General features: G+C 37.2%; 3 protein-coding genes across 4 annotated transcripts; 2 read left to right on the forward strand and 1 right to left on the reverse strand.

The window, feature by feature from the left end:
• The first annotated feature begins 11,197 nt into the window (after positions 1-11,197).
• LOC136235948 (CBS domain-containing protein CBSX3, mitochondrial) lies at positions 11,198-14,819 on the forward strand. Its single transcript, XM_066026054.1, has 6 exons — positions 11,198-11,375; positions 11,753-12,015; positions 12,139-12,226; positions 14,081-14,154; positions 14,249-14,309; positions 14,401-14,819. The coding sequence occupies exons 2-6, from the start codon at positions 11,758-11,760 to the stop codon at positions 14,541-14,543; spliced, it is 624 nt and encodes a 207-aa protein (XP_065882126.1). The 5' UTR covers positions 11,198-11,375; positions 11,753-11,757; the 3' UTR covers positions 14,544-14,819.
• A 20,148-nt stretch (positions 14,820-34,967) lies between these two features.
• Positions 34,968-40,839, forward strand: LOC136200902 (uncharacterized). Of its 2 annotated transcripts, none has more exons than XM_065991407.1 (9): positions 34,968-35,108; positions 35,479-35,581; positions 36,763-36,851; positions 36,962-37,100; positions 38,251-38,325; positions 38,634-38,755; positions 38,848-38,923; positions 40,026-40,085; positions 40,463-40,839. In XM_065991407.1, the coding sequence occupies exons 2-9, from the start codon at positions 35,501-35,503 to the stop codon at positions 40,601-40,603; spliced, it is 783 nt and encodes a 260-aa protein (XP_065847479.1). In that variant the 5' UTR covers positions 34,968-35,108; positions 35,479-35,500; the 3' UTR covers positions 40,604-40,839. The 2 variants fall into 2 exon arrangements, with proteins under 2 accessions (XP_065847479.1, XP_065847480.1); XM_065991408.1 differs by having other exon boundaries at positions 38,848-38,919; positions 40,463-40,600.
• Positions 40,840-43,841: 3,002 nt separating this feature from the next.
• LOC136236003 (uncharacterized WD repeat-containing protein C3H5.08c-like) lies at positions 43,842-47,802 on the reverse strand. Its single transcript, XM_066026127.1, has 7 exons — positions 47,056-47,802; positions 46,878-46,968; positions 46,619-46,776; positions 46,479-46,530; positions 46,316-46,392; positions 46,131-46,224; positions 43,842-45,431 (listed from the first exon to the last, which is right to left on the reverse strand). The coding sequence occupies exons 1-7, from the start codon at positions 47,800-47,802 to the stop codon at positions 45,043-45,045; spliced, it is 1,608 nt and encodes a 535-aa protein (XP_065882199.1). The 3' UTR covers positions 43,842-45,042.
• Between the last annotated feature and the right edge of the window lie 10,503 nt (positions 47,803-58,305).

Genomic DNA, 58,305 nt, shown 5'->3' on the forward strand with positions numbered 1-58,305 from the left:
AACAACCCAAAAACCCTAGCTTCTTTTTTATCATAACTTCCATTGGGGAAATAATCACGGGCTTATGGACCTGAACCAAGTCCTTCAAAACACTAATTGTGCATGAATTGCCCAACCCTATGATAGTTCCAACTTAAGAGACTCAAAACCTCAGGTAGGTCTGATTAAAAGAAATATTCATTTTCTGATTGGATATCTGTGTCAATAAGCATGTTGATTTCTTCATCTGTACGAGGTATTTTTGGATGAAATATGAGTGCTGACTTATTTGACTGGTCGGCCTTCATGGTAGAGTTGTGCTTTTTTTATGCTGACATTGAAACTGTTTACAGGTGTGCTGCCATTACTATTGATAATGTTCCTTGACTTATGGTGGAAGGGAATAGAAAACTTGGCTCCAGCTACTACCGTCGTGCACTGGAAACTGTAGTGGTATTCTCATTTGTTGTCTTTATAGGATCACACGACCACTCCTTCCCTATTTATGATCCTAACTTTTTACCATATGCTCTAAGAAAGCTACCACACCGTCGTTCGTATGTCTATCAAGGTTGCCAAATAATAAACTACAAAATCGGTCTTAGTGCCCCCATAATACCATAATAGAAGCAAAAACTAGGCAATCTTTCATATCGAAAATCAATCCATATCTAATTTCCATCACTGCATTTTAGTTTTTGCCCACATTTGATTGGTTTACGAACATCAATCATAACTTTGGTCCTTTGATAATTTATGCGTAGCTTTATAAAGTTTACTGGGCTATATCTGATGTAAGAGCCAATTTGGTCCCCTAAGATTTTGCATGTAGTTTATGTTTGAAAGCCTACTCGAAGGATCTGAGTTTTGAACTCATGTAATCAAGTGGTTAAGGTCAACTTGGACAGCATGCTCCGCAGTACCTAGCTGACGATTCTGATTAAAGGTCTAAGGACTATCATTGAGAACTCGGTTCATATCGAGTTCATGATAAAACCGGAATAAGTATTTGCCTTCTAAGTCAGTTTCAACAATCGTTACTCCTTTCACATATCTTCAGATAGATGCGAGAGTATTACGCACAATGTCTGAAGTGTATTGCTTTAATTTTCAAGAATTTTCTAACGATAAAGAACCAGTCATGATACCCATCATTTTGAATGTGCCCCTCACATAGAACAAGTCCTTCTATGCAGTCATCATTAAGGCAAAAGCATAAGAATCCATTATCTCTTTGCCTTTGTCCATGTCGAAGTCTGAAAGAATTAAAGGGATTAATCTGAAAAAATGATGCAAATGAAGTAGTGGAAGCTGATTAATTAGAGAAGAATAATCAAAATTTAGGTTAAACCGCAAACTATCTTAATAGGGTGTTTGTTGGAGGGGATATATGAGTGGAATAAGAGTAAAAAACGAGATAACTTATCTCATCTTTGTTTGAGAAATAAGAAGATGAGACAAATGAGGGATATGTCTCTTATCCCTACAATCTTATACTTAAGAGAGAGTGGTATAAAAGAGTGAGATAAACTTCTATAATTTTAATGAGATAGAAAAGTCCATATTAGCTCCTCAAATCAATATTATGCAGTTTAAGTGAGGGTAATATAGTAAAAATATAATATTTTATCTCTATCTTTATACTACAAAACAAACATGGAATAATAATTCTTAATATTCTTATTTTTATCAATCCCAATCTCTTATCTTTATCCACATCCCAACATTTATCTTTATCTTTATTCCCGTAACATACCAAATACCCCTAATAGATAGGGATGTAAATGGGGCGGGGATTACCCGTCCCCGATAGGGCCCCGCCCCGTCGGGGACGGATAATCCCCGCACCGTTTTATTATGGAGCGGGGATGGGGACTAATATGTGCCCCCTTAGCGGGGCCCGCCTCGCGGGATCCCCGAACCCGTCCCGTATTATGCGCCGCGGGGATTTCCGATGGATTACCCGTTTAATCTCCGATAACATATTATTAATCATAGAAAATAAAAAATACGCATAGAAAAACTTGAACCTGTGATTAATCCGATCCAAATGCTCTACCTCTATTTCACTCTACATCTATTTGTTCATTATATTCTCTTGTTTTCTTTCTTTTTTTCTCTATTCTTTTGATTTACTTCTTTTTTCATATATTCTTTTAAACTTTAAATGGGTAAACAGGAATACTCGCGGGTTAGAAATTCCCCACGGGACGGGGATGAATTTTGTCCCTACTTGTTTCGCGGGGCGGGTATATGGGATTCCCCATTTAGTCGGGGAACGGGGATGGGAACTCCAATCCCTGCCTTGCTCCGATCCGTTTACATCCAAAACCCTACACTCCAAAAGGAGACACCATTCATTATATGTACATATTTTAACATTATAAACACATTAATATTACTTTTCCTACTTTTCCTACTTTTCCTAGAATCTGAAAACAATGACCTAGCCCCTTCTCAGCCGCCACCCTTCACAGTTGCCGCCACTACATCTTCACCGTGCACGCCATGATTTCCGAATCGGAGGACTTTGTGGGCATTGGAGTTCTCTTCCATCCAAAGCTAAGATTCGCCGGAACTATACCTCCTGCAAAGACACCTCCCTCCTTTGCGGCGATCCTACAAAAAACGATTCCCAAGTCGATTACCTCGACGGCTCCGATATCCACCATTGGAGGTATTCGTTCAGTGAAAATTTCACAGGAGGCCTATGAACGCAGAGTGGAGGCTTGCCGGCATTCTTTGATTAGGCGTCTCGTTTTATCGAAAGGAGAAACGCCCTGGAAAGTAGGAGATTTGAAGGAAAGACTAACTCAGGTATGGGGATTGACAGAGTCTTGGCGTTTAATCTCGATTGTCAAGGGTTTTTTCAGGTTTTCTTGAATTCCAAATAGGCAAAGATGCTGGTTCTGAGCAAAGTCCTAATTGCTGTTAAGCCAGGGACATTCAGGCTGCAGGCCTGGGTGCCAGATTTTGACCCCTTTGCTGTCAAAGCAACTACAACTCAGGTCTGGGTACGGCTCTACTCGTTGCCCTGGGAGTACTGGGATCCTCAGATTTTAGCAGACATTGCAAAAGGGCTTGGAACTCTAATGTGATTCGATAACGCGTCACTCGAAGGAGAGTTTGGACACTTTGCCAAAATGCTGATAGATGTCGATTTGCTCGATGAGCTACCTACTCAGTTGGGAATTGAGAGACTCGGGAAACAATTCTGGATAGATGTGGTTTATGAAAAGCTTCTGAGCTTCTGTAAAGTATGCTCCTCTATAGGACACATGGCCTATGATTGTAGGAAGAATAAGCCGCCGGTGGAGACTAAGAAAAAGCCAGAACATGAGCGACAGAAAACAGCGATACCAGTTAAAGCCGCTTCGAACAGACTTTTGACGGATTTACACATCAATGAGGAAGTGGTCCCCGATGTCAATAATATCAATAAGGTTGCGACAGATTCACAGGTGAATGGAAAGCGGGCTCCTAACGCCAATGATCTCAATGAGGTTTTGACAGATTTGCACGTGAATGAGGATGCGGCTCCCAATTTTAATGATGAGGGAAACTAGGAGGCTTTTAAGGAAGAGGGAGTAATTAGGCCATCATCCCCGGGAAACAGCAATCTTAACAACTCAGTTAACTGTAGCTCCCCGAGGGAGGAAAGCTCGGTCCCGCGCAAAGAGCCAACATGGGCTGATCAAATGGCGTTGGAGGAAGGGGAATGGCAGCAAGTTACGAAGAACAAGAAACATAGCTCAGACTCTGGATCGTCGAAAACAGCAACCCACAATAAACGGGTCAGTAAACCCCCAGTACGTTTTAAATGAAAGTTTTATACTGGAATTGCAGCGAGATCCATAACTCGGAGACCCAAAGGTTCTTGTATAATTTGTGTACGAAGCACAAGCCGGACTTCTTATGTATAGCTGAACCTATGGTCAGCAGGAATGTGATTAATAACTCTTTCTGGAGCAGTATCAGTATGTCTTTTCTCGTAGCTAACCAGCGGGACAGGGAAACTCTCTGGCTCTTTAAATCAAACAGTTTGAATTCGACGGTTTCAGTTACATTTACACATGAGCAGTTTATTCTAATTACTTGCTCTAACCCTGCCTCTACACAGTATTGCTGTTTTGTTTATGGTAGTATATGTGCAAATCGTAGGAAGGATATGTTTGATGGAATCACGCAACTTTATGGGCTAAATCAGGGACAATGGTTAATCATTGGGGATTTTAATGCTATAACAGGGGCGCATGAGAAGACGGGACGTCCCCCTGCCACGGGTCCTTGCCGTGACTTTAGAGGTTTTTTAGAATCTGATAACTAGATTGATGTCCCATCCGCTGGTCCGCTTTACACCTGGTGCAATGGAAGAAGGGGTTCAGCCAGGGTCAACTGCAGATTTGACAAGGCTTTGATCTCGGAACAATTAAATGAGAATCGGGTCTGCCAAAGCACGGTCTTGAATAGGCTTCATTCTGATCATCATCCGATTTTTTTTACATATATGATGGAGCCCATCTCCTTTGCGCAGTTCCGCTTCCAGAAAATGTGGACGCTCCATCCGGGGTTTAGCCAAGTGGTCAGAGAGTATTGGCACGGTCAACATCCCAATCTCGCTCCTATGCACCTCATTTGTCACAAGCTCAGGGGTCTAAGGCCTCTTCTCCGAAGCTGGAACAAAACGGTTTTTGGTCACCTTGATAAAAACATTGAAGAATGTGAAAGAAAATTGCAGGAAATTCAGATGGAGCTCTCTTTAGGGTCTGACTCGGAGAAGCTTGAAAGGGAGCGAATTGCACAATCTAATTTGGAGGAACATTTGCTGCGGAAAGAAGTTTATCTCAAGGAGCATAGTAGAGTAAGGTGGCTGGAGGTGGGTGACCGCAATAGTGCATTCTTTCACCGAACAGCGGCGAGGCGACGCACCAATAAGGGTATGTTGGTGCTTGAAGTAAATGGTGAATTAATAACTGATTTAGACACTATTTCTAGCAAGGTTATTGAATACTATGAAGAGCTTTTTAAAAATCCACTGGGACCCTCCGACCTTACTGACATCCGCAGAATTATCCCCCGTTCAATCACTGATGATGAAAATGATTCACTGCTCAAAAGGTCGAATACCAATGAAATCAAGCAAGCGGTTATGGCAATGGACGGTTCTAGCGTGCCGGGCCCGGATGGCTTCACGGGCCATTTCTTTCAAGCATGTTGGGATATTGTCGGGCCAGATGTGTGTAAGTTGGTCCGCTGGTTCTTTGATAATGGCTCGATTGACTCAGGATTAAATTATAGCATAATGGCTTTAATTCCGAAGGTAGAGGGGGCTGTTCGGCTCGACCAATTTTGTCTGATAGTGATGAGCAATTTCTGTTACAAGCTGATCACAAAGATTATGACTAATAGGCTTGCTCCGGTGGCCAGCCGGATCGTGTCGGATAATCAATTTGGCTTTATACAGGGGCACAAAGTACAGCAGTGCATTGTAGTTGCGTCTGAAGGAGTGAATTGTATTAATAAGCGATGCTTTGGAGGGAATATGGCGTTCAAGGTTGACATCAAGAAAGCGTTTGACACGCTCGACTGGAATTTCTTGCTTGAGGTTTTAGAATCATTTGGGTTTTCATTGAAGTTCAGGGATTATCTTCTAAATTTATTGTCGTCTTCCAGAATATCCATTATGACTTCTCAGGGCCCAAGGGGCAACTTTGCTTGTTCTCGGGGGGTTCGACAGGGTGACTCGCTATCCCCCATTCTGTTTGGAATAGCGGAGGACTACCTTAGTCGGCTTCTTTCACGCTCAGTGTCGGATGGCCAGCTCTCGCCTATGCAATACTCAAGGGATTATCTCTTTCATACGCACCTGCTTTATGCAGACGATGTTATCATATTCTGTAGAGCCACGCTTGCAAACGCCAGGGCTCTTGGTGAAATTTTCATAAATTATGGTGGGTTATCAGGTCAAATTGTTAATTGGCAGAAATCGGAGTCCTACTTCGGCGATTACATCTCCGTGCAACGTCGCTCGCGGCTTGCATCTGTCACGGGTATCAGAATTGGCTCTCTCCCATTCCGTTATTTGGGGGTTCCATTATTCCGAGGAGCGCCAAAGCGTGGGCATTTGGAGGCATTGTGTGATCAGATATCAGCTAAATTTGCTAATTGGATGGGAGCCTCTCTCTCTATGGCTGGGTGGCTTACACTGGTTAATTCAGTGATCACAGGTTCACTTACACACTCATTTTCGGTTTATAAGTGGCCGCGGGGGCTTTTGAAAAGACTATCTTCTCAGATGCGGAATTTTGTCTGGAGTGGGAGCATACTCTCGCGGAAAATTGTAACAGTATCGTGGTCTATCTGTCAGAAGCCATTGCAATCTGGTGGGCTTGGTATCAAAGAACTGGATAGGTTTAATACTGCTTTGTTGGGTAATCTGGCTTGGGGGTTGGTTGTAGAGAATTCTTACTAGCTGGACCTATTGCGCTCGCGGTTCCTCTGTCCGGCGGGCATCCCAAAAGCTCAGGTAGCAATGTCGACAATATGGCACTCACTGAAAGCAGCATACTTGCTTTTAAGGGATCATAGTAAGTGGTTTATTGGGGAAACGTCTAATCTCAGTTTCTGGACAGCGGAATGGATAAACCCAACCGTAGCAAATATGCTGGATATTCCGCTTGCTTCTCAACGAGAGCTGACTCACAGGGTGGATGATTTCTTAACCGACAATCGCTGGGAGAATTTAAATCAATTTCCGGAGGAGATTATGGCTGCAATTGAGCGGGTTGGCCGGATTATCACAACGGATCAGTGCGTGTGGAAGCCGGCGGACAAAGGGGTAAAAAGCTTTTCTACAGATGGCTGGGATTAGAAGAACCCTCAGAACCAGTCTTTCGATTTATCTGGTGTAAATTCATACCACCGGCTCACTCGTTCTGTGCCTGGAGGGCGTTCTGGGGCTATCTCCCAACTCATGACATGATACAGAATCGGGGTATCATCATTGTTTCTCGGTGTTGCTTTTGTGAAAAGAATTTGGAGACATTGCAGCACATTCTAGTCGATTGTGAGTTTGTCAAAGCGCTTTGGCTGAGCGTATCTTCGCTGTTCGGGAGACGCTTGAATGTTGATGGCTCATACAAGGATTTGATTAGGTGGGCATCGAAGCAAACGTTCAGTTCTCAAATTAAGGTACTGTGGACGAGTGCGATTATTCACTTGACCTGGGTAATCTGGTATCTTCGTAATGATTGCATATTTAACGACAACACTCCCAACATTCATCGAGCATTAATGCTGCTTTGGAGTAACATTTCAAGGTCCGACCACTTCCGTATTGGTAATGTATGGAACTCTGCTGTGGAATTAGGAATTCTGAATAATCTGAGCATTCTCCCGCGCTACACGCGTGCTCCGAGGATGATTGCTATACGTTGGATAGCACCACCGACGGGCTGGGTAAAAGCCAACTGCGACGCCTCGGTTTCAGACACTTCCGCAGGCTGTGGCGGGGTTTTCAGGAACGAATTTGGTCAGGTTCTGGGCGGCTTTGCTGTTACTGCTACTGATCTGCTGGTGCATTTGGCGGAGCTGCGAGCTGCAATCACGGCAATCAATTTGGCAGCTTCTCGTGGCTGGCGTAATGTCTGGTTAGAAAGTGATTCCATCTATGTCGTCTTGTTATTCCGGAACCCGTTGTAGGCGGTCCCATGGACTCTTCAAGAGGATTGGAATAAGTGTCAAATGCTTATTGCTGGTTTGAGATTTGTGGTTTCTCACATTATGCGAGAGGGTAACTGTGTCGCCAACTCACTGGCCAATCACGCAAGACTCGGACACTCAAATACGTGGTGGGGTGAAATCCCATCTTTTTGTAATAGTCTAGTCTTAGCCGACTCGATAGGTAGAGTCAATTATCGGTTCTCTTAACGCCTTATTGGCGGAATCCTTTGTATTCTTTCAGTTTTTATTTATTTATTTATTCATTCGGGCTTTTGGACCGGGGCTCTGGAGATGCCAGCATAGCTGAGATGTCCTGAAAGCCGGTCCCTTCCCCCGCCTTTAATAAAAAAAAGGCTTAATACATCATTTGCCCCCTGAACTTGTCCAAAAAGCTTGATTGGCCCCCTGAACTTTCGAAGCGTCCCGATAGCCCCCTGAACTTGTAAAAAATATTCAGTTAGCCCCCTGAACTTGCGTAAAATGTAATCATTTGATCACTCGGTCGTAAAAAAGTAAGTTAAATGCGGAAGATGTATTGTACGAGTCTTAAAAAAAATAAAACGACCAAAATCGAGGTATGCAATTCTAATATTAGAGAAGACAAGTTGTATAGTTGAGCAAGTAATAACTTCATTTTTAATTTAATTTTTAATTAAGTAATAACATTTTAAGACTCGTACAATATATATTCCGCATTTAACTTACTTTTTTGCGACTGAGTGATCAAATGATTACATTTTACGCAAGTTCAGGGGACTAACTAAACATTTTTTGCAAGTTCAGGGGGCTGTCATGACGCTTTGAAAGTTCAGGGGGCCAATCAAGCTTTTTGGACAAGTTCAGAGGGCAAATGATGTATTAAGCCTAAAAAAAAGTATTACTTTTCCTATGCTTTTATTTCTATTTTTTTTTAATAAACCTTGATTTTTTGGTGGGTTTTTTAATAATCTTTTCAAAATATACCTCTGAAATTTTTATTTCATTTATAACCAAATTCTAATTAGTATTTTTGCTTTCAATTTGTTTTTTTTTTCTAATTCGAATATTTGATGAATAATAAAATAATCATGTGCAACAATGAATATCACGGGTAAAGGACCAACCTAATATCCTGTAAACTTTTATTGGAACTGGCCACCTGTAAATTCTTCAGAGGTGGACCATTATATTTTAGGCAAATTATTCGCATGACCATTAAACTTTAATACTTTTCATAATCTGACCACTAAACTTAAAAATGTAATATAAAAATCACTTAGTTTTACATTTTCTAACATTATAATCACTGAATTTCAATTAACGTCTCAAAATGATTATTGATAGCTTGAAAATAGAAAATTCCAAAAATTTATATTATTATAAACAATTTTAACTCTTCAATTATTTTGTTTTAAAAATAATTTATATATTGTTTGGTTAAGAGAAAGAAAGAGCTTTGAAAATAGTGATTTTGAAAAAATAACAAATATTGTTATGTAGTTCTGAATAATTTTAATTTTTGGACATTACATTTTGAGTTATCCAAAAGTCATTTTTAGACGGTAAAATTTAGTGTTAACAATGTTAGGAAGTGATGTCCTTTATGTTGAATGTACTCTTCAAACTGCTTCCGATGACAGTAGTAAACAGTCAGGGATCCGACAACCCTCTCCGATGTCTAAGTCAGTGTAATACTGAAAAGTACAGAATAACTTAAAAACAAATGATTATAAGATATTGTATGGAAAATGATGTATCTGAGGCTCTGATTTCAAGGCATTTATAGGTAATTATGTAACTGAACAACATGTTATATACTTTTATGCGTGACAATCTCTTATTGGCTTCGAACTCATTCTCTTAATAACATTCCACATTTGATGGGAACTAGGAGCGTGTCTTGGAATCCAGAACAATTATTGGTCCATGTGTCCGTTTAGGCAGCTCCCTATAGAGGATTTTCTACATATGAGCTTTCATGTGCTCATTTGACATGAGCCTCTTGGATTAAACCCAAATACTGGATTCGGTCATTGAGTCTTTTTTTAAGTGTCCGGACCCATTTGTTTGATACCATATCAGAAAATATAAACTTAAATTGCTTTAATATTTCAATATTTAACTCAAACCAAAGTTTAAGTATGAATTCAGTTTTGAAGTTGGCAAAACTTTACAAATTAGCTTAAATTTTGACAAATATTAAAAATGATTGTTTTCAACTAATTTGTCCATTTTTACCAACTTAAAGACCGAAGTGATATCTAAATTTCAATTTGGGGTAAATTGATGATGAAAGTCAACTTAAGGGCCATTTTGACCCTTAAATATTGGGTAAAATGGATCATTAGTCACTAAACTTATATGATAATCTCAAAATGATCACTCAATTTCAATTTGTTCTCAATTTTGAGTTTGTCTCAATTAGACCATTGCAATGATTTTAGTAATTAAAAAAGGACTAGAATGATAATATGAGTGACACATCAGCATGAGTCACTCATATTTTTGACCGAAACAAAACATGTCATCTACGTATGCGCCACCTGACAGCTATATGTCGGTCATTTTTATGAAAATAAAATAAAATGCGTTTATAACATAAAAAGCTTAATACATCATTTGTCCCTGAACTTGTTCAAAAAACTTGATTGGCCTCTGAACTTTTAAAGTGTTCTGATAGCACCCTCAACTTGTATAAAATATTGAATTAGTCTCTTCAACTTGCGCAAAATATAATCAATTGATCATTCTGTTGCAGAAAAAGTAAGTTAAATGCGGAAGATGTATTACACGTGTTTTGAAAAAAAAGTAAAACGACATAGATCGGGGTATACGGTTCTAATATTAGAGAAGATAAATTTTATAATTGAGCAAGTAATAACTTCATTTTTAATCTACTTTTTAATTATGTAATAAAATTCTAAGATGCGTGGAATATATATTTTGTATTTAACTTAGTTTTTTTACGACCGAATGATCAATTGTTTACATTTTACGTAAATTTAAAGAACTAACTGAATATTTTATACAAGTCGATAGACTATCGAGACACTTTGAAAGTTTAGAGGCCAATCAAGTTTGTTGGACAAGTTTATAGAGCAAATGATGTATTAAGCCACATAAAAATAACCAACACGGGGGCGTCACATGTTGTTTCGATCAGAATTCTGAGTTAACTCATGCTAACGTGTCAGTCTTGACATCATCCGGATGCATTTTCACTATTGAAATCATCAGAATGACCTAATTGAGATAAAAGTCAAAGTTGAGTGATTTTATTAGGATAAATTGAAGTTGAGTGGCCAGTTTGAGACAATCATTACATTCGGTAACCAACGGTGCATTTAACCCCTTAATTCTTACAATAATGTTAAGAGGATAAGTACACGTGTCAAGTGCTCGAAAGCTGTCAATATAATAACGTGACGGTGGTGTTAAGATATAATTGGTAAATTAAATTAATTATATAAATAGTTTCCTAATATTATTTTAATCCAAATAGTACCTTTTCGTGTTTATCCAAACAGAAAAAGTGGACAAACATCAGCAAGTTTGCAAAAATAGCAGACATATTCACCACTTGCTATATCAGTATCTGTTCCACTATAACATCATCACTCTAGGGTTTCTCTTTTCTTTATTTATCCTCTTCTTCCCGATCTCCCCTTACTTTGCGCTTTGCTTATTCGGATCAGGTATTTTCATTTTATGTTTTCTAATTTGTGATTTCTTCGTAGATGTATGATTTTGATTTTCCTTTTTGTGCTTTTGCTGTTTATAAGGTCATCAGATCTCTTTACTTTACCTTTTTTGTGTTGTTTTTTCCTTATCTGAGCCTGATGATGTTATTGATTTGAGGATTTATTTCATTATTTTTTTAATTCTCGCCTGCTATTCTTATAATGAATTTTGTTTTCCTTTGAGCTATTTCTTCAAATTTTCTGAAATTTCTCTGACTCAAAATAGTTGTGTAAATATATAGGAATGGAAGAGGTATTGTGATATTGATGCAGATAGTTTGAGCATTTACTGTGTGATTTAGGATGGGTGATGGATCTATTGTTTTTTTTAGGAAAAATGCAAGGGGCGGTTAATGCATTTTTGTGCCATGGAAACCTTATCAAAAGCGCAGTTTTGCAACGAGTCCGTGTTGTGAGTCCAGTACTAAGGCCACTGGTTTTTTCACGGTTTGAATCGGTCTCATCTGCCCGTATGGATGAGCAAAGCTTTGAAAGCACTACTATCTCAGATATTCTGAAGGCCAAAGGGAAAAATGCTGATGGCTCTTGGCTTTGGTGCACCACTGAGGACACTGTTTATGATGCTGTCCAGTCGGTATGTGTATATGCTTTTAATTACGTTATTGCTCATGTTTTTGCTTTCTTTGATTGAAAGATTTAGCATGGCCCCACTCTGTTTTTTTTTTTCGAGATTTTAATGAACTCAGTTTGTTCGCAGATGACTCAGCACAATGTTGGAGCCTTGATGGTCGTCAAACCTGGAGAGCAGGAGCAGAAATCACTTGCAGGAATTATCACTGAGAGAGGTATTTGAATAGTGGCCTACTTGCTTTGAAAAGGTTGAAGAAAATATAAAAATTTCAGCAAAAGATAAAATTTGGTCCTTGCACTTTGTGTATTTCTATGAGCTGTTGAAAGGCATGTAAGTCAAGCTGTGTCCTTCAGTTTTGCAACACTTTGTATACTTCTAAACTGCAATCAAGGGTCATAGTTTGCAAAAAACTTAAAGTACATGGGGATAAATTTACCCAAGTTTGAAGCAGAGGGGTCTAAATGAAAAATTGTGCCAAATATAGGTGCTAAATGCACCAAAATTCAAGTACAGGGGCTATTTGTTTTTGCCAAAGATTTTGAGTTCAGAATTATCCTGTCTTAAAGACTTTTCTATGCTCTTCGTGTTGTCCTTAAAATTTGGTTATGAATGCAGACATGCAGTTGTAGTATATTATATATCTCATAGTTTTATCTGCAGTTTGTTGGATGGGTTCATGCTATTGTTAGATTTCGACTATGGTTGAACTGTTATTGATTGTTCCTCTGGAACTGTTTCTGAGATTAAAACTATGTGAAATGACTATACAGTCTTTTGTTAATGGTATTTTCCAATGCTGCAGTAGAAGGGTATGGCCACTGAACTTTGTTCGGTTTCGTGGTATGGCCACTTAACTTTAAAATGTAACATAAAATTTAAAATGTAACATAAAAGCCACTGAACTTTACACTAAATTACATCCATGGCCACTATCACAGTTGACCATGTATTGTGACCTTTGATTTCTCTTTTTTCACTTGTAATTCCTCTCTCCTCTTTTATTCTTTTGAGGAGAGGGGAATTACAGGTTAAAAAAAGAAGTCAAAAGGTCATAATACATGGTCAATGGTAATAGTGGCCATGGTCCCATGGATGTAATTTAGTGTAAAGTTAAGTGGTTTTTATGTTATGTTTTGAAGTTCAGTGGCCATGGGTTTAATTTACCCTGCAGTAGAATCTAGTACTGATGGTTCATTATTTTTTCTATCATATATTTAAAAAAAAAAAATCTACAGCTTGTGCCAAATTATCGGATGTTGATAATCCATTTGGAAGTCAATCAAGGGATTATCATTGCCTGGAAACACCTTCAAGAGTTGCTAAATAAGTTTTTATTCTTTATTTAAATTGTCCCAATTTGCTGCAGCTGGATATGATGTCACATCATTGTTTTAGATGCAATTATGGAAGAATTGGCAGTTTGATCTACTAGGGTAGAGTATCAATTTGGCTCTTCAAGTTGTCTTGCAGGTCAATTTGACTCAAAATGAACTTTGTCATTTTGGACCTTAAGTTTATTATTATTTTTGGTCAAATTAATTTAAAATAACAAGTGTCATCATCAGAATTTGTTTCTAGAAACCACAAATATTTGTTTACAGGTGTTGCTTTTGACTTTTGCAACCAAAAATGCTAAGTTGTGTACTAAATTGATACCCAAAATTCGTTTGGTGACAAATTGATCTTGCAAACAAAGTTGGAGGGTCAAATTGACCCTTTATCTGATCTGGCTAGCTTTGAATTTTGGCTCTTAACCTCTTCACAAATTCAGTCTGACAGTTGTGATAAACTAACAACAAGTTTCGTTTTCTCTTGGAAACAGTATATACGAACCCAGGAATTGCCACTGATGATTCCCAAAACATTTAAAAGTGAAAATGATACTCTTAATCTATTTTTGAATAACCTTTCTCTATTTAAGTCCTGCTATAGGATTTTGGATATCCCCAAACCCAATAATAGAAGGCTGCTTCATTTTTGTCAATTTGTTTTATAGGTGATTATTTTGACTACTGCAGAAAATATCATTCCACAAGCTATTATAACTCTGTTTTTTTTTTGAATATAGATTACCTGAGGAAGATCATAGTGCAGGGAAGATCATCCAAGTCAACAAAGGTTGGGGACATCATGACTGAAGAGGTATAATACTATTTTTTTGGCTATGTAACGTAGCAGTACTTCGGCTTCCATATCTAAGCATACATATTGATTTTTAATTATGCGGTGGTTGCAGAACAAGCTTATCACAGTCACTCCTAAGACAAAAGTTCTTCAAGCAATGCAATTGATGACCGGTAATAAATACTTTTTATCCGTAGCTCACTGATTTTCCGTGATAACTTCATAAATGGAGTGTTTTGACCCGGAAGTTGTAATGGTTTGCAGATAAGCGTATTAGGCACATTCCAGTCGTCCACGATAAGGACATGATTGGCATGGTGTCGATTGGAGATGTTGTGCGTGCAGTGGTGACTGAGCACAGGGAGGAGTTGGACCGCTTGAATGCATACATACAAGGAGGTTACTAAACGATGATGATGACAAACAACACTAGGGAAAATGAGCTGAAGAGTCTGGTTTGAAGGATCAGGAAGCCAAGAGCCTGTAAATATGTTGTGTTTTTTGTTACTTTACTCCTTATGTGGTTTCACCTGTTGCTTAATAATAAGTTGGATCATGGTGCTTGAGACTATTATCAAAACTTGGATTCATGCACATGGTTGTCGCTTTAACGCTTAAATGCTTCAATTTTGAAGAGCTTTTATGGGCTGATTATGCCAATCTATGTTCATGGTTAACTTCTACTTGTGAAAGCAGTAGCAGTAGGCAACTATGGTATTGACTTGTTCGCATAAATTTTGCCCCAAAAGTAGAAGTTTTATAAGGTAGACGCAACTGAAGAGGTATTTTTACAGTGTCACTACACAATACACAAATGACAGCTCAATATCACAGGAAAACTTGTACGAGATACTAAAATATTATCATCATGCATAAAGCTATAATTGCTAAAGTTTGCGAAAAAAAAATTATGGTTGGTTTTGTTAGAATAAATGGCTTTTGGTGATTGAATAAAATGGATTTAAAGTGGGGGGTATAGTTGTCTTTAAAGACTTTGATTTCAAAAGCACTTTCACAATCCCACATTGGAAACTTGCAAATGTTTGAGTGGGTATATATAGAGTTGGGCTTTAGAAGCCTTTAAATTGTGTTAAGTGAGTTTTGGCAAATATACCACATGCGCTCGCTCGTTCGCGCGACGCCTGCCCGTCCCGACTGGGCCCGAATTTTATTTTTCTTTTTATCCGTTTTAACTTCTTTGAATTTTACTTCAACTTTTTATTCAGTCAAAACTGAACCTTATTTTTCTCTTAGTCTTACTCCACCTTCTAATGTGTATATGAACGTTCTAACGTTCATATTTCTGAAGGCTATAAATACAACCAGTTTCCAGCTTTGGAAATATAGTATTTTCTCTCGATCGTTTTCTGGGCAAATAAAAAATACACTTTTGCTGTTCTACAATCTTCGACCTTGAGTGCACATGTTCGAAGCTTTTCTGTGTTAACCTTGGGGAGCGACCGGAGTTACAGATTGCACCTCCGTCTGCCGAAATCGCTTTCAAGGCAGTGGCCTCCGCCACGGCACAGTTCGATTTCCGCTCTTACTTTCAATTCGGTTTTTTCTGTAACCCTCTTTGTTTCTTACAATTTGAAAGCGAATTTCTGTTTCGCAATCATGTCTGCTTTAATTGCGAAATCCCTTCCTGACCTTTCCAAACTTGAACCTCTGGACGGTCTTAATTACAAAAGATGGTTGACCTCTCCAAACTTGAACCTCTGGACGGTCTTAATTACAAAAGATGGTCGCAGAAAATTCTGATTTTCTTTGAACAGCTCGAACTGGACTATGTTGTCGTCCAGGATCCACCCTCTGACCCAAATGCTCCTGCCATGTCTCTAATTGTTCAGCAGTACGACACTCGTTCTGCAAAATACGAAAAAGACAACAAAACAGTTAGGGGTCATCTCCTAAATCATATGTCGAACCCACTGTTCGATATTTTTGTCAACAAAAAGTCTGCCAATGAAATTTGGGATACCCTCAAAGAAAAATACGGGTCTGATGATGCAGGTAAACGTAAATACGTGGTTGGAAGATGGCTCAATTATCAAATGGTTGATGAAAAACCAATCATTGACCAGATTCATGAATATGAGAATCTAGTTGCTGAAGTTCTGGGTGAAGGCATGACAATGTCTGATCTACTGCAAGCTAATGTCCTCCTGGAAAAATTTTCACCCTCCTGGAGTGATTTCAGAAACCATCTGAAACATAAGAAAAAAGACTTTAGTCTCCAGGAGCTAGTCAGCCACATGAGAACTGAAGAAGCAAATCGTATGAAAGATAAATAACTTTCCTCTAAGTCTGTTTCAATTAATGCTAATATTGTTGAATCTGCTGTGGTACTAAAAGACAGGAACAAAGGACCTTCAACCAAATTTCAAAAAGGCTCAAACCAAAACAAGCCTTTTAAGAAGAATGGAAGAATTCAGAAGAGGAAAGTAGTGGAATGCTTTGTGTGTGGTAAACCTGGCCACAAGGCATTTCAGTGCTACCAAAGGAAGAACCAACAGAACACCAATCATAATCCAAACAACAGAGCTGCTCCACAATCCAATTTGGTGGAAAATGAAGAAATTATTGCTGCTGTTGTGGTTGAAGCCAATTTGGTGGAAAACAAAACGGACTGGGTTCTAGATACTGGAGCTACAAGGCACTTATGCTCAAACAAGGACCTGTTTAATCACTTTGAGGACGCTGCCGATGGGGAATGCGTCTACATGGGAAACACCACTACTGCTGGTGTTGTCGGTAAAAGAACAATTTTAATTAAGTTAACTTCTGGAAAAAGCTTGTCTTTAAATAATGTGCTGTATGTGCCTGCTCTTCGTAGGAATCTTATTTCTGGTAGCTTGCTAAATAAGGCTGGTTTAAAAATTATTTTTGAGGCTGATAAGGTTATTCTCACTAGGAATGGGACTTTTGTGGGAAAAGGGTACCTAGCTGATGGCCTCTTTATTTTGAACAATGTCCATGTGAATTCTGTTGGAATTAATGCAACTACATCTGCTTCTGTTTACTTGAGTGAATCCATTAATTTGTGGCATGGTAGATTAGGACATGTAAATTTTGCTTCCATTAAAAAATTGGGAAATATGCATGTTATAAATGTCACTAACTCTGAAATTAATTCCAAATGTTCTATATGTGTGGAAGCAAAATTTGCAAAGAAACCTTTCTTACCTGTTGAGAGTAGAAGTACAGAACTGCTTGGTTTAATTCACTCTGATTTGGCTGATTTTAAAAACTCTGTTAGCAAAGGTGGCAAAAGATATTACATTACTTTTGTTGATGACTTCTCTAGATATACCAAAGTATATTTATTAAAATCAAAAGATGAGGCTGAGCATATGTTTATTAAATTTAAATCAGAGGTAGAGAATCAATTAGATAAGAAAATAAAAAGGCTTAGGTCCGATAGGGGAGGAGAGTATGGAACCTTTTTCCTTAAGTCCTTTTGTGAGAATAATGGGATTGTACATGAGACTAGTGCACCGTATACACCTCAACAAAACGGTATAGCTGAAAGGAAAAATAGAACTCTCAAAGAGATGATGAATGCCATGTTAATTAGTTCTGGGTTATCTGATAACATGTGGGGGGAAGCTGTCTTATCTGCATGTTATATTCTGAATAGGGTTCCTCATAAAAAATTAGATAAAACTCCTTATGAATTGTGGAAGGGGTTTGCACCCAATTTGAATTTTTTGAGAGTTTGGGGTTGTCTTGCTAAAGTTGCTTTTCCATCCTTTAAAAAACCAAACATAGGACCCAAGGCCTTTGATTGTGTTTTCATTGGTTATGCCTCAAATAGTGCTGCTTATAGGTTCATGAATCTGAACGACTATAACATTTGTGAATCTAGAGATGTAGTGTTCTTTGAAAACACCTTTCCCCTAAGGAAAGACAAACAGTGTGATGCAACTAGTGCTTCTACTTCATTACCTATTCCTACTCCAACTGTGCATGCTTCATCTCTACCTCAGGATGAGAATGAAAATGATGTTGCTTTAGAACCTAGGAGAAGTAAAAGAAGAAGAATAGAAAACAGCTTTGGACCAGATTTCATTTCAGCGTTTCTATTAGAAAACCCAGATAACATTACTGATGAAATTATGTCTGCCTACCTAATAGAAGAAGACCCAAAAACATATAAAGAAGCTGTTACTTCCATAGATGCTGATTTTTGGAAAGAAGCTATTAAGAGTGAAATAGATTCCATTATGGCCAACCATATATGGGAATTAGTTGATCTGCCAAAAGGCTCTAGACCGATAAGGTGTAAATGGATATTTAAACGAAAATTGAGGCCTGATGGATCCATTGAAAAATTTAAGGCTAGATTGGTTGTAGTGGGTTATAGTCAAAAGAAAGGAATTGACTATTTTGATACTTATTCTCCTGTTACTAAAATCTCTACTATTAGAGTTCTTATTGCAATTGCAGCAATTCATAACTTGGTGATACATCAAATGGATGTAAAGACGGCTTTTCTAAATGGGGATTTAGAAGAGGAGATCTATGTACAGCAACCAGAAGGACACGTCATACCTGGACACGAGGACAAAGTGTGCAAATTGAAAAAATCACTCTATGGGTTGAAACAAGCACCCAAGCAATGGTATGAAAAATTTAACAATGTTTTACTTTCCAATGGGTATATGGTTAATGGATCAGATACATGTGTCTATTCTAAGTCTTGTGATTCGAATTATGTGATTATATGCCTATATGTGGACGACATGCTTATCTTAGGGACAAGCCTAGATATGGTTAATGACACAAAATCCTTTCTCTCTTCTCACTTTGACATGAAAGACATGGGAGAAGCGGATGTAATTCTCGACATCAAAATTACTAAGACAGAAAATGGGTTCTCATTAGGACAATCACATTATGTTGAAAACTGTTGAAAAAGTTTAACAGTTTTGATGTAGTTCCAGCTAGAACTCCTTATGATCCTAGTGTAAATTTAACATGTAATAATGGAGGAAATAGTATCTCCCAAGAGGAATATGCTAGGATCATAGGCAGTGTAATGTTCCTAATGAATCACACCAGACCAGACATAGCCTATGCTGTTAGTAGATTGAGTAGATATACTCACTGTCCAAATAATGAACACTGGAGTGCACTTCATCGCTTATTGAAATACTTAAGAGGTACCATGAATTATTGTTTGCACTTTACTAAATTTCCTGCTGTTTTAGAAGGATATACTGATGCAAATTGGGTATCTAACAATGATAAGGTGAGTTCCACCAGTGGGTATGTTTTTGTTTTAGGTGGTGGTGCAGTATCTTGGAAATCATCTAAGCAAACCTGTATTGCTCGATCAACCATGGAATCTGAATTTATAGCCCTTGAACTGGCTAGTCAAGAAGCAGAATGGTTGAGAGCTCTAGTAGCAGATGTTCCGTTGTGGGGGAATTCTTCTGCACCCATTTCGATGCATTGTGATTCACAGGTAGCCATTGGTACTGCAAAGAATAGTGTCTACAATGGAAAGAGAAGACCTATTCGCATTAGACATGGAATTTTGAAACAACTCTTGAAGAATGGAGTAATTGCCCTAGACTATGTGAGATCGGAAAAGAATCTAGCAGATCCTTTTACCAAAGGGTTACCTAGAAGAGTTGTACTTGAGTCGTCGAGGGGAATGGGACTAAAGCCTGTTGAATAAAGGAAATATGGTGGACACCATTCGTGGTCAAAACAAAGCCATATTGTCCTTGTTGTGCACTATACTACTCCCATTCCTATGGCAAATAATAGTGCGTGTGTAATCCATAGCCCGATTAAGAGGTGGTTCATGATCATGGACTTGATGGATGTGTTTTGAAGGTTGAGTTATGAGAAACTCGTAATGATCTCATTTCGAGATCACCTACTTGAGTGTGGAGGTGGGCCGCCTTCTATGAAAGACTCAGGCAGTCTTTCTAGAGCACTCATGAGACCTAAGGTGTACGCATGGCCTTCAAAAGCGTTCTAATGTACTATCGCGGAACAGCAAAAGTTTTTAAGGTTATTTACGTGTTGTGGGGGTCTCAGATGAGGTTTTAGAAGTTCAAGAGCAATTCACTTCTAAAACGTCACCCTGTTGCCTCATCTCACTACTTATCAATTCAATCGAAAGACATTGATACTTAAGTTCTACATAACCTTATCCTACTTCTTTTATTTGCCCTGAAAATCATTTTTCTTTACACTATTTTTAAAATGTTTTTTTATAAAGCCATTTGTGGGGGATTGTTAGAATAAATGGCTTTTGGTGATTGAATAAAATGGATTTGAAGTGGGGGGTATAGTTGTCTTTAAAGACTTTGCTTTCAAAAGCACTTTCACAATCCCACATTGGAAACTTGCAAATGTTTGAGTGGGTATATATAGAGTTGGGCTTTAGAAGCCTTTAAATTGTGTTAAGTGGGTTTTGGCAAATATACCACACGCGCGCGCTCGCTCGTTCGTTCGTTCGCGCGACGCCCGTCCCGACTGGACTGGGCCCGAATTTTATTTTTCTTTTTATCCGTTTTAACTTCTTTGAATTTTTCTTCAACTTTTTATTCAGTCAAAACTGAACCTTATTTTTCTCCTAGTCTTACTCCACCTTCTAACGTGTATATGAACGTTCTAACGTTCATATTTCTGAAGGCTATAAATACAACCAGTTTCCAGCTTTGGAAACATAGTATTTTCTCTCAATCGTTTTCTGGGCAAATAAAAAATACACTTTTGCTGTTCTACAATCTTCGACCTTGAGTGCACAGGTTCGAAGCTTTTCTGTGTTAACCTTGGGGAGCGACCGGAGTTACAGATTGCACCTCCGTCTGCCGAAATCGCTTTCAAGGCAGTGGCCTCCGCCACGGCACAGTTCGATTTCCGCTCTTACTTTCAATTCGGTTTTTTCTGTAACCCTCTTTGTTTCTTACAGGTTTTAATTTGTATGTCCTATGGGAAAATGCTGTTAAAGTTGACTAGGCGATTTATTCTGAAACTATAATCATTATTAATTGGGCTTAATAGTAGATTGGTTCCTTGAACTTTACAAGTGTTTCATCCGTTCCCTAAACTTGCTTATTCTGTAACAACTAAATACAAAAATCATAATACTAACTCGGATTAAGGTGCAAAAATATTCCTAACGTGGTCAATAGTAATTTTACCCCTAACGTCTAAAATGGTGCAATTTTATTCCTAACGTTGGAAGGCAAGAGCAACTTTATCCCTAACATTGATAAATTGGGTTAATTTGAGAAATAATTTATTAAACTGTCTTCTCGATCATGAATCTTGTCATCTACATTTCACACGTGCGTCATTTTATCAGTAACAAATCACAAATATATGTTGAGATGTGAAAAAAATAAAAAATATACTGGCTTTTGTACGAATTGGACAAAAAATTTAAAAAATTCACAAAATTTATAAATTTACTATTGACTACTAATGTTAGGAGTAAAATCGCACCATTTTAGACGTTAGAGTTAAAATTACTCATGACCCAAAATGTTAGGGATATTTTTGCATCTTAATCCGAGTTAGTATTATGATTTTTGTATTTAGTTGTTATGGAATAAAGAAGTTTAGGGAGCTGGTGATACGAAATAAGCAAGTTTAAGGAGCTGGTAAAACATTTGTAAAGTTTAGGGAGCCAATCTACTATTATGAATAAATTCAGGGAGTTGGTGATGTATTAGGCGGATTAATAATAAGGTTGAGGTTCAGTTTTGCCATTATTGTGGTCTGGCAAGAATAAGATATTTTTTTATCAAAAAAAAAAGAAAAAGATATTTTAATATTTATCATACAAAAAGATATTTTTTTTTTGGAAGAAAGTATGCAAAAAACAAACAAAAACAATTGAATTTTCCTGTTAGAATTCAATTCATTTTCCAATCTCATTTAATATGCTCAATTTTAATATAAAGGAATTTAAACTACAAGGTTCTTATAGAAGATCATTTTGAAAATGCAGCAGTTTATAACCACTAAACAAAGTAGTGAATCAAAGTAGGAGTGATGTTTTTTTTTTTTTGATAATATAAGTAGGAGTGATGTTAAGGAAACCATTATAGTTGTAACCTTAAAATTGAAACCATATTTACTGTAAAATTATATATTCAGCCACCAAAATTGACGAATCGGTATTATTATGACCGGTCCTGATAATTTAGGGGCCCTAGACAAAATAAGCAGTAAGGGTCCCATTAATATAAAATTTACAATTTAAGGTTCTGGTAGGAAATATAGGAAACAACTACACTTTCTCCTACAAAAATGTTCTGTATGAATATTCTACATAACGTAAAATGTTATAGGAGTTTTTTGGAGGGAAGATTTCCTCCATAACTCACATACAAATAATGGTTTCTCCTACGTATTTATTTGTATAAGTTAAATAATAATAATAATAATAATATACTTTATGTATTTATTTTTTAAAAACAAAGTAATGGTTAAATATATATATAATTTATATATTAAAAAAATTACAAAAGTGGGAATCGAATGCCCTCTTTAGTTCGAGAACAAGGTAATACCATTATACTACTTTGAATCTATATATAATATAAAACAGTAACGATGGAGCTGAGGTGTCACTTTCTCATTTTTTACTGATAAAAAATATAATATATTAACTTTAGTTATATTATTATATTTATTTATAAAAAGATTATTTTATCCATACTATATCTAAGAGTTCTACAGAATTTAAATTAATCCCTAAAATCTCTCTAATTCTCTGCATATTATATATAATATCAAACAGTAACGATGGAGCTGATGTGTCACTTCCTCATTTTTTACTGATAAAAAATATAATATAAAATATAATATATTAACTTTAGTTATATTTATTTATAAAAAGATTATTTTATCCGTACTATATCTAAGAGTTCTACAGAATTTAAATTAATCCCTAAAATCTCTCTAATTCTCTACATATCTATCTATATATAATATAAAACAGTAACGATGGAGCTGAGGTGTCACTTCATTATTTTTTACTGATAAAAAATATAATATAATATATAATATATTAATTTTAATTATATTATTATATTTATCTATAAAAAGATTATTTAAATTAAATGTGAAAATAAAATAATAATATTTAATTTATATACTATATCTAAGAGTTATACAAAATTTAAATCAATCCCTAAAATCTCTCTAATTCTCTGCATATCTATATCTAAAAGTTCTACACAATTAAATTAATCCCTGAAATGTCTCTAATTCTCTGCATATCTATATATCTATATATAATATAAAACAGTAACGATGGAGCTGAGGTGTCACTTCCTCCTTTTTTACTGATAAAAAATATAATATAATATATTAACTTTAGTTATATAATTATATTTATTTATAAAAAGATTATTTTATCCGTATTATATCTAAGAGTTCTACATAATTTAAATTAATTCCTAAAATCTCTCTAATTCTCTGGATATCTATATATAATATAAAACAGTAACGATTGAGCTGAGGTGTCACTTCATTATTTTTTACTGATAAAAAATATAATATAATATATAATATATTAATTTTAATTATATTATTATATTTATCTATAAAAAGATTATTTAAATTAAATGTGAAAATAAAATAATAATATTTAATTTATATAGCACTTTTATATCAATAATTGTAATTATTAAATTATATTTTTGTTAATATTTATATATTAAGATGAATCCGTGCATCGCACGGGTCAAAAACTAGCTGATTTACAACATAAAGTATTTATTTATAACTGTGAATTTTTTTTGGGTCCCCCTCCAGCCCTAGGTCCTAGGGCGGCGCACCCCGAGCCTAGGCCCAGGGCTGCCCCTGGGTATTATGGTAGGGTCAAATACATGAATATCATAATTAAATACAAAATTACAACTAAGTTATATCACCAAACTTAATTCTTAATATGCCATTATTCTCCATACATTATGATTTTACATCATAATTTAAAAAAATTAGACTCTAATTCATAAATCATAAACCCTAGAAAATATATTATAGACTTATAATTTATAAATTCTAATCCTTAAAATATATTAAAAGTACTGATTTTATTAGTCTGATATAATCCAAAATTGTAACTTGATATAGTTGTAAATAGTTTTTAAAAGATAAATTTCTGTGTAATTTTCCCATTATGGTACCCTTAAAATAAGAAAATAAAAAACGAGACAAAGAAGGATGATTAGAAAAAAAAAAAAGGAGAGAATAAATACATAGTACAACAATTAATTAAGAAGTGGAGGAAACAATGTCTGGAAAATATTCTTCCAATTGTGAAAAAAGAAAAAATCAAATCTAGAGGCTATATCAACTGAATAAACACTTAAAATAGAAGGAAAAAACCAGAAATTGCTTTCAATTTGGAAAACATAATCTAATTTGATAAGTGTTTTGGATTTCGTTATAAAGATAGAACAAGATACGTATTGGATAAGACATAATACACAAATATCCTCCTGAACTTGTCCAAATGTTACAATTGCCTTCCAAACTTTCAATTGTAACAATTTACCCTTTAAACTTGTCTAATTGTAAAACATAACCTCTCAAACTTGTCCAATTATAAAATATAACCTCAAATTGCTAACATGGACTGCAATTGAAGAAACACATGAAATACAAAAGCTGCAACATTCGTAAAGTGTGATAATCAAATCTTTGGCGTGATACGAATTTGGGGAAACGTTTTTATAGTTGTTATAAATATGAGGTAAAAAAATTTCTAATTTAGAATTATGTAGACAATTTTCAGGTTAAGTTGTTACAATTAAAAGTTGGAGAAAACAGTTGCAACATTTGGATAAGTTCAGAAGTTATTTGTGTATTAGGCCATTGGATAATGCCTAAAGTGATACAACTTCCTTTGGAGTCGACATAAGAGGAAGGTGACTTGCATTAGGATGAGAAGGCTCGTGTCAATGGGAATGAAGGCAATTTTTTTTGCCTTTCAATTTTGGGCCCACATTCTCTACAACCTCAATAAGAGAAATTATACGATTGTTTATTTGACTGATGACTGTTAGCTGATGGTTTTTTTGGTTAGCTGATTTGATTAGCGGAATATATATGTGAACTTGTTTGATAAAATTTAGTTGTTGCTAATAGCTGTTTGTGTAAAATGACAAATAAGGATATGATAAAGTATTTATTTGGAATTAAAAAGTATTAATTATGGGTAAAAATGTTCATAAAAAGAGATTGAACAATAAACTAATTGAAAATTTTTCTAAAATGAGTTTTTTTCAAAATTAGCTTTTTAGACCAAATAAGTTCTTTCAAACCTCTATTCACCAAACACCATTATTAGAGTTTGACTAGTCAAAACCTCTAAAGTGTTTCAAATCTGTAATTTTACTCCAAAAAGCTCTTTACCAAATAGGGTCATTAGCTGTTAGCTAATTATCTTTTTGGTTAGCTGATTTAACTAGCTGACTGGACTAGCAGATTGTGTAAACTTGTTTAATAAAAATTAGCTGATTGCTAATAATTATTTATATAAATGACAAATAAGGATAGACCTAATGCATATCCAGCCCCCTAAAGTTGTCCGTTTTGTTCATTTAACCCCATCACCTTACGGGACAACCCTTTAACCCCCCAAACTCCATAAAAATGGTATTTCTCACTCCCTTAACTTGTCCATTTATCCCCCAACTCATAGAATGTTCTATTTACCCCCTTAACTCCATAAAAGTGGTATTTTTCACCCCTTACAATCCGTTATCGAAGCCTAAATTGATAACTTTTTTTAAACGTTAAACCTATATTTATGTTTTCCATAAAAGTGGAACTTAAATTGATACTTCCCCAAAAATCATAGGCCCATTTCGGTACATTATCCCTACATATAATGTATTTAACTTGTTTATATTAATGTTCTTGTTATTTGTATTTTTTATTCGTTCTTTCTCCATTCAACTTTTTTTACTACTATAAAGGGATAAGAAATACCATTTTTATGAAATTAAGAGGGTAAATAAGATCATAAGTGGTGAGAAATACCACTTTTATGGAGTTAAGGGGGTAAATAGGATATTCGATGAGTTGAGAAGGAGTAAAATGACAAATTTGGACAAGTTAAGGGGGTGAGAAATACCATTTTTATGGAGTTTAGGGGGTTAAAGGGTTGTCCCGTAAGGTGAGAGGGTTAAATGAACAAAACGGACAACTTTAGGGGGCTGGGTATGCATTAGGCCATAAGGATACGATAAATCATTTGTTTGGGGTTAAAAAGTATAATTATGAGTAAAAATGTCATTCAAGACATTGAACAATAAACTAATTGAAAAGCTCGTAAAATTAGTTTTTTGAAAATGAGTTTTTTTTATATCATTCTTTCGACATCTCTCCACCAAACACTACTATTAAAGGTTTGACTAGTCAAAACCTCTCAATTGACTCAAACCTCTAATTTTACCTCAAAAAACTATTTATCAAACATGACCTATATGCTTGACGCGCATACATCAAAATCTGATATGATGTGCCACCTCCAATAAAAAAATAAAGGCCTAATACATTACTAGCTCCCTGAACTTGTCCAAAATAGTAGATTGACTTTCTGAATTTTGCAAGTGTTTCACCAGCTCCCTAAACTTGCTTATTTCGACTCGTTTACCAACCGAGCCAGTAAATCATGCTCACGAGCGGCTTGTTTACAAATTGAGCAGAGTCAAGCCGAGCTTTTTATTGAGCCGATTATGAATGGCTACGCTCATTTATAGTCCTAGTTAGAGGTGGTAAAAGTACACACGATCCGATTACACGATACGAAATCGACACATAATTTTAGTGTTTGGGTTTAGCTTAGTAGGTAATATGTCATTTTTGGATTGGCATGAAACCGACACGCAATTTTTTGGGTTGGGAAGGTTGATGTGCTAACTCGAAAACGACACGAAATGACATGAATATTCAAAATTATTGTTTTGGTACATGTCACTTTATTAATAAAAATAATAAAATTATAACTATTATTTGGAAATATGATTCGAACCTCCTAAATTGTTATAAACACATTACATGATCTCCTAACATGAAATTAACGGACTTTTTGATGGTTAGTGTTAACATACTAATCTAAACATGACATAAAATATTTAAAGATAGTACTATATTTGTTATATTTTTAAAAGTTATTATTAATATATATTCATAACAACCGGAAAACACGACACGAAATCGACACTTACCCTAACAAGTTAACATGATTGTAATATAGAAGATTTTGGGTTGGGTTGGGTTGGATTTGAGTTTACTCTTTTCAACACGAATCTGAGAATCTGAAAATGACACGATACGAACACGACTCGATCATGAGGTTTAATCCTAGTTACAATTAGACCTGTTCAAAAGCCCATTGGCCCGTCCAGTCCGCTCTTCAAAGACTGGGTTTGGACGTATATGTTTCGTAATAGGCCCGGCCCGGTCAAGTCCGCTTAGGCCCGAATACATAGTAGGTTGGGCTTGAGATTTGTCTCAAAACCCAGGCCCAACCCGGTCCAGCCCAAAATTTTAATAATAACTTTGATTTAATAAATTTTATAATTTAATAAACTTTATATTCCAAAAATAAAACTTTGAAATTTCTTCAACATAAAAATTTCTAAACTATATATCTTTTAGAATTAATGAAAATGTACATATTATTACTATTAAATGAGTATTTTTTTATTTAGGATTGCGTTAATTAGAATTTGTCTTCCTTTAGAAAATGAAAACCGCCGCTCTCGTCTCCCTGCACCTGGTGAATCGCGAAAACGTTGTTCTCTCCGCCAACCGTTTCACCGCCGATGAGACCTCCTGAGTCCGACGCCGATCTCGCCATTCTCTCCGCCGCCGGTGGTCGTGGGAGGTTGTTTGTCCCTCCGGCGTTGCACTAGTGCCTGTGAGCGGTTTGTGTTCGCACCGATTTTTGTGCGTAGGTTTCTTGCGGCTTTTGGTTTTGAGAAGTCTTTCGCTTCTCTGTTTCTCTGGGTCTGAGGCGTCTTTGCTTCTCTGATTCCGCCGCCGCTTCCTTGGATTTCTGCCGTTTCTTGCCGCCGCTCCACTGATTGGGGGATTCTGCGAGTTATGTTCTCGGTTCAGCCTCGGCTTGCATTCACTACCGATTCGGTAGTCGGGTTAGTTCTTTCTGTCCTCATTTTGTTTCTGTGTTGGCTTTGGCTGTCTCTGCTTGCTTTGGTGTGTGTCTTGGAAAGTTTGCTCTGGTTGTTGGCTGTCTCTGCTTGAAGTCTTGTATGTGTTGCTCTATTGGGTTTATCTGACTCGTTGTGTCTGGTGGATTGGTTCTTTGGGTGAAATTGTGGGTGTGGCTGTGGTGGTATAGGTTGTGTTTTCTGTTGTGCTATCTGTTGTGCTTCTGGTTGCTGGGCTGTTGTCTGCCAAATTTGTTTCCCTAGTCTATTTTGTTATTTATGGCCGGTATGGAAAGGGCCGTAGGCAACCTATCGTTGTCAGATGGGGAGGAGGAAGCCTTAGATCTCAGTGGACCATCATCCAACCCTATCGCTAAAAATGGAGGGCTAACTCTGATTGGTAGGTTCCTTACTGATCGCACTATTAATACTGTAGCCATGAAGGCTAGAATGGCCACGATATGGAGACCAGGCAGGGGAGTGGCTATATCGGAGCTTTCTAACAATAAATATGTGTTTGAATTTTACCATGCAATTGATTTGGCCCGTGTAGTGGAAGGGGGCCCTTGGTCCTTTGATAATCACCTGTTAGTGGTTTCACTCTGGAAAGATGAACCATCACCCGACTTGGTTGACTTGTATGTTGCTGATTTCTGGGTTCAGATTTATGATTTGCCTATTGGGTCTATGTCGGAGGGGGTGGGTAGACAGATTGGAGACTTTATTGGTAAATTCCAGGCCTATGACATCAATAATAACACCGGATTACGTAGACAATTTATGAGATTAAGAGTCTCAATTGACGTGAGGAAGCCGTTGAAAAGAATGAAAAAAATCCGAAAAGGAAAGGAGGAATGGGCTTATATATCGTTTAAATATGAGAGACTGGGATCGTTCTGCTATATTTGCGGGCTGTTGGGGCATACAGATAGATTTTGTGATAAAATCTTCACTTTGAATCCTGAGGAGATTACTAGGGAGTGGGGGGATTGGTTGAAGGCCCCTGTGCGCAGGGGCGGGGACGTGTTGAGTGTGAAGTGGCTGAGAGAGCCGGGTAGTCATGCTATTACTTTCAATTCTGGTAATGAGCCTATAATGGAGAACACAGTTAAAGCCATAAAAGTGGGGCAACAGAGTGGGGGTAAGGAAGGAGGGAAGGAGAATATCCCAGCGGGACAGATGGGAGAGAAGCTGAAGGGTAAAATGGATGGAGGAAAAGTGAGCCCAAGTATACAGCATGTGCAGGAGGGGGAGATAGTGAATATGGCTGTGGACAGTGATGATGAGGGGCTTGAACTGGCAGATGATCGTAAGCGTCGGCGTGCAGGCCCGGATTCGATTTCTGTTCAGGCTATTGTGAATAAACTGCAGGGGAAGAGGACTGATCAGTCTCTTAATAATCCGAAGGGGACAGTTTCTACGACCCAAGTAGATTCTTCTTCTTCTAATGACACAGAAACGGCGCGGTCTGCGGAGCAGGCCCGCCGAGGATTATGAATTGTCTAAGCTGGAACTGTCGGGGGTTAGGGAACGCCCGGGCAGTTCGGTCGTTCGGCGAGCTTGTTAAGACAGGTAAGCCGGATATGGTCTTTCTGATTGAAACTCTGGTTACTAAGCCTTGTATTGATAGATTGAAGAGGAAGTTCGGTTTTGAAGGTTCTTTTGCTGTTGATTGTAGAGGTAGGAGTGGGGGACTTGCCCTTTTGTGGAGGAAGTCAGACATGGCTTCGGTGGTTTCTTTCTCTGATCACCATATTGAAGTTCAGATGCATGATGCTGAGAAGGGGGATTGGAGGCTGGTAGGCTTCTATGGCCATTCTAACCGAGCCAATCATGTGTGGTCTTGGAGTCTCTTGACTCAATTGTGTTCCTGTTCGATCCTTCCTTTATTAGTGATGGGGGACTTTAATTGTATTCTGTCTGATTCAGAGAAGGTTGGGGGGCCAGGATACCCTCAAGGGTTGATGCGCCGGTTCCAGGAGGCAGTGGAAGAGAATTTGTTGATTGATCTCCCAACACAGGGTAGTCAATTCACATGGGAGAGGAGTCGGGGTACTAGAATGTGGGTCAGAGAGAGGTTGGATAGGGCTATGGTCACTAGTGCGTGGGTGGACAGATTCCCAAATCATCGGCTTCGAACACTAGTCTCAGCTTACTCTGATCATGCACCAATCCTACTAAAGCTCGATACCCCGGTTAGTAATGTGAGGCGTAGTCACTTTCGATTTGAACAGGAGTGGCTCACAGATCCCGAGTTCAAGGATCTGGTGAGGAATTACTGGTTAAGTAGTAGCTGTCATAACCTCGCTGCAAAGCTGGCGGCCTGTGCCAGCAATATGGAACAATGGGGGAAGAAGTATCAGATGAGGTTTAGAAAGAGAATTGAGGGTTGTAAGAGGAAGTTGGATAATCTTGTGGACAGCAGTGTTCCGGAGGATGTGGACAGATTTCTTCAGGCCAAAAGGGAATTGAACTCCCTACTTGAGACTAAAGCTATACATTGGCAACAAAGGGCTAAGAATTTCTGGCTATAGGAGGGGGACCAAAATACTAAGTTTTTCCATGCCTGTGTCAAAGCTAGAAAGCAGAGGAACACTATTCGTCACCTGAAGGATGCGGATGGTCTAGTATGGGAAGGAGTATCTGACATAGGGGCTATTGCCAAAGCCTATTTCTCTGATCTGTTTGCTAGCCCTACTAGCCCTTGCTATGATGTCGTGAATATCCTTGTCCCTCTTGTTTCTCCTGAAATGCAGGCTGATTTGTGCTCTCCATTTACTTTTGAAGAATTCAAGATTGCCATGTTCCAAATGCATCCGGATAAATCCCCTCGTACTGATGGGTTAAACCCGGGCTTCTTCCAACATTTTTGGGATCTCATTGGTCCTGAGATTGTCAATGCATGTAAGGGTTATCTGGATCGTAAGGAATTCCCTCCGCACCTAAATGACACAATAATTGTCCTTATTCCTAAAATTGATAGGCCTGAGTGCATGAAGGATTTTCGCCCTATCTCCATTTGCAATGTGCTTTACAAATTAATTGCCAAGGTATTGGCTAATAGGCTCAAACTTGTGCTACCTTTCTTGGTATCTGAGACCCAATCTGCTTTTGTCCCTGGTAGGTCTATCTCTGATAGCATTATGGTAGCCTTTGAGTCATTACACTTTATGAAGAGGAAGAACAGGGGCAGAATTGGTGAGGTGGCTTTAAAATTGGATATTAGCAAGGCCTATGATAGGGTTGATTGGACCTTCCTGAGGCTTGTTATGCTAAAATTAGGCTTCCCTGGGCTTTGGATTGAATGGATCATGTTGTGCATTTCTACCGTGGAGTACTCTGTGTCAATTAATGGAACATTTGTGGGCCCGATTTCACCTGGTAGGGGCCTGAGACAAGGCGATCCTTTGTCGCCATACTTATTTATACTGTGTGCTGAAGTCTTATCTAAACTTATTACAAGGGCGGCAGATGAGGGCTCCCTCCACGGGTGCCTCATCGCTAGGGGTGCGCCAACAATCACACATTTGTTCTTTGCAGATGACAGCTTCCTGTTTTTCAGGGCTTCTATGGATGAGTGTATCAAAATGGGGATGATACTATCTGAGTATGAGGTAGCCTCTGGCCAGGCTATCAACCTGCAGAAATCTGGGATTTTCTTTAGTCCGAATGTCGGCCTGGAGCTGCATAATGAGGTTTGTAACTCTCTTCAGGTCTTTAATCCTCTGGACACGGGACGCTATTTAGGGCTTCCTTCACTAATTGGGAAGTCCAAAGTGGCGATCTTTAGTTTCCTCAAAGATCGGCTAAGAAAGAGGTTGAGTTCGTGGTCTTTTAGATTTTTATCTGCTGCGGGCAAGGAAGTGTTAATTAAGGCTGTTGCACAGGCTCTGCCAACTTTTTGCATGAGTGTCTTTAAACTTCCCAAATCCCTTTGTTTTGATTTGGAGAAGATTATGAATTCCTTTTGGTGGGGTATGAAACCGGGAGGTAGGAGATCGATCCATTGGCAGAGCTGGGATAGGCTTTGCAGGGATAAGAGAGAGGGAGGCTTGGGCTTTAGGAGCCTCCAAAAATTCAATCTTGCATTATTAGGCAAACAGGCTTGGAAGTTTATGGTTACTCCAAATTCTTTAGTGGGTAGAATGTTCAAAGCTAAATATTTCCCTAGAGACCCATTTCTTTCCTCCAAATTGGGCAATAATCCTAGTTTTGTTTGGGGGAGTGTTTGGAGAGCCATTGAGGTGTTAAGATTGGGAGTGCGTTGGAGAATTGGGGATGGAAAGTCGATATATGTATGGAAGGACCCTTGGGTAAACACTGTTGCTCCATTTATGGTGCAGGGAGATGCAGTCATGCAGCAGGCTGAGACAAAAGTGGCCGACCTGTTTATTCAAGGTAGGAAGATCTGGGATAGAGGGAATGTTGAGGATTTGTTGACTGAGGTAGATGCCAGAATTGTGTGTAGGATGTTATTGCCGATTCGAGAAGTAGAAGATGGACCAATGTGGAATTTTACCAAAAATGGCATGTACACAAGTAAATCGGGTTATAGAGCTCTTTGTGGTGATTATGGTGGTATGATTCAGGATGATGGATGGAGTAGTATATGGAAGATGCATGTTCCCCCAAAAGTTAGAATGTTCATATGGAAGTTGGCCTCGGGTTGTGTGGCTACTAGACATAGATTGGCAGGGAGGGGGTTGTCAATCCCAACACAGTGTCCCTTCTGTCATTCGGATACTGAGCATGACCATCACCTCTTTGTGGATTGTGTATACGCCCAGGAATGTTGGAACCTATCCGGGATCAATACGGATGTATTCCAACCTGATTATCTAACGGGTTCTATTTTACAGGTACTGCTGTCTAATGACCAAGTCACCATAACCAAGGTGGCAATGACGCTCTGGGTGATTTGGAACCAAAGGAATCAGATAGTGTGGGAGAGCAAAGTCCAATTACCAGAAACGGCGATCTCTCTTGCGAATGACTACCTTACGGGGTGGCGTCAGGCTCAATTGAAGAACTCTCCATTTGCTGTCCGCCATCTTTCCACACCCACAACGGATCACATCGATGTTGCAACCGCTCCAAACTGCGCAACCATAGTGCCTAGGGCGAGTGCCGGAATACCCGTTCGCCTTGCTGCGCAGTGCCTACCGCCCACCACCATTACTGCCGACGCAAACAGCCACCACCAGCCTCGGCCGACGCCAAACGCAACGGCAGACATTGCTCCTCACCATCACGGGCAACCGACGGGGGCGACTACAATACAGGTACGAAATATCAGTTGGTCTCGCCCCCCTTTGGGATTTGTCAAATGCAATTGTGATGCGGCTACTTTTCAAGCCGAGTTTCGAAGTGGGGTGGGAGCTCTACTTAGATCCTCCGATGGGTCCTTCATGGCTTGTCGTAGTCGCCTTGTCCCAATTATCGATGATATTAGGGAAGCTGAAGCGTTAGCTCTACGAGATGCATTGCAATGGTGTGCCTATCTTAATTGTGTTAATGTTTTGTTTGAAAGTGACTCGTTGATAGTGGTTAATAGTCTCAAATCTGTTGATCCAGACTTGTCTGTTTATGGGTCAATTATTCAGGATTGTAAGGTCTTGTTAGGTAGTCGACACGATTATAAAGTGTCTTTTTCCCCACGCCTAGCGAACAGGGGTGCTCATGTTGTTGCACGACATGCCCTGTCCAATGCTAGCGAGTTCATATCTTTTTCTGCACCGGATTGGTTGCAGGAGACTATTGTTGCTGATTTGGATTAAGGAATGAATACCTTTTGTTTCAAAAAAAAAAGGATTGCGTTAATTGATCTTTATTGGAGTAATCTTCTAAAGTTTAGTTCATTGTATTTTATTATTTATATTTATAGTATAATTTTTTAGTTTAATTTTAATTTAAAAAAAATACAAAGATTAATTGGGCCGGACCGGATTGGGCTTGAGAATTAGTTCTTTTAGCTTGGCCCAGCCCGGTTCGAACCCGATGTAAATATAGTACAGGCTAAGTTGGATTTGGACAAAGCAATTATATGACAAGTCCGCTTAGACCCGGCACAAGCACAGCCCGGTCCAGTCCATGAATAGATCTAGTTACAACCAAAAGGTTAAAAGTAACAAGAAGTTTGCATTGGAGTCTAAATTTTTATATAATTTAGGTAAAGACTATGCTTATTTTGTTTTTTACAAAGTAAGCTTTAATTTGTGTGTTTTTAACATTAAATTAATTTTATATCCCATCATTTAATGATGGAAACACATAAAATAATGGTATTTTGTCAAAGTAAAGTAACTATAGAAGACACCGTGAATATTAATATTTTATTGTATGATATTGACTGTAAAATCTCTCTTATATTGACAATTCTATTCTATTTATATTTTAAAATTTGAATACACCTAGTCAAATTTGATGATGAATATAATATCATATCAGATAAGAATATTATATTTATTTTCTTAAATAAAAGGCTGCAAAACACTAGGGAATAATAAAAAGCTGTGGGTAACTAACTGCAAACCAAAGAGAGCTGAGAAAGAAGAAGAAGAAGAAGGAGAGGAGAACAAGAAAGAGGGTTTGGTGTGGGAATTTAATGGTGAAAATGAAGGAAGAGGTCAGCAACTGACCAATTTCTTCTCCTCCTCATTAACTTCTACTCCTCAATTTCATTTCAATCCATTAATTCTTCTGCTCCCTCACTCGCCTGTCCCTTTTCCCCCTTCTTCTTCTCATTATTTTGTTTCATCAACTGAGCGACCGAGGAGTTTCTACTGCTTTCTTCCTTCTTTTCCACTGACTGTAAGTACACCTTTTGCCTCTTCTTCTCTGTACTCCGTCAATTCTTGTTATTTTGTGGCTGATTAGTGTTTGAGTTACTATTTTTGTTGACAAGAGCATCTACATTAATGGCGGTCACGTTATTCATGTTGAATTGGTTAAGTTATCCCGTATTTTCGACTGGATTTTGGATTACATTCATTCGTAGCCGTTGTTCAGCTTTCTTGTTTTTCTGTTTCGTCCGAGTTAATAACAATGTTGTTCACAATTTTCCTTTTATGCTTTACTGATTTCATTGGTTATATTGGTTATATTGTTTTGAGGATTTTAGAATTGTAATCAAGAAGTATGCTTACTCATTGAATTAGACTGAGTCCTCTGTTTCCTGTAGTTTTTGTCCCAGCAAAAGCAATATGGATTTGCCTTCACATCCAGCTACTGTTAGCCCAACCTGGCTGGCACCAGTCTTGTCTGGTATCATCATGTGTATGATTGTAAGTATGGGTGTTAAATACGGTATAATCTTGCAAGCTTGTAGCATATATAATGAAGTTAAATGGCATTAGCATTGTTTGGAAGAAAACGTTTAATAGGAAAGTAGTTCAATTGAACTTCCATTTGATATACTTATACAATTCTCTCAGATTAGCTTGTTTTCTTAAGAATATAATTGAATGTTTTGATTTTGGTTTCCTTCCACACAAGGGACTTGATGAGAATGAAATTCAGTTGAATTGAACTCCTCTAATGTCCGTCAAGGTAAAAGGTTTTCAAACAAGGGGAACAAGTTTTTAGCCTAAACTATTACAGGATAAGTTTTTGCCGTGCCTTATTGTGAGAAACAAGCTATTTTATCTTTTTGAACTTGTTGTAAGTAGGTCTTGTTATTTCAATGTTTCATTTTAAGTGCATTTGATCCTAGGATGGCTGGTTGCAGGCTTTGATTTTAACTAGGTTTAAGACATTAAATGAACATTGTGTAACACCCTGGTCCAATACCATGTAGATACTGTCCGCTCTGGCCCAAATCCAACACCTTGGGCCTCACGGCTTTAAAACGCGGCTGCATGTACTGGATTCACATCTTACTAATAAGCCCCAATCACTCTCTCTCCATTTCCGATGTGGGATTCAGTTCATTCCTGCCCCCATCGCCATCCCTTAGGGCCGCTCCTTGCTCAGGCCTTCTACCCCGGCGCCACCCACTCCGGACCGGGTCATTACACATTGAGAGGGTTGAGTGGATAAAAGTGATTATAAACGTCCCATGGTATAACTTTACCTTGTAATGGGGATTATTAATTGCGCAGTGTGGTTCAGCCACATATAATAACTTCACTTGTTTGAGTAGTTCATTGCAATTCTCATTATTGGATATTAATGTTGACTTATGTGCCAATATTTCTACCACCGGATCTTAGAGTAGAAATTTCATGCATCTGTGGTAAAGTTAGAATGTAAAATGGTTGGTTTGAATTGCTTAAAAAATGATATGAATAGTGGTTTGCAATTTTGTACAGTTGGTTTGTTTTCTCTCCAATTTTCTGTTTGTCCATTACTGAAATGAATAATGATGCACTTAACGAATATTAACACTTTTTTTTTTTTTTTTTCCTTTTTTTTTGTATTTCACAGTTAAACTAACTTCTAATTTAGTTCAGTATGTTTTTTGAAGGTTTATAAATTGACAGGTTTTGTTAGCAGTTTCTGTTTTCAAGAATATGGGAAACTCAGCAAAGCTAAAAAAATTGAATGGAACAATCGGTATATTGTTTCTTTCATCAATTGCTTTTTGCTTTATATTTTCATGAAAATCATCTAAAATTATGTTCAGGGTCTATTTGAGCAAAATATTGATTGCTTCAATTTTCCAGGGGGTTCTCTACCGTCCATGCTCTTATTGTAGCTTCAGCTTCTTTCTACCTCCTGTTGTTATCAAGTCTTTTCAAGGAGGATTCTCAAGATGAACTGATCGTTAATAGAAACTCAGATTTCTCAAACTCTCTCTTGGGGGTAAGGTGCTCTAGCAAAAAACTTATTAAGGTTTCATTCTCATATATTTTGCTTTTGAGTAATTATTTAACATTTTGCATTTTTCTGAAATTGAGCATGAAAATGATTCGAACTTCATGATATGCTATCATCCCTTTATTACACAGAAATTTAATATTTTTGTAAGAGCATGCTGTGCATATGATCTGCCACAGTAATGTAGCCAATCATTAAATGTTCTTAATAACTCTATGGATGAAATCTCATACTAATGAGCTTTCTTTTGCTGCACATTACTGTTCGTGTAGAGTCACTGATGGAGTTAGAAATGTTTGTCATTAGGAGGTGTGGAAAAATAAAAGGATAGGCATGTTGTGTGTACACGACAAGAACATATGGATAAACTGATTACTTATATATATATATATATATATATATATATATATATATATATAATCTGTTACATTTGAACGGCTAAATTTTTGTAACTACAATGTGGCAATTACCATGTTTATTCCTTATCTATTAATTTTTTTTTAGATAAATAGAGTTTTTTCTGTGCTGTCTTTTTAGCTTAAACTTGATTTAAGCTAAAGGTAACATAGAACTGGACAAGCTATTTTTTCTTTGTGGATTGCTATTCTAACATTAAAGGTGGAGGTATTACTAGTATCACGACTGCCCAATTTTAAACTTATTTGTACTTCTCATTAGGATGTGGGATGGGGCACTGAGGTAAGTGCCTGAGATACTCGTTGATGATTCCAGCTTATTCACATATGTTACAGTTAGCTAATGTTAGTTTTACTGCTTTATTAAAACATAGTTCATGCGACCCTCTGTAGTGTGTTTTGTTTTGTCAAATACGTCGCCTGCAACTTTGGTTGATTTGTAGTTAAGAAATCTTCTTACAACAATATTCTGAATGGTTACAGTTCAGCATGCCCAGAAACTATGGAAAAGTTGTAGTTTTAGTAAGAATAGGTTCATCAATTCTAATATATATGAATTTTCCTTATTCTGTGTCTTTTGCTTCATTTGTTTAACCAGAGCAATTAGCTCACTCTGTTTTTCGTGAATGTGTTTGCCTAACAAGCTTTTGATATTTTTCTCAGCTTGTTACACATGTAGTCATTTTTATCATTTTCTTCCCTTCTGTAATTTTGTACAGTTCTCCATTGGCTATTTTCTGTCGGACCTGGCAATGATAATTTGGTATTTGCCAGCTTTAGGCGGTCTGGAGTATGTAAGTAACACTTGCTCTGCGTTCTTATGGTTATTTTGAGATCTCGTACTATCTACTCTTATCTATTTTTGTTTGTTATTATTATTATTATTATTATTATTATAAATTAAGTCTTGACGTGTCGTATTACTTCAACTTCCATTTGAGAAAATTGTTTTAGTTAAAGCATCATGGGATTAAGCTTATGATTGATTAAAAGTATTTTGTGAACCATCAAGTTAAGTTGACGTTGAATATGCCTGATTTTACTCTCAGAAGTTTATATGAGCCAGTTTATCGATTCTGTCTTTTTGTTTAATTTCTTTTAGGTCCTGCACCATGGATTATCTATGTATTCAATAATTCTTGCTCTCTATAGTGGTCAAGCACAGATCTACATACTAATGGTTCTCTTCACTGAGAGCACCACTCCTTTCGTAAATCTAAGATGGTAAAGTTACAATGATACTTTTCTGAGTTCAGCATAATGTTGGTTGTAGTGTCGTACATTTGGACTGATTATTATGCTATATTTATATTCAGGTACCTGGATGTTGCTGGTCAGAAAAGTTCCTTTTTGTATGTTTGCAATGGAGTCCTTTTGTTCCTCGGGTGGTTGGTACTGTCTAGTTACTGACTTCGTAGTTATTTTGTTGACTTGGAATATTTGCACATAGCTTGGGAAATTCATCTACTTAATAAAAATAATATTCTGTCTTGGTGCATTGCCCTCCAATATTTTTAGTAATTTGCAATCACTAGGTTGTCATTGTATGGGCATAGATGACTAATAAGAAAATTAAGAATTAAGGATTTTCTTGCAAGATAGAGTAAACTTGATTTTTCTTCTTTTTCTTCTTCCTGTGTTGAGGGAAGCGAAAATCGTTATTAGTGAAATTATTCTTAGATTTGCTTGCCACCAAGACAAAAGATCATTTGGTTATTGTTGACAAATAAGGTAATTGAGAAGTATAAAATTTTCTCTGAGCTTAATTGAGAAAGTGGAAAGGAAATGAAATTTCTATCTTTAGTTATTCTCGCCTTACAAAACAAAACGAAAAACTTATTTTCCTTCTATTGCTATCTCTGTGTGCGCGTGTGTTTTTCCTTCTATTACTTAATTTTGCTTGAGTGTCAATTGTGGTCTTAAACTCATTTGATTGCCTAAGGCAATCTAGACTTTGGTAAAATTTTATTTTGAATATTTGCAGGATTAGATTTTTTTGGACTTGATAATTATGATATTGTTTCTTTGGCATGTTTTATAAACTTCACTTACCACCCTTGTTCGCAAGAGTAATGGTTTTCTGGCTCCGTCTTTGAAAAGGAAGAAAAATTATTGATATATGCACTAGAGCCCTAACTTCTCTTTGGGACTGTGTTTTGTGGGAGGTTATTAGTTCTTGCTTGTATAGGTAGGATAGGAAATTTTTGTTTTCTCTGCTACCACGAGGAGATGGTTTAACATTTTATTACTGTTTTTGGATTTAATTGAGGTAGCCTCCTGAGGCATTGTACATTCTTCTGCGCGATACCTGTAGGTTCAATTCATAGTAATTTAATGCTTACGTTGAGTGCTTCAATGGGAATTAACGAAGATAGTTTCCGAATTTGGAACAACTATTAACCTTTACATTTTGCTGGAATAATATTGCATTCTTCGTTATACCACAATTATCTATTACAACTGATGATTGTGACAATGACTTATCAATGTGTAGGTTGCAAGGATTATTTTGTTCATTATCTTCTTCACGCACATGTTCATACACTTTGATCAGGTCAGTGGTGCATTTACGTTTTACTTCCGATGTTTGAACTGAAAAAATGAAGGCCAATATACAGCAAGTCAGAAGCTAGTTTGCTTCAAAAACATGATCAGTAAGGGTTTTAAGCGTGATCTGGAAACTAGTTACAATTGGTGCATCTCTGTGCTTATCAAATTAGAGCTAATTGATAAGCCCGTGCTTAAAAAACGATAATTATTTGCTTGATTGGTTAAGTAATTTGTTCTTTCGATATAATTTGTTCCATTTTCCTTCCATTGTATGAACAAATGCAATGGAAAGATTACTTTTCTGGATTCACAATCCTCCATAAGCCTATGGCATTTACATTCATGTGCATCACGTTTTCGTTTTTGTTTTCATTGTTTCAGGTGAAGAAAATCTTTCCGTTGGGCTTTTACAGCATACTCACGGTGCCTCCCACGTTGTCGGTGATGAATGTCATTTGGTTCTGGAAGATTGCAAAAGGTCTGATTAAAACTCTTTCTAAAGCAAAACAACACAATAAGTGATTCGGAGCATTCAATTCAGCAAGTGTCCGACATATTCTACTTATTACCGTTGTGATTAATTTTTTTAGAACGGCAGTCGGAAATCGGAAACGGTCAAACTTTTTGCTGTACAGACAACTTTTGTTTTCAGGTTTTGTAGACATGGTAGTTATTGTTCTTATTGTTCTTGCAAATGTAAATTTGAATAATATAGTTTCATTAATCATCTTGAGGCAGGCATAGATAATTAGAGTATTGACACATGAATGCTTTTTTTCAAGTATGTGTTTGAGCAGGATGCTATTGAATTGATGTTCATAGAATAAGCTTACAACTTCCTTTTTAATTTCCCTATCTTTCTCGTATTAAACTTTTGTTCATTCTGTCTATTTCTTTCAGATTTTTAACCATTATATTCGGTATAAACATGCATGCAGAAAATAGCAAAGTAACAAGACAATTTTGTGTTGCAATATGACTGTTCTGAAAGATAAAATATGTTTGGTTAAAAATCTTTTTAAAAAAAAAACAAAAGGACCAAAGGGTATACGATGACAAAAGATAAGCATATTATAATGTGTTTTTTTAAAATAAGAGGACTAAACAATGTTGCGTAAAAAGATAGGAACTAATAAATTATTTACCCTTCTAATATATATATATATATATATATATATATATATATATATTGAAATTTAAATAATAATATACATAAAAGTTATAATTCTAACAAGTTTTAAAGAATTTTAACGATGTGAGCTGGCTGTCTATTTTCATAACTAGCTTATGGTGGATTTGGGGATGGCGTAACGATGTCATCTTTAATGGGGCGAGGCCTAATGTGGCTGGGGTTGATTTCATTTTAAGGCAAGCTAAAGATTTTGCTACTGCCTATACACTCATGCAGACTTTTTCTCGTGGTGCTCGGATGCTCGCTTGGATTAATTGGACTCCACCGAGTTAGAATTGGGTTAAGCTCAATGCGGATGGGGCGCGCAAGGGGAACTCGGGCTTTGCCTCTGCTGAGGGACTTATCTGTGACTGTCATGGTGCTTGGCTTGGAGGTTTTGCAGCTAACATCGATATTTGTACAGTTTTTCTTGCGGAGCTTTGGGGTCTTTATTTTATTATGAAGCTTGCTTGGGGGAAAGGCATGAGGCGTGTCATCTGGAATTAGACTCCAAAGTGGTGCTCAGTCTAATGTCTCAAAGGGTTGCTGCCTCTCACCTTTTTTCTTCACTCAATTTTCAGTGTCATAAGCTGTGTGACAGATCGTGGGAGATCAGGTTTGTTCATACTTATAGAGAAGAAAACTGTGCAGCTGATTAGATGGCGAATTACGCAGAAAATCTTCCTTTGGGTCATCACGAGTGTGGTGTGCCTCCTACATGTATCCTGGATATTCTGTCCGAGGACCATAAAGGTGTGAGTAGGGATACGCGAGATCCGTTTTTTCTTTTTATTTTGTTTGGGCTTTTTTTTTGAAATACGGACCTAGCCCAGTGGGAATCCCAACCAGATTGGCTTGTTTGGGCTCTTTTTTAAGCCTTCCTTTTGTAATTTTTTTTTTTTAATAAATTTCCCTTAAAATCAAAAGGGTTTTCTATACTAGTTTAAAAACACAAAATACTTCTACAAATGTACACCACAAAAAACCAAATATTAATATTAAAATTTTAATGTGTCGATTGATTTTATACTAAGGTCCCGTTTGGTACGCTGTAATGAACATTATAATGGAATGCCCATTATAATGGATGTTCATTATCATATTTGGATTAGTCTATTGTTTTTATCGTAATGAAATCACAGTTACATCACTCAATTTTTCTGTACAAATTTATATCACGGGGATTACATAAAAAAAATATGCATGAATTCTCATTACGACTAGCCAAAATATACATTTTTATTATCTATATTTATTATCCACAATTCTTATTAAACGGTAAAACATAAAATGAGAAAAACATGAAAAATTCGAAAACAGAAAACAGAAAACACGAAAACACGAAAAATAGAAAAAAAAAGAAAAATGAGAAAAAACATGAAACACGAAAAAATGAAAAAATGAGAAAAAACGCGAAAGGTACGGCAATCGTGAAAATGCAAAAACGGAAAACGGAAAACGAAAAAGGTGTGAAAACTAAAAACACAAAAAACACAAAAAATACAAAACAAGAAAAACGTGAAAACGGAAAAACGGAAAAAAACGAATAAAAACTAACAAGTTTTTAACCATCATATATGGATGATGTTCCTCTGCATATGAAAATTTGAGAATAATTGAAATTTTTAACTATATTTGGTGAAACAAACATTAGTATTGTAATAATAATTATATTTCACCAATTTCTTTAAATTGGCCAACAGAACATTTAAATGGAATCAGTATTACATTTCATTACATTCCAACTTTAATTCCATTACAACATCGATTAGATTATATTGCATTACAACGTACCAAATAAGACCTAAGTGATTATCAAAGTACCCTATAAAGCAAAGGAAGGAAAGAAAAACTCTAAGGGGGCGTTTGGGTCGCGTAAGTATAACAGAATGAAATCAAGAAAGGGAAATAAGGAGAAAGGAATGGAATGATCCTGAATTCCCTTGTCTTTTTGTTTCAGTTCCACAAAGGGAATGATATTCCTCTAATTCCCTTTGCGGCTGTTTGGTTCAAATGAGCTAATAAACTAAAGTTGTGTTTTTAACAACAATTTCCATACATTCATGTGTATGTATCATAAATTAATCGTAAAAAATGCATAAACATTCTATTTTAAAGAGAAAACAATAAATTAAAAATAATTAAAAATAATACTAAAATTGAATAATATGAAAAAGAAAAAAATTTAGTCAAAACTATTTTTTAGGGTAAAAAAGTAAAAACAAATAAGTATAAGGATCAAAAGTGAAATTAGTCTAGGGTTAAAAAAATATAAATAAATAAGTATAATGATCAAAATAAAAATAAAAAAGTAAAATTTAGTTAAAAATATTTTTTAAGGAAAAAAATTAAAAATATATAAGTAAAAGGATCAAAAGTGAAATTAAAAAGGATCAAAAGTGAAATTAACTCAAGAATAAAAGAAGTAAAAGTAAATAAGTATATCAACTAAAATAAAAATAAAAAAGTAAAATAGAGACTAAAGTAGACTTTTACAAAAAGGGTAAATTTTCAAATTAGTAAGAGAGGAGAAAGGGAAGGGAAAACATTAAGGAGTTGGGGGGAATGAGATTAGAGGAGTTAGCGGTAAACCAAAAACTGAAAACGGATAAAGGGAATGATTGAATTGATAAAACAAACACCAACAAACGGAATGAATGTTTCTCTTTCCTTTACCCTTTCCTAAAACCCTCAAAACAAACGCCCCCTAAATAATAAAAGAAAAATAAAATTACAAGTCATCATGTCTGTGAAATTCTGATGTTCCTCAATCTTGTGTGTAATTTGCCCGTATTCGAGTTGGCACCAGTTGTTCCCCGACAGGCTCCGTCATAGAATGTACCATATTTGTAGAAGAAAAATTCTGATATTCCTGAACTTGATATTCAATTTGTCTATCATATCCGACATGGTCACATTGTGCTCCTACAGGAGTTACATCAGCAAATATAATTATTGTTATTTTCTTCCCGGAATTGGAGATCGAGTTCGGCCCTGCGTCCGGTCGCACTACGCGTCCTCGTTGAGCGAGGGTCCGGAGAGGGGTTCCACCACAAGGGTGTACTGGGGCAAGCCTTCCCCTGCCAATTTATTTGGCAAGAGGCCGCTCCTAAGACTCGAACCCGTGACCTCTTGATCACACGACAACAACGTTTACCATTGCGCCAAAGCTCCCCTCTACCAAACCACCAACAAATATTGTATCAAAATTCACGATTAGGTCTCTTTCTTTTCTCCCTCTCATCAGCAATAGCATTATATATGTGTGCATTTTAGGTTCACATCCTCTCTTTATCATCTCCCTAAAAACTTGTGTAGTAGCTTCACTTGCTCTTCTCAATTTCAATAGTCCTTTAATCAAACCATGGTATACACTTATATCTGGATTCTCAATCCCCTCCATTACTCTATATGATTCATTGACTCTCCCTCTTGATGCCCCAAAGTTAGGTTATCTGCTTTGATTTTTCTCTCGGGCATTTCGTCGAACACCATCTTTGCTTGCGCGATTTTCCCCCTTTTTACACATCCAATTGATTACAAGCCTGTATGTAGATAGTCCCAAATCATCCATTCTGTTCACTCTCATTGTATGAAACACTTTCAAAGCTTCATCATACTCGTTTCTTTTGAAAAATGTCTCCATCATTGATAATCATTATATGATTGCAGTTCCCGAACAATGTTTTCTCCATGTAGCAGAACAAAACCCGGATTAGCATCGATAACCACAGAAGAACATACCAGGCAGGCAGAGAGGAGACAGTTGAGAACTGGTCATCGAATAGTACTATTTTCCGGCTAAAGGCAAGCCGTAATTATGGAAAGTTCTGATAGTTCCATCGAATCCTGCTGTAACAATGACAAGCCCCCAAGAATCTGGTAGAGAAGCATGTTTGGGCGATGTTGCAGAGCTTCTTCCTCTGAATGAGAAACAATTCCCAAGTCTCCTTGGGGATGCACATGAACTGTCCTCCATTTGCATTCTACCAGACCAAGGTATTGCAGCAGATATGCCTTCAAAGAAAAAATGCTCGCAAGATCTAACTGATTTTTTTCCGTGTTTAGATGATGGATCGTAATCCCAGAGATAAACACGGCAGTCTTCACCAACTGATGCTATATGTCTCCCTGTTGAAGTAAAGCAAGCTGACATTTGACTCCCAGACTTGGTTAGACCTGCATCAATGGATGTATGTATCAAAACTCCAAGACACTAAATTATATAATATCGAGAAAAGCAGAGATAGAGGAAAGGAATTTCGAAATCCCCAAATCGTTAAGATCAAACGGGGTGTTTGTTAGGAGGGATATAGAAAGCGGGATGAGATAAAAAAAACACGAGATAAGTTATCCCGTATTTGTTTGGGAGATAGAAGAGTGAGACGGATGAGGTTATCCCTCACATCCTATACCCGGGAGAGGGATAGTATAAGGATGTGAGATAAGCTCCTGCGATTTTAATATGATGGAAAAGTCCATCTTATCCCTCAAATTAATGTTATGTAGTTTAAATAAGGTTAAAATAGTAAAATATATTATTTTATACCCATCCCTATCTCATGTGCCAAACATTGAATAATAATTCTCGACTATCATATTTTTATCCTTATCCCAACCATTTATCCTTGTCCCTATGTCAACCTTTATCCCTATCCCTATCCCTATCCCAATAGAATACCAAACACCCCCGAAATTGTCTTACTTATTCTCTCTATTTTATTTAGTTGTTAATGAAATTGGAATTACCCCATGTTAGGGTTTTATTTGCCTAAGAAACTTGGCTTGTGGTTGCATTGATTAGTTACTTGGCAATGGATATTATCATTTGTGTTTTTTATTACATCTATCTACCTATATGTAAATGTAATATTTTACCTTTAAATTTCTGCACAACATCAAATCCATCGAATATTCGAAGTCTCGAATCTTTAGAAGTGATCATAACTCTTCCAGGTATATCACCGGAAAACTGCACCAATGAAACAAATGTTAATGAATTATGAACAAAACTAAGCTCATATTTTCTTCATTAATAAGAGTCTCAAGTGTCAAGTTTCAACCTGTATGCCTGTGATTCCCTTGCTTAAAGACTTTTTCCTACCAACACAAATCTCTGCTTCAAGCTCCATCTCATTTTCTAAAAGGGCACAAGTCAGTCCAATTTTACATATTATTTTAAAATGAGAGTCTTAAGTGAAAACACAAATGGAACTATATATGTACCGGATGCTTTGTAGAAGCGGCAAGTACCTATAATTGAACCAACAACAAAGCCCTGTTTTCATTCAAAAATAGATTACTGTTAGTACATAAGTTAAGGTTGGGTTGGGTTGGGTGTGACAAAAAAGCAAAGAATACCATACCTTCCCATCTGGATTGTAACATACAGCAGTTGTTACATCTCTTGCATCAACCCAATCAACAACTCTCTTCTCATTCACTCCCCAAATTCGTACTTTTCCATCAATAGACCCACTAATGAAATAGTTTTCATCAATTGGATTGAATTGAATACATGTCACTGTTGCATTCAGAGAAAATACACATAAAAATTGCTTACTTTGCAATAAGATCAAAGAATATTAGCAGTGAAAAAGGAAAGTGGCTGGTTATCATATTTACCATAATCCCTATGCTGGAAAACATTTATACAATACTTGTATCCAACTTGCCACAGACGGACAGTTTTATCCTTAGAAGCAGAAAGAAGACACTGCAAAATGATTTTTCAATATAAGTTACAAATCAATTGCTATAGAATCATGTAGAGATATATAGATATTTAGAAGGAACAACTCACATTGGAATTCGACCATGCTAAGTCCAGAATGTCATTGCCATGACCACGAAATTCATGTATTGGTAGGTCTTCAATCTGAAAAATCTTCTCAGGAATGATAACTGATGCATGCATATTCTTTTTTCTCCAAAAGCTCAGCTTGCCTTCTTTCAAATTTCCTTCTAAAGGAAACGACTCATGAGGGGCATCTACTGATGTAACATGCCATATACGTACAACCCCATCTTCACCACCAGTTGCCAAGTACTCTCCATCTGGACTGAACTTCACACTCGAGATAGCGCCTCTGTGAGCCTTAAGCTCTTGTCTCATATACACACCTGTAAATTCCTTACACACCTTCTTCTTCTGTTTCACCTGCACTGCTCCAAGTTCTGACTTTGATACCACAGATGGGTGATGCTTCTTCTTAGGTAAGAAAAACTTGCACCAACTCTTGATTTTGTGCTTTCCTTCATTCAAAGTTTTAGATGCTTCAGATTGAGAATCTACAATTGGTCTCTCTTCAAGCTCTGCATCATAGCAGACCAAATTCCCCTCTTCACCGTTTGATATAACCCCATCACACTCAGAAATCTTGTCCAATTCAGTAATCTCATCACTCTTAGCCAAACCCATTTTAGATAGAAAACTTTCTCGTCTCTCCTTCACACTTTGAGGCTCACTCAACCCAATTTCAAACTCCGAATCAAAGCATTCAACACAATCAAAGAACAAATCACCATCTAGCATGTAAGAACTCATCATGTCTTACAAATTTAAAAAATTGTAAGTCCACAACAAAGAGAGAAGAGAATAAATAATAGTGTTTTCTTGTATTTATAATAGTGGAAATATACTTTCAAAAAAATAGTGGAAATATAGACCGTAAATTGAGCTAATTTCAATAGATTTTCCTAATAGTAAATTAGGAATTTTCTCATTGTTTTCCTTATTAGTTCACATCTATTTTAAATCCCTATAATAAATTATGTCTTTCCTTTAAAAAAAAAATTCCACATAGTGGAAATATAGACTATAAATTGAGCTAATTTCCTTATTATTTTCCTTATTAGTTCACATATATTTTAAATCCCTATAATAAATTATGTCTTTCCTTAAAAAAAAAAATTCCAGATAGTGGAAATATAGACTATAAATTGAGCTAATTTCGAATTAATTATCCTAATTTACTGTAAATTAGGAACTTCCTTATTATTTTCCTTATTAGTTCACATATATTTTAAATCCCTATAAATTAAGTTATGTTTTTCCCTATACTAAACAAGTTAATAAATTTACATTTATTGACTATTTACATGTAGTCTCTATCAACTATTCACATTTATTTGCACTTTAACATATCTAAACTAAATTGGTTTTCATGTAATTTTTTTTAGAGATACGGTGAAAAACTACCCCTAACGTTTGCATGCATGAGCAATTTTACTTTTAATGTCTAAAATAATGAAATTTTACCATAACATTGACAGCCAAGAGCAATTTTACCTCTAACATTGACGAGTTAGGTCGATTTTAGATATTATTATAAAACATAGACATTTTGTTCCTTATTCTGCACCAATTACACGTTAGTTGATTCTAAAAAAAATTAAATATTTTTATGATTTAATAATAGAATTATAGATTGATATTTTTAAATTCGGTAAAATATTTAAATTTTTTTGTCCAACTTGTACAAAATAGATTATTTTTTAAAAAATAATTAAAATCTTTTCATGTTTAATCATATGTTTGTGATCTGTTACTAACGAGCGACAAAATGACACACATGTGAAGTGTAGTGACAAGATTCATGACCGATAAGACAATTTGATGAATTATTTTTTAAATTGATCCAACTTGTAATTACTCTTGACTGTCAATGTTAAGAATAAAGTTGTTCCTAACTGTAAACGTTATGGATAATTTGTAGCTTATCCCATTTTTTTTTTTATACAAATGACAAAATAATAAATGTAAAATTATGAAACGACTAATTAAGAGTACCAAATAGAGTACCATTTGTTAATTATTTATATATGTAAGTTTATATTTGAATATTAATGTTGGACACAATTTGTATTTGAATGTGTCACTATTAGGGGTGGCAACGGTGCGGGGGCGGGGACGGGTATCCATTTACCGCTCCGTCTCCAAATATTTACGGGATGGTTTTGGGGAATCCCTATTAAATGATTTGGGGATTTTTTCATCCTCATCCCTTCCCATACGATTTCGGAGAATCCCCATACCTAATAAATTAATAATATTTATTTTTATATATTATAATATTTTCTAAAAATAACCAAAAGCATATAATATTGTACTTGTTACATTACAGAGTAACCAGCAAACTAGTTACAGATAATGTTGTTGAATGTATAGTTTGATATATGGAAGATTATGGAGATAGAGAGAGATAAGTAATAACACAATTAATGGTTTGAATCACCTTAGTGATTATGGCTCAGAGGCCTTGTATTTATAGTGAGCCAATAGTAGTTTGTATAGGAATACAATACACAAGTATAATCGTATTAGAACTCTACCTAGCTAGGGTTATAGACAGATTGAAACTCTAACTAGATAAGAATCTATTTACAGATATAATAGGAACATTATCTCTAACACCCCCCCTCAAGCCGATGGCGGGCACGAACAAAGAGGCGGGAGCATAACATCGTGAAGCGAGCCGGAGCTAGTAGCTTGGTGAGTATGTCTGCAACCTGATCATCGGTGGGAATGAATCTGACACTGAGAAAACCTTTGTGAACTTGTTCAAGAACAAAATGATAATCTAGCTCAATGTGCTTCGTACGGGCATGAAAGACTGGATTGGAGGTGAGATAAATTGCTCCAACATTGTCACACCATAGCTGAACCGGGGTGGGTAAGGGAAATCCAAGATCCGAGAGAAGAGATTTGAGCCATAGAAGTTCTGCTGTGGCATTTGCCACTGCCTTGTATTCATTTTCTGTTGAGGATCTGGCTATTATGGGTTGCTTGCGGGTCTGCCATGATACAATGCTGGATCCAAGGTAGACACAAAAGGCACCCATGGATCGTCGATCATCAGGGCACCCACCCCAATCACTATCTGAGTAACAATGGATGTGCTGTATCGGTTGGACGGACATGACTATGCCAAAGTCTGATGTACCCTGAATATAGCATAAGACCCTCTTAACTCCTTTCCAGTGCTCATCAGTCGGACAGTGCAGAAACTGACATAATTTGTTAACTGCAAATGCAATGTCAGGATGAGTGAATGTTAGATATTGAAGTGCTCCCACAATGCTTCGATATTCATCTCCAGAGGTTAAGCTGGTGCCTAGCTCCTTTGAAAGTGTTGGCGTGGTGGCCATGGGCGTTAGTGTGGGCTTGGAGTCAATCATCTTTACTCTGTCTAGGATGTCAGCCACATACTTGGCCTGACACATGTGAATGCCATCTTTCTCATATTTGATCTCAATGCCGAGAAAGTATTATGCCTTGCCAAGGTTGCGAATGGGAAACCTATGTTCAATGGCTGCAATGGTGTTGGTGATGTGTGCAGGGTGGTTGCCTGTTATGAGTATATCATCAATATAGCACAAAATGTAAGTCTTTTCAGTGTCGGTGCGTCTGATGAACAGAGAGTTGTCAGCCTGTGACATTTTGTACCCAAAGGAGAGGAGGAATGTTCGAAGGCGTGTGAACCATTCTCGTGGTGCTTGCTTTAATCCATAAAGACTCTTTTTGAGAAGACAGACATGATCTGGCCGGTCACTATCCCGAAAACCATGCGGTTGTTCCATATATATTGTCTCTGATAAGTTTCCATGAAGAAATGCATTAGAGACATCCAGTTGATTGATGAACCAGTTGTTTGCTGCTGCAATGGCAAAGACAGACCTAATGGTTGTAGCTTTGATTACTGAACTGAATTTTTCTTTGTAGTCAATCCCAGCTTTTTGAGTGAATCCCCTTGCTACCAACCGGGCTTTGTGACGATCTATGGTTCCATCAGACTTCTTCTTTGTACAAAAGAGCCACCTGGAGGTGATGACATGCTGATCATATGGTCTCGGTACAAGTTGCCAGGTGCCATTGTCTAGAAGAGCTTGAATCTCTGCAGACATTGTTGTACGCCATTCAGGTTGTTTGTTGGCTTTACTGAAGCATGTGGGATCCACTGTGCCATTTGGATGTGTAGCTAAAAGTCCCTCAAACCGTCCTCTTGAGTGAAGAGACGATTATCGAAGCTGCATATAATGTTGACGTGGACCAATTAGCGGTGCATTGCAAGGTCTAGGCCTTGCAGTTGGAACAGGAGTAGGTGGTGCAGTTTCAGGAGGAGGAGACTCTGTTTGTGGCAAGATGTTCTCTTCATGAGGTACTGCATTTTGTACTTCCGGTGTGGTGATGTTCACAGCATCAACTTGTGTGCTAGGATCATTCTGAGCAACAGGTGTTGATGCAGTAGTGACCACTGGTGACAAACATTGATGTGGAGCTAGTGGAGCAGTGTTTGTGGCTTCAGAGTCAGGGGGGTAATTGGGGTACCAGGATGGGGTCCAGAGTGGACAGGTGTGTTGGGTTGGGAGCATGGAACTAAGTTAGAAGTAGACAATATAGGATTGGGATTAGAGAAATTACCTGGATACGGGCCGAGTAAAGATGGTAGTTGACACGATGTGCTTACCCCCGAGTTGCTAGATGAAGGTGATGATGCAGTGACTGCAGATGCAGGAAATACTTCTTCATTGTGCTGCACAAATTTGCAGATGTATATGCGTCCGGTGGCATACTCAAGACAAATATCCCTAGAGTGATTTTCTGATGGACCAATGTAGACACATAGCTTGGAACGAAAATCAAATTTGTGCTGGTTGTATGGATGAAGAAGAGGATAGATACCACTGCCAAAGATGCGTAATGCCTTATAGGCAGGCTGTTTCTTGTAGAACAAGAAATAGGGTGAATTATTGTTCAGTATTTTGGTGGGTAAGTAGTTGATTAGCCTAATGCTGTGTATCATGGCATAGTTCCAGAATTTGAGAGGTAAAGCTGCATTGGCTAACAAAGTAAGGCAGGTGTCAACGACATGTCTAATTTTTCTCTCAGCTATACCATTTTGTGCATGAGTGTGAGGGCATGCAATTTTGTGTATAATGCCATGCCGTTTGAAAAAAGGTTGTAGTTTTTGGAACTCTCCCACAAGATCTGAGTAAATATTCTTAACCCTTGCACTATACTGATTAGAGATCATGGCATAAAAATCACAGAAGGTTGAAAAAACATCACTCTTATTCTTTAAACAGAAAACCCATCCAAATCTAGTGAATTCATCAATGATTATTAAAAAATAACGGTGACCAAGATAAGAAACAACTGGAGCTGGCCCCCAAACATCCAGATGTAAGTTCTAAAAAATAAATGTGCTAGAGCGACTAATAGAGGGTAAAGGGCTTCTAGCAAGCTTGCCCAATGGACAAAAAGAACAATTGCTAACTGATTTTGAAGAGGATAGATTGTTTCCTTTGAGAACTGAGCTGACTGTCTGATTCTGACAATGTCCAAGCCGTGCATGCCACCTTTTAAAAGACACATTCTCTCCAACTAGCGTCTCCTTCAGGGTGGGTGTAAGCACATATAGCCCATCTTTACTCTGGCCCCATAACAGGATTTCCCCAGTTGTTTGGTCCTTCACAAGAAAATGGTTAGGCCAAAATTCAAAGAAACATGAGTTGTCACGGGTAAATTTTTGAACAGATAGTAAAGATTTGGTAAGCTTAGGAACAAGTAGGGCATCATTAATTTTCAAATTATTTATATTTGAATTTCCAAAGTGAGAAATTTGCAAACCTTGACCATTGCCAAACTGAACTGTATCATATCCTAGATATGGCTGCATTTGATGAAGTTGAGTCGGATTTGCCGTCATGTGATTAGTTGCTCCTGTGTCTGGATACCACGGCTGATTAGGACCCATGAATGGATTTGGTGGTTGTTACCATGCCATGTGCGCTTGTGGTCCAGGATTGTAGTGTGCCCTTAAATTGTTCTTTGGTCTTTTGCACTTATCAGCCCAGTGACTTGGATCACCACAATTGTAGCACTTGCCACTTCTTCTCTTCTTTGGATTCTGTTTCTTTGCTTGATTTGTTTCCATGGTGGACACATTGGCCTCTCGATGTGTTGATACACCATCGGTTTGAAGCAGAGTTGTCTTTCTGGTTGATTGAATCATGCCCTCAACTGTTTTCAAACTGTGCAAAATCTCTTGATAATTGATGTTTATACCGCGCTGAGTTACAAGATTCTGGACAGTGGAGCGATACTCTTCTCCAAAACCCTTATAAAGAACTGACAGTAGTAGATGTCGAGGGTAAGGATTCCCTGAGGCAGCCAGATCATCAAGGATGGACTTCACTTTTTGCATATACGCAGTGACTGACATTCCCCCTTGCTCAAGCTTATGCAGTTCGACTCCCATCTGAAACTGCTTGATGCTTGTAATAAGCCCGTAGGCATCCTCTAAAGCTAGCCAAATATCATGTGAGTATTTGAGATATGCAATCTCAGAAAACACCTCTTCGGTGATGGAATTTAGGAGCAAAGTCCTAACCACATTTTCTACATCATCCCATTGAATAAAAGATGGATTTATGATTAAATCTGCAGCTGATGTCACAAAACCTGTTCTATGAATAAATTTGGGTGGAGGTGGTGTTGAACTAAGAATGTGGGAAAGAAGATGATAGGTTTGAAGGGTAGATTCCATGGACATTCTCCATGCTTTATAGTTGTGCGGGGTTAATTTGATGTTAATGTTGATATTTGTGGGTGGTTGTCTTAGTTGTTCAACATGAGTGGAGATAGGTTCTGGATGGACAGGATTGTTTGTAGTATGAGGGATGGAGGAGGAAATAAAATTGTGTCTAACATTGTTTGACGGTGCATCAACAGTATTGTGAAACGAATTTGAGAAGAAAGATGGTGAGGGATCATGGGTTAATTGAGTATTGTAACAAAACGGTGAAGTATTAGATTCAGAAATAACCTGATGTTTGTTACTGGCTTCAGCTGCCTCATATGCTGCTAGGGCAGCAAGAACTGATGGAGAAAATAGAGTTGGAGGAGTCGAGGATTGTTGCGATTGAATAGATGGCTGCTGAACCGGAAGTTGTTGATTTCGTGAAGGCAGAACGGCCGCCTGATATGCCGCAATTGCGGCTAGCACCGCAGCGTTAGCGGCGGACGTTGTCGGTGTTGGTAGCATCGCGGTTTGCACAAACCGCTGATTATGAGCTGCTGTCACTAAAGATTCTTGCGCGAGTTGTACAGGAGCCGTGGAAGGGAGATGGCTCACGGGTTGGACAGGAGCCGAGATTGTCGTTGGGAGCGCAGACGGCACGCGGGCGCTGGCCACTTGAAACGCCAGAAGTGCGGCTTGGACCTCCGGAGAGAGCGAATCCACAGCGGCTGCCATGGTGGGATTTTGCGTGATCTGCGCAGATGGAGCAGCAGCTGCGGTCGTCGGAGGAACATTGGTGGGCGCGTGGGCGCTGGCCGCCTGATATGCGAGGAGTGCAGCTTGTACCTCCGGAGGCAGCGAGTTCGTAGCGGCTGCCACGGTTGGGATTTGCGCAATCTGCGCAGACGAAGCAGGAGCCGCAGTCGTCGGGGGAGCCGTAGTGGGCGGGCGGGCGCTGGCCGCCAGGTACGCTTGGAGTGTGGCGCGGACTTCCTGAGGGAAGTAATCTCCCACCGTCTGCTGTTGCGATGGAACTGTCGCGGCGGGTTTGGCGGCGGTTGCGGCTAGGAAGTCGGATTCTCCGGTGACGAAGGGTGAGGTGAACCGCCATCCCGAAGATGCAAATGAGCCTCCGAAGGCGTCGTCCGTGTTCTGAGCGGCTGCGGATGTTGTAGCGGCGGTAGGTGCGATGGTTACGGCAGCCACACCGGTGGCGGCGGCGGCGGACGCAGCAGCATTTGCGGCGGTGGTGGCGGCGACGGCAGTTTTGTATTGAGAATAGGTTGGTGATTGAGGATGATCAGAGGATTCGGAAGATGCGAAAGTTGATACTACTGATACCATGTTGAATGTATAGTTTGATATATGGAAGATTATGGAGATAGAGAGAGATAAGTAATAACACAATTAATGGTTTGAATCACCTTAGTGATTATGGCTCAGAGGCCTTGTATTTATAGTGAGCCAATAGTAGTTTGTATAGGAATATAATACACAGGTATAATCGTATTAGAACTCTACCTAGCTAGAGTTATAGACAGATTGAAACTCTAACTAGATAAGAATCTATTTACAGAGATAATAGGAACATTATCTCTAACAAATGTAACCATCAGCAATTGCTGGTTATATTGCCCTATATATATAAATTCAATATGATACATTGACATAAAAATAATGGTTAGAAATTAAAATTAATAATTTTATTCGGGGATCTTCACGGGAATTTTTCAGGGATCCCCATGGGAATTTACACGTAACGGGGCGGGGATCCCCACGGGACGGATAGAGCAATCCCCATCCCCATTTTGGTTTCGATGAAAAAAAATTCCTCGTCCCCATCCCCAATTTTTACGGTTCGGATACCCGCGGTTTTCGAATAATCCACTCCCCATTGCCACCCCTAGTCACTATCAACCTTAAATATTATGTGTAAAACAACAAATAAAATAGTAAGTCCATACTCAAAGTAAGCTAAAAATATGTGAGAATAAATTGGTTGTGGTGTATATATTTTATTCAAATTAAGGATAATATATGCATTAAAGTGACAGATTCAGGATTCAGTTTCTCTTATGATTTATTTATGGGTGCTAAATTCATATTTTTTTGTGTTTTTACATAAAAAAATTAAAAATCCCCACAATTTCTATACAATTTTTAGCATTTTCTAGCACTAGTAGGTGATGCTCAAGCCCCCTAAACCCCCATTCTGTCCATGCCACTTTCTCTAATGAATGTGTTATACTTTTTAATGGTGGGCTTTCCATATTTTGATAATAGGACTATTACATGAAAATCACATTGGGTATAAAAATTACAATTACATCATATTACAAACTTAATTCTAAATATGTCAGTATTTTTTATATTTCACAAAATAAGTATGACTTTATACTCTCATTTCTAAATTTTAGACTCCAATACATAAATTCTAACCCTAAAAAATATATCATAGACTCGTAATTTATAAATTTTAGTCCTTAAAATATATTAAAAATGATGAGTTTCGTAGTTTGACATCATTTTGTTGGGGGTAATTTAATTTTTATATTTTTAGCATAGGTTATAATTTTAATCTATTGTTATTTTTATTTAATTAAATTTATCTCTCAACAAAATAAAAATGTGATAAAAAAAAGAAGTGGAAGCAGAGAGAAATGATGAGAAGTGCTTTAGAGGCACTTTTAATGAGTTGTCAACGTAGTAAAAAAATAAAATTAATTAAAAAATAACAGATTTATATTTATCACGCCTCACCACGTGGTGAGGCATGATAGCCACACATCCGTATTCTGTAGAGAGAAAAAAAATACTTTTTGCAAAGACCAAAACAATAAGGGCAGTTTCATCATTTCCCTAGGATAAGTGTGTGAAAATGGGGCTGGGAATAACAACAGTCTTCTTTTATTACTTTAATTAATGAGCTAATAATTGTTTGATATATTATAAATACAAATATTTTATTTTTTAATTAATTAAAGGGTTAATTATAAATAACTACCATGTGGTTTGGTCGATTTGCGATGTGGTACCTGTGGTATTTGTTTTTCAAACGCAACCATGTGGTTTGCAAAATTTTACAGTTGAGTTCACTTTGTCAGAATTTGATCGATAACAACTTCAAAATGAAAATTTTCAAGAGTTAAATGATATTTTAAGCAACTTTAATTCTTCAACGTTTTAGGTTTGAGGTCATTTAGATGTTTTTTTTATGAGAGAGAAAGATAATATTTAGAGAGAGAAAACTCCAAAAATGATGATTTTGAAAAATTAAGAATATGGTTCCATAGTAAATATGATGCCAAACAAGTTTAATTCTTGAAAATTTTCATTTTGAGGTCGTTATCGGCCAAATTTGGCAAAGTAAAAAAAACATGTAAAATTTTGCAACCATAGCGTTATGTTTGCAAAAAAACAAATACCACAGGTACCACATCGCAAATCGGCCAAACCATAGGGTAGTTATTTGTAATTAACCCTTAATTAAATCTTTTTAATTTTAATTTTTTACTACGTTGGCAACTCATCAAAAAAATCTCTAAAACCCTTCTCCTCATTTATTTTTGCTTCCATTATTATATATAAAACTAGTCGAAAACCCGTGAGATGCACGGGTATGAAACTTTTATATAATTTAGATAAATAAATAAATCGACATATTTACTTTTAAGCAATTTTATATCATGCTATGGAAAAAATTTATATTATATATATTTGAAATTAATATATATATTTTATTAATAATTCAAATTAAATTAATTTTAAAAATAATTGATTAATGTTTTTATAGAATTTTTTGATAAAGAATGAATTGAATTAATGAATAATAGCGATTACATCCTGCTGAACGAAAGCCCGTATAGGGGTCGGACAGTCCTCTATGAAAACAATAGAATCCTGGAGAGCCGAAGCCCAATGAGCCATATTATGGGCTACCTGGTTTCCCTCTCTACTAACAAATTGAAAAGAAGAAGTGTTAAAAATTGACATCCATAAGGAAACATCTTCGTATAAAAATCGTAAAGAGGAGTTGGGGAAGGCCTTTGATTGTAGTGCTTGTACTACCGTTAGAGCGTCCGTTTCCAAAATCACGTCGTTGAAACAGCAATCCCGAGCCAACATAATCCCTTCAAAGATCGCTTGCAGTTCGGCCTCTTCAGCAGAATCACAATATCGGAGTGGAACACCAGCAGATGCCATAATCTCTCCCATACAGTTCCTTGCAATTAGTCCAGCTCTACACGCATGACCATTTTTCCCGAATTTGGCATCACAGTTTATTTTTATGACGCCGCTCGGGGGAGGACACCATACTTTTGTAGTGCCAAGGACTAACCGGTCAGAGCTGTTGCGTTGGGAGGGGTTAGTGATACCTGCTGTAGTGCAATCATCGAATTCTCGTAGGTACTCCTTAGCATTGTGAAGAAGCATTTTTGTTTCAAGCCAACTCCCTTCGTGTAGACATTTGTTCCGCCTGAACCAGAGCCACCACAACATGGTAATTGCAAGTCGTGTTTCCGCTTTTG

The sequence above is a fragment of the Euphorbia lathyris genome, chromosome 7 (genome assembly GCF_963576675.1).
Source record: "Euphorbia lathyris chromosome 7, ddEupLath1.1, whole genome shotgun sequence".
Classification (NCBI taxonomy): Eukaryota; Viridiplantae; Streptophyta; class Magnoliopsida; order Malpighiales; family Euphorbiaceae; genus Euphorbia; species Euphorbia lathyris.

Coding starts and splice junctions, on each gene's coding strand:
- LOC136235948 (XM_066026054.1), top strand. CDS start 11,758: ATGCAAGGGGCGGTTAATGCATTTTTGTGCCATGGAAACCTTATCAAA. Junction 12,016..12,138: donor TTTATGATGCTGTCCAGTCG/GTATGTGTATAT, acceptor GTTTGTTCGCAG/ATGACTCAGCACAATGTTGG. Junction 14,155..14,248: donor GGGACATCATGACTGAAGAG/GTATAATACTAT, acceptor CGGTGGTTGCAG/AACAAGCTTATCACAGTCAC.
- LOC136200902 (XM_065991407.1), top strand. CDS start 35,501: ATGGATTTGCCTTCACATCCAGCTACTGTTAGCCCAACCTGGCTGGCA. Junction 36,852..36,961: donor AAAATTGAATGGAACAATCG/GTATATTGTTTC, acceptor TCAATTTTCCAG/GGGGTTCTCTACCGTCCATG. Junction 38,924..40,025: donor TTTTGTTCCTCGGGTGGTTG/GTACTGTCTAGT, acceptor ATCAATGTGTAG/GTTGCAAGGATTATTTTGTT.
- LOC136236003 (XM_066026127.1), bottom strand. CDS start 47,802: ATGATGAGTTCTTACATGCTAGATGGTGATTTGTTCTTTGATTGTGTT. Junction 46,393..46,478: donor CCGCTTCTACAAAGCATCCG/GTACATATATAG, acceptor GTGCCCTTTTAG/AAAATGAGATGGAGCTTGAA. Junction 45,432..46,130: donor TGTTGTGCAGAAATTTAAAG/GTAAAATATTAC, acceptor CCATTGATGCAG/GTCTAACCAAGTCTGGGAGT.